Source organism: Silene latifolia, chromosome 4, assembly GCF_048544455.1.
Source record: "Silene latifolia isolate original U9 population chromosome 4, ASM4854445v1, whole genome shotgun sequence".
Taxonomy (NCBI): Eukaryota; Viridiplantae; Streptophyta; class Magnoliopsida; order Caryophyllales; family Caryophyllaceae; genus Silene; species Silene latifolia.
In genome coordinates, this window is record NC_133529.1 from 13316984 (window position 1) to 13389072 (window position 72089).

The 72089-nt window shown below is 37.6% G+C and overlaps 1 protein-coding gene and 1 long non-coding RNA gene across 2 annotated transcripts; one reads left to right on the forward strand and one right to left on the reverse strand.

The window, feature by feature from the left end:
• The first annotated feature begins 24492 nt into the window (after window positions 1-24492).
• On the forward strand, window positions 24493-26595 carry LOC141652093 (uncharacterized). Its single transcript, XR_012546966.1, has 2 exons — window positions 24493-24907; window positions 26115-26595. It is a non-coding gene; the product is annotated as an uncharacterized LOC141652093 (long non-coding RNA).
• A 24288-nt stretch (window positions 26596-50883) lies between these two features.
• On the reverse strand, window positions 50884-56643 carry LOC141653014 (type I inositol polyphosphate 5-phosphatase 4-like). Its single transcript, XM_074460657.1, has 13 exons — window positions 55734-56643; window positions 55534-55621; window positions 54948-55016; window positions 54697-54787; window positions 54509-54613; window positions 53520-54126; window positions 53252-53445; window positions 53053-53161; window positions 52792-52940; window positions 52293-52554; window positions 52136-52208; window positions 51729-51804; window positions 50884-51415 (listed from the first exon to the last, which is right to left on the reverse strand). Exons 1-10 carry the CDS (start codon window positions 55761-55763, stop codon window positions 52329-52331), a joined length of 1668 nt encoding a protein of 555 aa, XP_074316758.1. The 5' UTR covers window positions 55764-56643; the 3' UTR covers window positions 50884-51415; window positions 51729-51804; window positions 52136-52208; window positions 52293-52328.
• Between the last annotated feature and the right edge of the window lie 15446 nt (window positions 56644-72089).

Consider the following 72089-nt stretch of genomic DNA (forward strand, 5'->3'; position numbering starts at 1 on the left):
CTTTTTACTCGATTAGACAATATTGTTTAATCATGCAATTTAGATAATCGTTAGTCTCAATATCATTCTTTTTACGTTTTTAAATCTGTGTGAATAGCTATTTGGTACGAGTAAATTGAATAATCTAACAACTAACAAATTGGATTTGAGAAACATTAGGTAAATGTCTTTAGAAAAGGTCTCACAATAAATTTATTATGAGCTTATTTTATAATTATAATACAAAACAGTACCACGGGCAATAAAACGGGTGAAAACATGGTTAAAAATAAAATGAGTACACTTATTATAAGAATATATACAAAGTTAAAGAGTCGTTTCAAGTCATGATTAACAATATAATTATATAATGGTCATGAAAACAAATAAATGAGTACAATGTTATATCAATAACTTATTTAGAGACTATCTCCGATCTCCCTAAATTTTTTTTATTAGTTAATGCAATTTATACGAATGAAATTTGATTATGAGTAGGTTGACATTGTTTAAACATTAATAAAGGATAAAAGGGTATGCATTAGAGAGTTTTAATTGAATGTATATTTAACATTAGCGAATATGAATAAGAGTCTACACTCTAGAATGTTAAGGGCATAATTCTCAATCACAAATTATACTATGATATGATACCTTAATATGGTGGGGCCACATAAAAGTGACCATTTTATGGTAAAAATTTAGCTTTTGATATTAAAAGTTACCATTATTTTGTTATTAACAGTGACTACTAAAAAAAACAATCATTTTTTCCACAAAATGTTCACTATTTCTTATAAATTGGTCACTTTTACCAGTCTACATTCTATTTACATTGATAAAAGTGACAAATTTCTTATTTATTATTTATTATTATTATCAATACTATATATTAATTCCAGAAACCAAGGGACTTCCATGTAATTAAATAAATCTATACACATTAATTATACTATATAGTTTTAAATTGTTAGCGCCGTGTGATGGACCTGAACAAGGGACTTCAATGTAAATATTATATAGTTTTAGTTAAAAGTATAAATTTAGAGAATATTAGAATATGGCGATTTTCCTTAAAAAAAGGGGTTCCACTTATAATATTAATTAGTATAAATATGTTAATTATTTAACATACATAAATATAATATAAGTATATCTTATATTTTGGAAACTATTAAAAGGCAAGAAATCAATTCAGATTTCCAAAAAATATAATATTCCATAATTCATTAGATTTGTAATTTAATTAGTAAATAATAATGATTGCTCTTAAATAATATTCTAATCTAATATTTCAGATTTATTTAAATATATAACTTTAATACAACTAGATAATCAACTATTATGATAGTAACCTTCCATGTGAGTAGTAAAAACAACAATAATATATAGCAACGGGAGTAGTGAGAGTCATACTAGCAACAACGGGAGTAGTGAGAGTCATACTAGCAACAATGGGAGTAGTGAAATTAACAATAATAAATGCGGGAGTAGTGAAAGAAAAAAAAATGACGGCGGGAGAAGTGAAAGTTAAAGTAGTCACAACACATGTAATGAAAGTAACAGTAGGAACAATGGAAAGAGTATGAAAAATTAACTAACAATTCGATTTTAAGAAAATATTAATTTATTTAAATATACGGGCTTGACAAAACTAACGGGTTAACCGTAAAAATAGCATGAATAGTAAAACAAACAACAGTAACCGAAGAAGTAGTGCACGTAATAATATTAACAGGGGACGTAGTGAAAGTAATAATATTAACAGCGGGAGAGGTGAACGTGTCTCATAATTTGTTGATTAATTTTACCCCTCATCATAATTTCAATATATAAATTGTAAATGTATGTGTTAACCAAATTTAGAGAGATCATATTTCATAGAAAATTAAATTTAAATGTTAAATAAAGGTAGCCCGAGCGTAGCCGGGCACCAAACCTAGTTATAAATAATAAAACACAAACCATAAATATCTTTTTTAATTTCCCGCCTAAATACCCACCTCATACTAAACACAATTTTACCAAAATCCATAGCCCACTAATCAAATGGCCCACAATGATAATCAAATTTATATCTACATACTAACTCATACACGACTAATATTGACTACGAAATGAGCCCACCCTGTTAACAAAAATGAACATCAAATTGATTTTCAAATTGATTTTGTACCAATTTCTATCAGTTAAATATTGAATACCTTAAAACTAAAAAATATATTCAACTTAGTTTATGACTTTTAAATGTGTGCATCAAAACATATGAGACACGAGTAATGTTATGGGACTTAGAGACCAAATATGTTTTGCGATTAACGGGTCGTAAAATAATTTCAAAGGCTCAAAGAGGTTTTAGTATGGTGATTTACATATACCGATTAGTTTATCAAATAGAAAATAATTTATAGAGATATCATATTGTGTAACTCATAAGCGTTCTTTCCTTTTATGCCAAGTTTTCAAGTGTATACGTTAACTGATATTGTTTTGACTTAATTCGTAATTCTACTTTTTATTTTGTCTTCATTTCAATTTTAATTTTTGTGCATACATTTTAAAACTTATCCTATATGGTAAAATTTGCCGATATTTGAAATTATCAACATGCTTTAATATAGGTGTAAACATTTCGGTATATGCATGCTTTAATCAAATATATGAGATACGACGGGTGTAAGCATGATATACAGTGTAACTATGTTTTTACAATTAATACTCTCTTAATACTAATGTTATTTTGAGAAAAAAATTAATACTATAATTTAAATATATAGATTATACTGTTATAGAAGTATTGTATTTGTAACTGTAATTGTCAAATATATAATTTTCATGTAACATATGAGAAATCAATTAACACAAATAAGAAACCAAAACAATGTTGTAAATCTATGAATTTACGAAAAAATTTATATATACAATTTATACACGCCCGTGCAACTTTGCACGAGTCCTGAACTAGTAACAAAGTACAACAATACCAAAGTACTTTAAATTAAAACTTAGCGATTACATGTTTATTACAAATTTAACTAACTAAAACTTAATATAAAATAATTACAACTCACAACGGAAATAAATAAAGTGATATAATTGCTCTATGTGATCTAGACTTCAACTATGGTCCAAGTCGAGCTCTCGTCCCAATGCTCCCGAGTCAGATAATCTTTAGTACCTGTCAAATCTGCTCCCCATAAAATGGTTCACCGCAGGTGTTCACGAATACACTGTCAACCACGAGGTTGAGTAGGATAATCACACAACATTAAAATACAAACTTAATGGATGTAACACATGGAATAAATACCACCACCAATTCCCATCATAGCCACACTAGTCGTCCCGGTCCGTGACCGAGGCTCCACCACACCGTCGTCCCACCAACTCCTGGCCCGTGGATAAGCACAAATGTCGTCCCAGTCCGAGACTGAGGATAATCTCATAACTCATTGTCGTCCCAGCCCGAGACTGAGGATAATTTCATAACAATCTCATGTCCCACTATATAAACACAAATGTCGTCTCAGTCCGAGACTGAGGATAACCGATAAAATAGTATGCCAATACGAATAATCCAATCCATTAATAAACAATCACAATAATCCAACAATAATAATTTACGCATCCATTCAATCCCACAAAAGAAAACGAGTTGAGTAGTTATCCTACCTGGGATGGTCGCAAATCCAATTAGCAAATTGCACGTAACAATGGTTCTTATCCAACCCGAACCTACATAATATATACCACATACAATCAACATTGATTCTATTTGTAAGTTAATCTACCTTAAATATCGTCTTAATGTAAAGAGCCTAAGGCAGGGGTTATTCGGCATCGTATTAGCTATGGCATAAATTGGTCAGACATTGAGAAGGATCTTGACATGTCTGCTACGGATATTTCTGATCTTGATTCGGCTGAAAGTTATCAGATGCTGCGCTCTAGCCGTCTCCAACTTATTTCAAAACAACATGCGTACTGGCTTCAGCGGGTAAAGCTTCGTAATGAGGTTTTGGATGGCTTACCAACTCGTTTCCTTTTTAATCGAGTAAGACAACGCTCTGTTAAACAATGTCTGTTTTCTATCCGTACTTCTGATGGTATATGGCTTCAGGACCCACACCAAGTTGAGAGTGAGATTCTTTCTTATTTTAAGAAATTACTATGTACCTCCAGTTATCTTTCTACAACCGCGTCTTTTGCATCGATGGACTCTTTCCTGTCTTCTTTGGATTTGCCTTCACTTTCCTCTGCAGATTGCTCTGTTTTATCGGCACCTTTTTCTGAAGCTGATGTTCTTCGAGCGCTACGCAACATGGATGGCTCAAAGTCACCTGGCCCAGATGGCATCACACCCCGTTTCTATCAGTTATTTTGGCCACAGATTGGTCATCTTGTATCGGCTGCTGTCCTGCAATTTCTGAATTCGGGTGTTATGCTTAAGGAATGGAATAATACGCATATTGTTCTCATTCCGAAGACTGATCATCCTGAATTAGTTACTCATTACCGTCCTATTAGTCTCTGCAATGTTATTTACCGTATTGCTTCTAAATGCATTGCTAACAGACTTATTCTGGTGATCCCTTCACTTATTTCGGATTCGCAACAAGCATTTGTCCCGGGACGTCTAATGTCTGATGGTTGTCTAGTTGCTCATGAAGTGCTTCACTACATCAACAAAACAAAAAGAGGAACTAATTGTTATGCGGCCCTCAAATTGGATATGAGCAAGGCTTTTGACCGCGTCTCTTGGCATTTCCTCATGTCTGTTATGAGACATATGGGTTTCCCTATACACTGGCGCAATCTCATATGGGAATGCATTTCAACGGTTTCATACAGGATTCTTATAAATGGCACGCCTTCTCAGGCTCTACAGCCTACTTCTGGTCTGCGGCAAGGAGATCCTATATCCCCTTATTTGTTTATTCTCTGTATGGAAGTGTTATCACGACAGCTTGCCAAGGCCGAACGGATGAAATCTTTTACTGGAATCAAGATCTCAAGATATGCGCCTCCTTTATCACATCTATTTTACGCGGATGATGCTCTACTTTGTTGTAAAGCTACAAATAATTCCTTCGAAGCACTACGAGATTTACTCAAGGAGTTTGAAGTTGGGTCTGGGCAAATGATTAATTTGGACAAGTCATACATTTAATTCAGTCCGAACACGCCGGTGGATTTCCGCGATCATTTGACGACTATTTTGAAGATGCCCACGGTTACTCATTTTGGTGATTATCTGGGTGTTCCAATTGATATACCGCGGAAAAAGTCGGAACCATTTCTTCCTTTAATTGACAAGATCACTACACGCATTACTTCTTGGACAGCACTTCATCTAAGCCAGTCGAGTAAGCTTATTCTTATCTCGTCTATTTTGTTAGCTTCTCTTAATCATATTTTATCTTGTGTTCCTTTGCCACATGGGGTCTGCCGTAAAATTGATGCTCTTATTACCGCCTTCTGGTGGCGTAATGATTGGAACAAGAACACTATACACTGGCTTCGGCGTGAGATTTTGCAGTCTCCAAAGGAATATGGTGGTCTCGGTATTAAGAATACATTCTTGTTGAGTCAATCCTTGCTCCTCAAGAACTTTCAAGGCATTACTACTCATCCGAATACCTTGCTTGCAAAGTTTTGGACTGCTAAATACAAGAAGGATCTACCTATTCCGACATCCAGGTCTTCTGTCTCTAATGTCTCTTATGCATGGACTGGTGTGTGTCGTTCAGTGGATTCAGTGAAAGATGCTATTTGCTGGAAACTAGGAAGTGGTAAATTAGTTGATATTTGGTCTAGTCGGTGGGTGAATGGTGAGTTACCATCTTTTACTCCGTCTTTTTCGGCGCCATTACCACCTTTATCATCTTTTATTTTGGACTCGGGGGACTGGAATCCGTCTATGCTCTTCCGTTATTTTTCTCCTAAAGCAACCAAGGACATCATTGCTATGGAACCTCCAGCCCCTGATATTGATGACTTTATTTATTGGAAATTTACTGAGGATGGTCGTTACACTGCAAAGTCAGGCTACTTCTTTCTTTGGTCACAAACTTTGTCTGCTACCGCTGCTCGCTCTAGGATTCATCAATTTCCTTGGCAAATTGTATGGACAAAAAAGATGCCACGCAAGTTGTCAATCCTTATTTGGCGTATGGCACACAATATTTTACCAACGAATGCTAATTTGCTATCACGTGGCCTGAATGTCGCGCAAGACTGTCATCTTTGCCACTCCTCTCCCGAAACCATGAACCACTTGTTTAGATCATGTACGATAGTACAGCATTTATGGAAATCTTCTTGGCTGGGTATTAATCCCATGGCGAACCCTACTACTCCCTTTCTCTCTTGGATGGCGGATTTCTTATCTTATCTTAACCGTCAATCTTTTGGCACGGATACGGATTCCAATTTGATTTACTTTGGTTGTGTCCTTCGTGCTATTTGGACCTTTCGAAATTGGGTTGTTTTTAGAGATTGTCCAGTTGAGCCTGCAGGTATTCATCGCCTTATTACTGATCTGGTACGTTCTAATTCTCAGCTTCATCTGAGTAGGTCATCATTTCAAACACATGTTGTGCGCCTTCCTTTTATTAAAAATGCAGGCTTTACTTCAGTACAACAAGAGCAGGGTGTTTTCATTTTGATATCTACACACCGACTACGATCCTCACAATGTTTCACTGGTGCTCTATTTGATTCGGCCTTGGAATGTTCAATTTCTAAGACTGTACGGGCAGGATCATTGTTTGTTGCTACCGCAAGATTGCTTGTTCTAGCTATGGCCTATGCTGAACAGAAGAACTATACCCATGTTACTTTCTGGGTTACAAGTAGAAAATTATCCACCGTTCTGGCAAACTCGTTGCCAGTACCAATTACTGTACGGCACTCTGTCTTTAAGATCCGTACTTTGTTTGTACTTCATCCTTTCTGGTCTGTAAGCCTGGCTACAGGCTAAACTCGTTGTAATTTGCTAGTCTTTTAAATATAAATGGTTTATTGTTGTCAAAAAAAAAAAAAAAAAAAAAAAATATCGTCTTAATAATAACTATGCCTCACTAACCAATAAAATATTTTAATAAGTTACTAATACAATTCTCTCTAAACACAAGACTTGGGTTTTGTTAATAGACTTAAGAGTAAATAAATAATACGGAGTATACATGTAAATTGCTGCTAGTTTTACGTACAACTCACCAAAATTACAATGAATCTAACAAGACTAACTCCATGCACACCAAAATTAATCAGAAGCTCCTTACCCTCATCACACTTAATCATTCACGCACATGGATCGACCCCTATATGAGCGACCACCAACGCACCCATACATCACCGCACATACTGACGACTACGTTATAACCCGACCAACATGAAGACCCATAACAATCAACCTCCACTCGAACCTCAACGTAACCCGCTTCACCATCACCACACGCTTCATCTAATATTGTACCGACCCGACGACAACGAATCGACTCACAAAGGCTACCCAACTACTCCTTATACTCAACTTAAGATATGGAACAAGCCTCGGAATTCAACTCGCTCCATACGATGTGTAAAACAGCCCCGAAAGTTCACCATAGCGAAACAAAAACTGAGTACTACGAGCGACCTGCCCTATTCAGCTTTATTCTCGACTCTAAAGCACCACAAACGCCCTAACAACGCTCCTGGACACGCCTCCAACCACACTGTTAGAACACATTTGGTTGATGATGTCAAGTTTCATTTGTTATTTAATTGTTTGCCTCTAAGTTAAATTGGTTAGCAAAATTGAAGCTATTGATGATCAATCAAAAAGTCCACAAGCTAATCAAAGTAACAAGATGATCAAGATGAAGGCAAGATAAGAAAGCCCATTGCCTAGAATGAATGTTGTAAACGAGGTAGTTAAACATATCCTCTTTATGCATAAGTGATTGCAAACCATGCAACAGTTCCTATGACTGTTGCACCAAGGTTTCTGGTACTAACGTATGGAGAATTTTCCGAAAAATTTACAAGTGTTTGAAATTCTTTATAAAGTCTTTCTATGTTCAATAGGAATATTATTTCAAAACTGAAGAACAAAAAGAATATGCTTGCACAATAATTTAAAGATGTCAATCTCATTTGTGCAAGTTGTTTTCATGCTAAAAATAGGTCTTATGCTTTTTCTATTAGTGGCAAAATTGTGAGTTCCCATTAATTTTATGGAAAACATGCACTTCTTTGCCTCTAAAAATTGCAGCCACCTTGAGCCTCACAAACCTGGTTGTTCTTTTATAATTTTAAATGAAAATGCATGCTAAAATCTCATGGATATTAGATTAATGTAGTGTTAAGACCCTTCTCTTACACACTACCCTTCTCTATAAATAGCCACTTCATTTATCATTTATTGCAAGACTTTTCAGAACACTCATTGTAAAACATTTGCAAAATCATTTCAGCATTTTAAGCTTTGTTCTTCAAATATTTGCAAAACCGTTTTCTGTTTTCAAAAGTCTTCACTTGTTTTTAAAAGCTCTAAAATCTCCAAGTATCAGTTCGCTTAACTGTTGCATAAAGAATATGTTCAATGATTCTCGTGTTTAGGTCTTAATTGTAATCTCCATGTTCTTAAGTGAACCACTGAGATTCTGACTCTGTAAACCGTTAAGATAGAACTTTAAGTCTTGAAGCGGAGTACCTTTGAGCAAGGGAAAGTCTTGAAGCGGAGTAGCTTCAAGCAATTACAACCGGAGTAGGTTGGCGAGTTATTTTCATTGTAAGGGGTTTAGTTAAGTTTGAGTAAATTTCTAAACAAGCAATAAAATAACGGTTGGACGTAGGCTCCGGAGTAGGAGCTGAACCAATTTTTAAAAACATCGTCTTGTTTGTTTATTTACTTTTACATTCGTTTATCCTTTGCATTTTTATCTACCTATCTCGTTGCCGGATCTTTGTGCAGTGCAATTCATCATATTGTTGCATTGACTGCATCGCTTTGTGAACTTACAATCCATTAAGTTTCTCAAACTCGTACCTAATAGATCTTACTTGTGTTAGTCATTAACCAAGTAAACGAGAAAAGTTTTAAAAAGGTACACCTAATTCACCCCCTCCCCCTCTTAGGTGTTTATCGTTCTTAACTCTTCAATTGGTATCAGAGCCTCGTGCTCTTGATATTGATTAAAACCAAAGAGTTGATCCTATAGTTATGGACGATTCAAAACATACTAAGTTTCCCATCTTTAAGGGGGAAAACTATGCTTGGTGGAAACACCGCATGGAGCACTATGTCAAAAGTGCGGACTACAAATGTTGGTTGATCATTCAAAAGGGTCTCCTCAAAATTGAGATGACTAATGCCGATGGCACTAAGTCCCTCAAAAGTGAGGACAAATATGTTGAAGGCGATTATAGGAAAGTCGAGAAAAACTCTAAAGCCATGTCCATCCTTCAATATGGCATCGGTGAACAAGAGATTAACCGGATATCCGGATGTGACTCGGCAAAGGAAATTTAGGACACCCTTAATCTTGCTAATGAGGGAACGTCACAAGTCAAAAAGTACCGTGTTGATCTTCTCATGCAACAATATGAGATGTTCAACATGGGAAGAGATGAGTCAATTAATAGTTTATCTTCACGCTTCTCTAGTATTGTTAATGACCTCAAGAGTCTAGGTAGAAACTTTGAATCCGAGGATTTAGTCCGTAAAATCCTTCGTAGCCTATCTGAAAAATGGCAACCGAAGGTTACGGCTATTGAGGAAGCTAAAGATCTTTCCTTGCTGTCCAGTGGCGGACCAAGGATTCATACGGTGGGGGTGCACTTTTCAATAGAGACGATAAAATTGAAGCGACTAAACGACCCGATCGGTCAAAGTGGAATATATACAACGGAAATTTGATTTGAATATATACAACGAAAATTCAAAGTGACATGGAATCAAAATGACCCAAATTTTAATTGATGTATGAGGGTGTAAATTTTTCGATCAAAAAACTAAAACGAAATTATTATAATAGATAAAATTCCACTTGAAATACACATTATAATTTACAAAATTATTTTAATTGATGTACGAGAGTCTAAATGTTTCAATCAACGAGAACACATTTTTCGATCAAAAAACTAAAACGAAATTATTATAATAGATAAAATTCCACTTGAAATACACATTATAATTTACAAAATTATTTTAATTGATGTACGAGAGTCTAAATGTTTCAATCAACGAGAACACATTTTTCGATCAAAAAACTAAAACGAAATTATTATAATAGATAAAATTCCACTTGAAATACACATTATAATTTACAAAATTAAAAATGGGAAAAAGGGGATTATGGGGATTCGAACCCGCACCCTTCAATCCACAACTACTAGTCTTACCCACTGTGCCACGATTAGCATAGTGATTTTTATGAAGCACAAATGATATAATACTGTTGTTAAGTTTTAAAAAAAAATAATCAAAAACCGAGGGTGCGCACGTGGGGTGCTGTGCGCACACCCCGGTCCGCCCCTATTGCTGTCCCTTGATGAACTTATGGGCTCACTCATGGCTCATGAGTTAACTCTCATGAAGCGCTCTAGTGAAAGCTCTAAAGGGAAAGGACTTGCTCTCAATGCTCTTTCAAGTGATGAGGAGGATGAAGATGACGAGTTTGCAATGTTCACTAAAAACATTGTTGGCATGATTAATGGTCGAAACTCACAAAGGTCAAACAACTATACTAGAAAAAGACGTTTTCCCAAAAGAAGATCTAGTTCCACTATGGGTTGCTTCAAATGTGGTGACAACGGTCACCAAATAAAAGAATGTCCTAAGTGGAATGACATCAAATCTAAAGAAAAGCGTGATTTCGCTAAAAGAGAATACAAGAATGAAGTAATGACAGCCATTTGGGGCATGTCCGATTCCGATGAGGACGATGTTCTTGAGGAAGAATTAGACGCCAAAATGTGCATCTCTTCTCAATCAATCAATGATGTTCCAAAGTCAACAAAGAAACAAAATGTCAAATGTCTTATGGCTCACTCCGTGAACTCGATTGATTGAGACAATGAGGTAAATAAGCTCAAGAAAAAGGTTCGATCTTTCTCTAAAGACAAAGTTTGTCTCCTCTTAGACCAATTCATTGATAAGTGTCGTGTCCAAAACAATAAATTAGAGGCTATGCAAACTGAAATTGAAGACATAGCCGAAGAAAATGTTGGTTTGAAAGAATGTCTAAATGAGGTTGATCAACCTAGTACATCATTGAGTCTTGAAAAGGAGATTAAAAAGCTCCGAAAATAGAATTTGTTTCTTGCTAAAAGGGTTGATGAAACGCATGCAACAGAGCACTGCACTGTTGCATCTGTGTCTAACAGGGAAATTGAGACTCTCACAAAACATGTGTCCTCGCTAATTAAGGAACGTGACTCTCTGCTAGCTGACCTCACTTTGTGTAAAAGAGATAACAAGCAACTTGAGCAAATTGATTTATTGCTTAGTGATGAAGTAAGACATGCTAAACACGCTTTCGACAAAGTAGGTCAACTAAATCTTAATCATCTTGCTAAAATTGATACATTAACCAAAGAGTTAGATGAGGCTAAGATGTTTCACCTAAAATGGGAAGGAAGTCAGAATGTTTTAAAATTTCCTCTAAAACAGTCACAAGAGTATGAAAAGCTTGCAAAGAATGCTGAACTTGGTTTCAAATGCTGTGAAGAGCACGCATGTTGCATCCGAAACCAGGACCCAAGCAAAATCGATTTTAGAAGACGAAAGTATTTGGACTTCCTGATTTTGTTATTTGCAACTACTGTGGTAATACTGGTCATGAGCTTAACAATTGTGAAAAGAGAAAACGTGACCTATAAAAGAACACTAAATTAGCTAAAAAGGTATGGATCAAAAAAGACTTGGTGAAACAAGCTAGTGTCAAGAAGGGACCCAAACTTGTTTGGGTTCCCAAACTAACTGTTTGATCTTGTATAGGCATTAGTGGGAGGCAGCAGCAATTGGTACTTAGATAGTGGATGCTTTCGTCACATGACAGGAGAAGAAAACCAATTCCTCTCGCTAGAAGCCTACAAAGGTGGCATGGTGACTTTTGGTGACAACAAACGAGGTGAAATCATTGGTATTGGAAAAGTTGGTAAGTCAAAGTCACTATGTGTCGACAAAGTGTTGCTTTTCAAAGGTTTGAAACACAATCTTCTAAGCATTTCACAATTGTGTGATTGAGGTAACATTGTTGAATTTCATGCTAGTATATGTAGAATACTTGATGGTAAAACTAGAGAGTTAATTCTTGAAGGTAAGCGTGTCAAAGATGTGTACATGACTAACTTATGCTCATTGTTGGGTCAAACTTTATCATGTATGAGTGTTCACAAAAATAACCCTTTGCTTTGGCATAAAAGGTTGGGTCATGTTAATGCTAAAACCCTTAATACTTTCAAGAAACTTGACCTAGTAGATGGCATGCCTAACATGAAATTTGAGTTTAAATCACTTTGTGATGATTGTGTTAGAGGTAAACAAGTTAAATGCTCCTTTAAATCCAAAAATTGTGTTAGCACTTCTCATGTCCTTGAACTTGTTCACATTGATTTATGTGGACCCATACGTATTGTTAGCAAGGGTGAAAGTCGCTATATTTGTGTGATTGTAGATGACCTTTCAAGATATGTTTGGCTACTTTTCTTAAGTTCCAAAGACCAAGCAATTGATGAATTCTTAATTTGGGTTAAAATGGTTCAAAACAAATTTGGTCTAAAACTTGCATCCTAAGATCCGACCATGGAACCGAATTTGAGAATTTATCATTTGAGGACTATTGTAATGATCATGGTATTAGCCATACTTTTTCGGCCGCAAGAACCCCTCAACAAAATGGGGTTGTGGAACGAATGAATCGAACTCTTGAAAACATGGTTAGGACTATGATCATTAGCTCTAAAGTACCAAAGAAATTTTGGGCCGAGGCCGTAAACATCTTGTTACATCTACAACCGAGTCATGATTAGGAAAATAATTAACGAAACACCTTATGAATTACTACGAGGAAGAAAGTCTAACATCTCACATTTAAAATGCTTTGGTATTAAATGCTTTGTTCACAACAATGGCAAAAACAACCTAGGTAAATTTGATGCTCGTAGTAATGAAGGAGTATTTGTTGGTTATTTAGTCATAGTAAAGCTTACAAAGTTTACAACAAAAGGACTATGAAAATGGAATAAAGCGTTCATGTAATATTTGACGAATCTAGTCTTTTTTTTATGTCTAATGAACAGGCTGATGATGAAGAGAAGGATGATGATTTCGACATTGGAATGATTTGTCATGACATGGACATGGTGGAAGAGGTTGAGGAAGTTGTGCAACAGTCAGAGCCTCTGTTGCATGAAGAAGCTGGCCAAAATTCAGGGGGAACTAACCCTTCCTCATCTTTAAATAGAGCTAACTCATCCACGGGGAATGAGGATGGTAGTGAACCATTCACTATTCAAACAGAAACTGATCCACAATCACCCTCACAAAATCACCCTCTCATGCCAACACGTAATTTGTTGCATCAGAACCAAACGAAACAAATGAAGCCTCCAACACCATTGTTCCAAGAAAATGGAAACGCCAAAAGCTCCTATCCTCCCACAAATCAGACTAGTGACCTTGAATCAGGAGTAAAAACCAGGTCATCCTCCAAAACTTTTGTGCCTACAATGCCTACCTCTCACAAATCGAACCTAGCCACATCACCATTACTCTTAATGACTCATGTTAGGTGACGACCATGCAAGAGGAGCTAGATCAATTCAAGAGGAATGAGGTATGGCATCTTGTCTCTAGACCATCTAATCGTACTGTAATTAGTACTAGATGGGTCATTCGCAATAAACTTGATGATAGTGGAGAAATCGTAAGGAATAAAGCTAGACTAGTGGTGCAAGGTTATAACCAACAAGAAGGAATCGATTATGATGAAACTTTTGCATCGGTAGCTAGGCTTGAGGCCATACGAATACTCATAGCTTTTGCATCACATCATGGTATTAAACTTTCTCAAATGGATGTAAAAACCGCTTTCCTAAATGGTTATCTAAATGAAGAAGTTTTTGTTGAACAACCACCGGGCTTCATAGATAATGTTTTTCCTAACCACGTATATAAACTTGATAAAGCATTTTATGGTTTAAAACAAGCTCCTAGAGCTTGGTATGATAGGCTTTCAAAGTTTTTATTGGAAAATGGATTTAATCGTGGTTCGGTTGATAAAACATTATTTATCATGTCACAGTGCGATGAACTGTTGCTTGTGCAAATGTATGTTGATGACATTATTTTTAATGCAACAAGTGAAGTTCTTTACAAATACTTTTCGGATCTAATAAAATCTGAATTTGAAATGAGTATGATGGGAGAACTAGGATTTTTCCTTGGTCTCCAAATCAAACAAAGTGAACAAGACACCATGATCCATCAACAAAAGTATTTGAAGGAAATAAGTTTTGGTTGACTAATGCCAAACCCGTTGCTACACCAATGGTATCTAACATTAAACTTGATCAAGACAAAAATGGTAAGAGTGTTAGTGAAACGGTGTATCGAGGTATGATTGGTTCATTGCTTTATTTAACCGCTAGTCGACCCGACATTCAATTTAGCGTATGTTTGTGTGCTTGTTTCCAATCAAATCCTAAGGAATCACACTTTAAAACCGTCAAACGGATTTTTAAGTATTTGATTGGAACACAAGACTTGCATCTTTGGTATCCATCTCATTACGAACTTGATCTTGTAGGATTCTATGATGCGGATTACGCGGGCAGCACGGTGGACAGAAAAAGCACATCCGGAATTACTACATTCATGAGCCCTTGTTTAACCACTTGGGCATCCAAGAAGCAAAACACGGTATCATTGTCCACTTACTGAAAGTGAATACAACAGCGCTCCGTTGCACACAAATCATTTGGGTTCGTCAACAATTGCACAACTATGGTATGATCTTCGAAACAACTCCGATATTTTGCGATAATACTAGTGCAATTAACATTTCAAAGAACCCAATACAACATTCACGTACTAAACATATTGAGATTAGGCATCATTTCTTACGTGATCAAGTCGAAAAAGGAACAATTAGTCTTAACTTTTGTAAAACAGAAAATCAAATTGCGGACATTTTTACAAAACCGTTGGAAAGAGAACAATTCGTAAAACTTCGGTTGGAAATTGGTTTGTTGGGTGATATGCGACTCTAATGAATTTATTATTCCGATATGATTGACTAGAAAAAGGGATGTACATGTCTAAAGTTTTAAAATGTCAAAATCTCCAACATGCAAAATGGACCGAGAATTTTAATTAAAATCTTGCACTTGCATGTGAATTATTTCATTGAGCCTCTCAACTTCACCTTATTTCAAATCAAGATAATCCCTCCATCTAGCCCACTTTTTGAGCATCAATTCTTCACTTTACACTCAACTAGCGCTCATTACCCACACCCTCACTAAGCCAACCGACCTTCCTATTAACTCCTTCAACCCAGAATACATTGCCAAATTAAAAAAAAAAAAAAAAAATGGCCACCCAATCCGCTGCATATATCGAAAAATCCGACAAAACCCAACCGTCCCCTACCAAGCCTGCAACAGTCAAGTCCACTGTTGCATGAAAGAAAACCATGACATGCAAAGGGCGAGGTCGTGGTGGATTAAAGAGGAGTCCCCAAATTTCAATGATGTTGGACTCTAATGTCGATATTGATTCTGAGAAAGATAAGCTTACACTTAATGAATTGGCAAGTGAAATCAACAAAGAGAAAGTGATCGTGGAAGATGTTTTTGAAGAAGTGGTTGTTATCGAAAAAGGAAAAGAAAAGGAGAATGTTGATGATGTTGAGAAAGAAAAAGAAGCTGAAAGTATTGTTGAAAAGGAAGTTGATGTCGAAAAAAAAAAAAAATTGAAAACGAAAAGGAAACCGAAGGTGGGAAAATTATGATGTTGCTGAAAATATGGACACTCTAGACGAAAAATCAGAAAAGGAGGTTATGCATGAAGATGAGTTCATCCCAAATGATGAACAAATTGATGAACCAAACAATTATGACAAGGTACTTGATAATGGTCTTGATCCCCTCTTTACCGAAAATCCCCAATTCCAAATCCAAATCCAAAATCACAGAACTTTTTGGTGATGGTGATGAACCACTTGTTGAATCTCATCTCAAACCAAACACAAAACTCAAACCCATTACCAAAAGAAAATGAGGATCAAATCCCAAAGCGGCCAAGAAGCTTAAGTCTGGTGCAACAGTTGGATCAACTGTTGCAATGGGTCCGGTAAATGCGAAGTTAGATAAGCTTTTGACCATTGTGACTAGGCTTGCTGTTAATAATGAGACCCTTAAGAAGTAAGTTGTTGCGCTCAAAAACATCAATGAATATCTCATAGAGCGTGTCCAAATCCTTGGAAGAAATGTTCCCGATGATGATGAACGAACCATCTTTTGCCCAAATTGCCTTCCTAACCCTTTTGGCTTCTTGTCTTAATATCTCATGCAATCTGTGAGCTGTTTTTAAGTTTTTCTCGAACAATTTGCTGGTGGTTTATCTTGTACTACTTGAACATGTTTTCATCCTTCTTTTGATGATGTCAAGAGGGGGAAGTATGTTAATTATGTGTTTATGTTAATTCAATGACTCTTAGGCTAACGTTCACCGTGGAAATGTCTTAGCTATAATGATTAGATGTTCTACTTAGGATAAGCATGTTGACCCTCATTCACCTTGATCATGTCATGTTTATTTGATGTCTTATTGAATATGGTTCAAAGACCGACTCACCATGGGCTTATGGGGAACTTAACACATATTTAAAACTTGCCATCATCAAAGGGGGAATTTGTTAGAACACATTTGGTTGATGATGTCAAGTTTCATTTGTTATTTAATTGTTTGCCTCTTAGTTAAATTGTTTAACAAAATTGAAGCTATTGATGATCAATCAAAAAGTCCACAAGCTAATCAAAGTAACAAGATGATCAAGATGAAAGCAAGACAAGAAAGCCCATTGCCTAGAATGAATGTTGTAAACGAGGTAGTTAAACATATCCTCTTTATGCATAAGTGATTGCAAAACCATGCATTCAGTTCTGTGGATTTGTTGCACCAAGGTTTCTGGTACTAACGTATGGAGAATTTTCCGAAAAATTCACAAGTGTTTGAAATTCTTTATAAAGTCTTTCTATGTTCAATAGGAATATTATTTCAAAACTGAAGAACAAAAAGAATATGTTTGCACAATAATTTAAAGATGCCAATCTCATTTGTGCAAGTTGTTTTTCATGCTAAAAATAGGTCTTATGTTTTTTCTATTAGTGGCAAAATTGTGAGTTCCCATTAATTTTATGGAAAACACTCCTTTGCCTCTGAAAATTGCAGCCACCTTGAGCCTCACAAACCTGGTTGTTCTTTTATAATTTTAAATGAAAATGCATGCTAAAATCTTATGGATATTAGATTAATGTAGTGTTAAGATCCTTCTCTTACACACTACCCTTCTCTATAAATAGCCATTTCATTTATCATTTATTGCAAGACTTTTCAAAACACTCATTGTAAAACATTTGCAAAATCATTTCAGCATTTTAAGCTTTGTTCTTCAAATATTTGCAAAACCGTTTTCTGTTTTCAAAAGTCTTCACTTGTTTTTCAAAGCTCTAAAATCTCCAAGTATCAGTTCGCTTAACTGTTGCATAAAGAATATGTTCAATGATTCTCGTGTTTAGGTCTTAACTGTAATCTCCATGTTCTTAAGTGAACCACTGAGATTCTGACTCTGTAAACCGTTAAGATAGAACTTTAAGTCTTGAAGCGGAGTAGCTTTGAGCAAGGGAAAGTCTTGAAGCGGAGTAGCTTCAAGCAATTGCAACCGGAGTAGGTTGGCGAGTTATTTTCATTGTATGGGGTTTAGTTAAGTTTGAGTAAATTTCTAAACAACCAATAAAATAACGGTTGGATGTAGGCTCCGGAGTAGGAGCTGAACCAATTTTTAAAAACATCGTCTTGTTTATTTATTTACTTCTACATTCGTTTATCCTTTGCATTTTTATCTACCTATCTCGTTGCCAGTGCTGTGCAACAGTTCATCATACTGTTGCATTGACCTGTTGTACCGTTTGTGAACTTACAATCCATTAAGTTTCTCAAACTCGTACCTAATAGATCTTACTTGTGTTAGTCATTAACCAAGTAAACGAGAAAAGTTTTAAAAAGGTACACCTAATTCACCCCCTCCCCCTCTTAGGTGTTTATCGTTCTTAACTCTTCACACACCCTTATGCAAAACCATGAATTCGCACCCAAGTCCCTACATATCTGATTTCAACTCAACACAATTTAACCCTACCTACACATATTCATATTACACTAATAAAGGTCCGGTTTCACAACAAACGTTTCTATTTTAGGCCATCAGCGATTTCTTTAATTTACGTGAATTATTGATATAGAATCGAAATCGAAAAGGAGTAATGGTGTTACCTTGTCGTGATGGCAAGATTAAGGACTGGCCTAGTGTAGATAAAGAGAGGCAACTAAGCCTATGGCAGTCGATGATGGTGGTCAAAAGTAAGGCAATGAAGACGGTTGACTTCGAGACCAAAGGCGGAAACAATCTAGGGCAAGTGGGCAACACTTAATATGGGTAACGAGGGGTATGGTAGATCACGCGAGAGTTTATAAAGGTTTAGATAAAATATGGGAAGTGGGCTTTACCTGGATTTACTAATATTATAATATTTATATTAGGGATAATCATATACTCATTTACTTTAGTCCTACTATTAATATAACATTATATAATATAATATACTTCATCTATTATCGTTTTTTTGTCAATTAGGAAATTATATAAATTACCTTATTCTAATTAGTATAGGAATTACCATTATTATAATCTTACCATTATATTATTATTATTATTACACGTGTTAATCTTACCATAAATAGGATTTCCTCATACAATATTTACTAATTTATTATTGTCATAACTTTATTATTATTATTGATATAATTATTATTCCCATATTATATTATCATTAATTCTCGATACAACCGATTATACTCATACCAACTTAATAAGTTTCGGTCCAATAACAATAGCACACGGCCCATATTATATTAGCTAAACCCAATTCCCGACTTGTACACTTAATTTACTATTTAATTAACGTCTTGTATTTATTATTAGAAATGTCATTTAATCAATTATTAAATTACATAAATTATTCTTATAAATTATTATTAAAATACGGAGTATTACAGTTTCATTGAAGAACGATTTTGATTAGCTGATTGTGACGATCTTGGCGATTGCTATTCCAGGTAGGGTTTCCCTACTCAGTATTGGCTACATAATGTGTGGTGATTGTTGTTGTGATTATTAGTTAATTATGTTGTTGGTTTGATTTTGACGGTTGTTGGTTGTGTATTGTTGATTGGTTTGTATCTGTCTTTGATCTTCGGGGCGCGTCCCTGGCTGAGTGGAGTCAATTGCGGTAATGGCTTCACGCCCTTGATTCGCCTTCTGTGGAACCCGCCACAGAAGGAATGTGCACATTAATGAACTTGGGTTTATCGCTCGATGGAGATGAGCGGGGATTTGGTGGGTATGGCTGCGGTCCCCCACTGGCGGCGTGGAGTACTTGTTGCGATGGGTACTCTGGCAGGGCTATACACTTTAATGTATAGTCAGTTGTGTTGAGATTGGAGATGGAGACTGGGATTGGTTTGAGCTGTTTGAGCTGTCTGTGTTTCAGTTTTACTGTGGCTGTTGTTGTTTTTATGTAATTAGTACTGACCCCGTTAAATGTTTTAAAAACTGTGGTGATCCATTCGGGGGTGGTGAGCAGTTATTGAGTAGGTATGAGACGATAATGCGCATGGGATAGCTGGGATGAGTCTTCACGTTGCAGTTTAGAAGTCTTCCGCTGCGTCGAACATTTTGTAGTTGTTTAGTAGTTGGCAGTTTTGAGAACCTTGTATTTCCTTTTATCAGTTTGGAGTTTGACTTGTATCACTTAAACTTTATTCTTATTAAGTACGTTTCATTATTGTCATTTGATTATCATTGCCTCGGGTAACCGAGATGGTGACGTTCTCATACCTTAAGTGGTCCTGGTAAGGCACTTGGAGTATGGGGGTGTCACAATAAGAGTCGGCACATCGAAGGTCGAAGATATTTGGTGTTGGGACTTGGAGCTAATGGACCTTACTTAATTAGATCGACTTACAAAGTTATCGTGGATGGGTGCCAGATTGAGATGGATCAATCAGATAAAGCAGATAAAGGAGTGTTGTGATAAGGTTATTTTCGGTCGTTTGGGCTTAATCAAAACAAATCCTATAATATTACTAACAAATAGCTAGCGGTAAGTAAGGTATCGTATCCACGGGGAGGCGGTAATAATCAGTTTGCTAATGTCCAAATTCGTCTTAAAGTAACAATTTTTGGTGGTTTTGATTGTTTTATTTCTAGCAACTAATAGCAATGTAAATAAATAAGATATTCAATAATATTAAAAGGTATAGGAATTAGGTTCACTAGGTAGTTATTCGGGGATGAGATTTAACTTATTGATAGAACAATTTATATTTTTTAAGGTCATAAGATCGGTCGATTCTAATATGTCCTTTAGATCTAATTTAACATGCAATCGTTATCATTAAATTAGTTTTATTCAGTTGTCGTAGCCTTTACTAGTCTTAACCCGATCGGTGAAAATCCTAGTTTATGTAATACTAATTAATTAACCCTGAAGAAGTTAATCAACTAGATTCAAACCAACAAAGTGAACAACAACAAAGAGCAATTTAACTATCAATTCATCAATATAATCCCCCTTCTAACTACCTAGATCCCCATTCACCCTAGATAAGAGAATTAGCTACTCATATTAAAGGGAAGAACAAATATAACAATAATAAGAAACATGATGGAAAACAATAAAAGATGAATAACGATTGAATAATAATTATTGAAGAAAAATTAGAAACAATACCGTAAAAATAATGAAGAACAAGCTTAGATCCGAAAGTAAAAACAATAAACTAAACTAAAAGTATTTGAGAGTTTTAATTTCTAGGGAAATTCTACTGTAACTATGGAAAATAAAGCGTAAAATAAAATAAGGTACCATTTGGGTATTTATAATAAAACATAACCGACTTAAGGAAATTGCGGAATATTCTGGAAACAATAGGATCCTCGATCGAGCCTATGGCCACTCGATCGAGTACACAACATCCTCGACCGAGCCTATGCTCAGTAGATCGAGGAACCACCCATCTTCAGCTCTTTTTTCCTCGTGTTGTCTTTTCTTAACTTCTCTTCCTTCATTCTTATGGATTTCCGTGTCATGCTTCGTGTATTTTTTCATGCCCACTCTGCGATGCCCATTTCATTCCTTTACTCCTCAAATGCATCATTCCTGCATTAAACATCAAATAGCGAAAGTATCGACATTCTAACATAAAAGGCATGTAAATAATATAATTAGCACGAAAATCGTATCAAAAGTAACTAAGGGGAGGCATAAATATGTATATAATTATGACTCATCATGTTGGACCCAGGTATTGCCTCGAATTAAAGTGTTTTTCTAGCAATTTTGCATTGACTCTTTAGCCCCAATGAGTAATCTCGGTGCTAAGGGGATTCCCATCAATGTTACTTGATCGTTTTGTTACAATGAGATGAGTCTCCATCTTGTTAGGGAAAGTAGGTAGGTGGGTGGGAGGGATATGGGAAGGGTTGGGAGTGGAAGTAAGATTATCATAAGATTATGAGCGGGTGGAGGATGTGTGGAGGGACCTTGAGGAGGGAGAGTACTTCTTGTTCATGATCGGGTATGGGGCGATTTGGTAGGCTAGAAATAATTTGTGTTATGTTCGATGAAAAAAGAGTATATAGGGAGAATGTAGTTCGACGAGTCAGGGAGCTTATGAGGGAGGTTGATCAGTTCGATCGGATGGTAAGGAAGAATGAGGTAGTAGGTTGAGTGGGTGGGGGATGGACGGGAATGAGAATAGTGGAAGGAGCAGCAGCAAGATAGAGGATGCGAGAGTGAAAGAAGGCATCAAAACAAGGATGGGGACAATATGTAGGGATGTCGAGGGAAAGGTGATATGGGCTATAGCGGAGCGGAGCGGAGACGAACTGAGGTAACTCAAAATGTTGCTGAGGCGATCTTACAAGGAGTCCAAGAAGCGGTGCGCGAGGTCATAAGGATATTGTGTTGCAAAGTAGTGGTCGAAGCTCTACATCAAAATGTGCAGGGGCGCAATGAACTCTTCCTAGTGTTGGATGAAATTCAGTCGATTTGCAATAATTTAATTTAATTTCGTTGTTATTTGTAGGTAGAATCGTGTTGCACACGAACTTGCTCACTTTTGTTCGTTGGGTACAATTGAGCGGTTTACGCGTACTTCGTTACCTCCTTATATTAGAAACTTTGTTGAATTTGATTCTCAAAATATATGTGAAACCCGAGTTTGGGTTTTTCTTAAAAAAACAAATCATGGTATAACCTAGAGCTGGTCAATAGTGCGGGTCGATCGGGTCCGGGTCAGGTCACGGGTTGCGGCGGGCATAGCTTAGGAGACCCAAAACCGGCACGAGATTGAGGGCAGGTCTATACGGGCTAGGGTGGGCCGAGTAAAAGCTGACCCATGAAGCTGGTTTAACGTGGGTTTTAGGGCATACCTGGTGCGGGCTTAGGCCGGGTTCGAGTTGGGACGTGTCAGGCTTGACATTGGGGACTCGAAATCGGCCAGATATAAGGCAGGTCAGGTCGGGCTGGGGAACGGGTCGAGACGGGCCTGGCCAAAAGTGACCCAGGGGGCGGGACGGGCCGGGCTTATTGCACCTTTGACCACCCCTACTATAACCTAATGTAAGAATTCAGAGGGTATTTCAACATAAATAACTGGAAAACGAAAGGTCATCAAGGGAACAACACTTAATTTTGCAAATTTATTCCACGAGATAAAAAGTGGTAATGGGTCTTGAATCTTGATATCACAATTGTTAGATGAGACGGACTTGTACTATAAGATCAACCATTAGACAAAGTCCAAAACAACAAATAAAAAAACCCATGAGATGCAAGTTATAAGATGTTGATTTGTAACTGTGCAACTTCTCTTAACCAAATACCATTCACCTCTCTTCTATGTGATCCTCTCCTTACCGACTTCCATCCTTAAGCCACCAATGATCGGACCTCCGAGTTGGCCTCGAATGACGACTATACTTCGCAGCGTTTCCTTCCCAAAAAATAATCGTTTCAAAGCCATAATTTTTAATTTAAACAATAAGTTGTCAAACTAAAAATGATAGTTATCATGGTAAAAACCACATCTTACAAAAACAAAGCAGAAAATCATGAGTTTCAAAGATTAAACTTGTTAAATTATAAGGCTTATGTGCAGATTTTGAAATAATATAAAATCTAATTTTCAATTTAAAAGTTAGGGTTCTCTACATAAACCATGAATCTTCCTTGAAAACAAAAGATAAAATTCACTATAAAAATACAAGTATTCAAATTAAAACAATAAGTTAAAGGATTATTGGACTTTAATTTTAAAATCTGAACTCTTCAGATCAATACAAACTAAGTAGTTGGTGGCGGCGCCAGCGGCAGCAGCTACTCAACATTCTTTATTTTTTTTGTTTTAATCGTTGGGTTGAAGTAGAGGAAGTGAATAGTAGGTGGCGACAACAATAACAATGGTGAATTGGGGACGAAAATAACAATGGCGAACGAAGGTGATGAAGATGTAAATTGTAGAGGTGACAATTAGATGGGATGGTGAGGACGGGGATTGCAGAGGTGGCGTGAAGTCGACTCAATAAGGACGTGATGAATTGGAGGAATTGTTGATGGGTGGATTGGCCTTCCACTTAAGTAATGTTTATGGGGTTTTTTATTTTATTTTTCGTTTTTATATAACTTCTTCTTATTGGGCTCCTATCTTTTATTAGGCTCGTCCTATAATATACTCCCTCAAATCCACACCAAACTCCCCATTTGCTTTTGGGTGGTCTTCGAGGCGACGCTTTGACCGTAGTTTTCGTCCTTTAAATGTAGAAATTTTTCACAAAAAATATAATTTTGTGAAAGATATTTTCATAACAAAACTAAATATGTAATTTTTATTTTTGAATGATTTATAGTTTTGAGTGAATTACCGGTCAAACTTTTCGAAATTTGACCTCCAAAAAGTGAATGAGGAGTTTGGTGTGGATTGGAGGGAGTATGATGGTCCTTCACGAGAGTTACCGCAAGCTTTCAGATCGTAACTTCTTCTTATTGGGCTCCTATCTTTTATTAGCCCCTCGATATTGGGCCTCTAAAATAAGCGCAAGTCAGCCCAGCCCATGAACAAAATCGGGTCCCACAGCAGCCTATATATAACTCATCCTCACCTAACCATCACTTTCTCTCCTTTCCCTTCATTCACCTTCAGTTCTTCACCGACTTTATTCCCTTCCAAATAATCCCCCCTTCTCAAAACCCTAACCCTCCATAACATTCCCTTTCGGCGATTCCTATCATTCCTATTTGTTACGGTGATGACTGTGAAGCGATCTCGTATATCTCGTTCGTCAAGCGCTGGTGAAACCACCGCCCTTCCGCAACCATTTCCGGTGCGCAACGACGGACTGTTTCGCAAAAATGAAGCGATGGCGGAAAATCGACGAAAAAAGCCGACGATTTTCAGCATTTCTTCACCAGTACGGGAGTCAATTGAATGGAGAAATGAAGATTTTTCACCGCACATGTGTGGCTTCTTGGAGAAGTGTTGTTATTGTAGTAAAAATATTCCTCATAATGCTGACATCTTCATGTACAGGTATTACTTTTTTATAAATCTCATTTTATTTCTGTAAAATTGAGTTAATTTGCTGATTAATTTCGCAAGTTCTTTTACTGAATTTCGCTGTTAATTATGTAGTAGTTGCAGAAATATTGATTAGATTAGATGAACTGTCGATCGAAACGAACTACGAATCGTAATAGAACGATCGATTTGATTTAATGTTGTGAAACGAATTTTGCTGTTGATTGAAATCATACTGAATTTCAGTGTTAATTGCAAGATCAACGATCGATATAATAGTTGAAATCATTCTGTTTATTGCAGAGTAATTGCATGATCAATTACATTTGTTTATTTGTTCATTGAAATTGAAACGTAATAGGAATCGTAAAATTAACGCTCGATTTAATAATTGAAACGATAATGCTTTAGCATATTTAGGTGATTATTCATTGCATTTTAAGAAACTAATTTTGCTGTTGATTGAAATCATAATGAAATTTGCTGTTAGTTATGAAATTAACGATTTATTTAATAGTTGAAATCATACTGTGTTTTGTTGTTAGATTTGTTAAATTGTCGGCTGAAATCGTACAATAATTCTTTAGGAAATGTAGGTGACTATCCATCACCTGTTAAGAAACAATTTTTTCTGTTGATTATGCTGAATTTTGTTGTTAGTTACGAAATAATGATCGATGTAGTAGTTGAAATCCTACTTAATTTTGTTGCTGATTACAGAATACTTTTATGATCAACAATAAGTTTGTGGAATTGTCGACTGAAACTGAAACGAGATATGAATTGTAGAATTAAGGATTGATTGAAGTTGTTCATAGGATGTTAAACATACAAAGGAAATGTTTTCAGATCATATACTTCACCCATGAATTTAATCTGAAACCACAATTTTCTTGTTATACTTAGACTCGGCTACGAGTGTTAAAAACGGCTAAGTGTCAAAGTGTCGTGTCGTATTGAGGTATCAAAGTGACGAACATGCGACACATCGCCAACGTGAAGTGTCATGTCTAAGTAACATATAGGCTGTATGGAATCGTCGATAATTTTAGGTTTCGAATCTACTAGTATGAGAACTATGAAACTCGTAAATTCGTAATACTCTGTTTCTGAGGTTTTGACATGTCATTGGAGTATTCTAGTAAGAACAAGAGTTTTTGCATATGATTACTCTCAAAGCTAGTAGCTTATTTTTTTTTCTTTTGATTTCCAATCGCAGTTATTTTCGAGCCTTTTGCTCTGAAGGATGTCGTCAGAAACAGATTGATATCGACAATGATCTAGAATTGCTTTGTGTAAATCCAAGGGCAAAGCGGGTAAATACCAAGCAGGGAAAACCTTGTGACTTTTAGTGCTGTAGGAGGACTTAGAATCATCCTCATAAATCATAATAGGAGGTGACAAGCTTGTCGAGCTTTTTTAATCGATATGCTCGTGATTTGTAGAGCTAGTCGTTACAATGTCCTGAGTTGTTTTTATTCTCAGACATTAGGTATTCTTTGTTTTGTTCTGGCAAAGAGGACTTTGAATTAGTAAAATTTCGCTGTTGTAACCGCAGGTTTCATATTGTTCTCTTTGAGGATCAGTTATCAATGTTTACAGTTGATTCATTCAGTTTTTAGTAGTTATTGTTTTCATGTCTGTTACATTATCACATCTTTTCCTTGATTTATAGATGTTTCTTCATTGCCGATGGACAATTCGTTGTTCTATTTGACTACCGGAGAGCTTTGTAGTTGTATAATAGCGTTGATTCTTACTCCATATTTTGTTCTAAGGAGGTAGGTGAATTGTTGTCGGTGTGGCACCTTTGATGGTACAGCGTGTACTTTGCATGGTGCTTGGTTCACTTGTTGTATTTCATACTTGCTATATCCTACATTGTCCATTAAACTATTGATTCTGCTTATAGTGCTAAGTGATTGGCATTGAATAATGTAGTGTAAATGTGGAAAGAAAGTGTAGACATTTTTGTTATGTATTGCAGGATTCTATCTTCCGCTCAATGATTTAAGTTTTACCAGCGGAGTAAACATGCGTGCAACTCCGCAAACCTGTGAACTTTGAGAAAGTTGGAAGTAGTTGATGCTTGCTGCATAGAGAGCTTATGAGAATGGTCTGATGTTTTCATGTGATTTACTTATCTGATCTCTCTTCATGATCCAATAACATGTCAGCTATGCTGTAATAGTTGAGGTCAGTATCACTTTCCTTATAATTTCGTCATTTGATGAACAACAGGAAAGTACGGTTGTTCAGTGTAGTTTTTAGTTTTTACATGATGAATACGGAGTTCCCTGTATTTTTCATGTGCCCTGCCCCCATCGAACTGTTTTGGTTCGCTGTATGGCAGTGAAACTTTAATTTTCAGGATTTAGGATGCTTTAAAAGGTTTCTTTTGATTATCATCTGTCTGATAGTCTTTCTTTTCTGCTTAGTCAAAATCATTATTCAGCTGAATGTGAAAATACCGTAGCTCGTTTAATGCTTAACCCTTAGATTAAAGAACTAATAGGATTCTCCAGGTTAATAATATAGAAGTTTTCCTTGCAGGCGTACGTGGCTCACTAGATCAATCTACTGGGTTTAACTGCTATACCTGCTCAAGGGTTACGAAATGTTGATCTATTCACAAAGACTCAAATAGTTGGATGATTCCAGCTCATGAGTGGTGGAATAGTCGACTATGTGAGTTCCATTCTCCACTTTTCTATGAGTTTCGTTTGATTTTGCAAGTCATGTTCCGTCACCATTATTGAGTTGTTGTCTTACTTATCTTACAAAACCTTAAATTGTGTGATGAGTGAAGACTACGAAGAGCCGAGTGAGCACGTATGCCTTTTCAATTCTTAAATGGGTTTCAGAACCGATCTTGAAATGAAACTACATTAGGATAAAGGAGTAGCAAGTTCCTCTCTGTAACAAACTAACAGTGCTCCATAGTCCATACCATATAGTTTGGGCAACTAGCCCAGAAGGCCGACCCTCTCTGTCTTGTGTGTCATGTTCATGTACTATGTTATTGCCTACTAGAGTAATAGCTAAGTCAAGCCTCTACTTCAAGGTCAACCCATCAACCCAAGTAGATGATCATGGCCATCACCAAATATACTTGGAATTGTCAGTTCACATGCCGATTTTTTTAAAAGGAAAAAATGAATTTGAAGCAGAAAACATTAAAATGTCCATATAATTCAGACTTATTCAGGTGATAATTCATGTTAATCGGTGCCAACTATGCTGGGACTAAGACTTGTCGTCGTGTAGGACGAGTTTTGTACAACCCGTTCACCCACCACTCTGTCTGGACTCCAATTTTGAGAGCTCGGTCCGCTTGGCTCACGAAAAATAATTGAGAAATGAAAGGGTAGGTGCACTTAGCTCACCCCGGACTACCCCTCATGGGCCAGGCATTAGACAGCCCATTCCGGCTCGCTCCCTCACGTGGGACAGTTTTGGTCAACATTGTTCAAACCCAGCCCTACCCTATATCTACTTTTAGTGAGTACCATCGCTTCACCCAAAGACGTTGAGTACAAAGATGTGTAACAAGTTCTTATCGGAAACCAATCCGTTATTCTTATTGATTTACTCAATAGATTAGGCGTTGTTTGGTAAACGGCATATTGGCCAATTTTTAACATATTCAAAGGTCTTAGCATGTTTGACCAATCAATATACCTTGGACTTGGGTAAATCCTTTTGCCACTAGCCTAGCTTTGTAGACATCATCATGTCCTTCTATGCCATTCTTGAGTCTTGACCTTGAAAATCCATTTGCATTGAAGAGGTCTTGCCCCTTTAGGCAAATCCACCAAGTTCCAAACTTGGTTTTCATGCATAGAATCCATCTCGGACTTCATGGCTTCAAGCCATAAGGAGGAATTTGGACTAGAGATTGCGGCCTTGTAGGTGGCGGGCTCGTCACTTTCTAAAAGCAACACATCGAGTGTTCCATCTTCTTCGATAAGTCGCGTCTCTAACTCGGTTTGTGGCTCTTGAACTTCATCAAGTTCAAAATTTCTCCCACTCCGTCTCTTAGAAATAAATTCTCTTTCTAAGAAGACAGCCTCGCAAGACACAAACACTTTGTTTTCTTGAGGTTTGTAGAAGTAGTATCCTCGAGAGGTCGAGGGGTAACCTACAAAGATGCATTTTTCGGATCTTGGGGCAAGCTTGTTGTCGGTCTTTGCCTTGACGTAAGCATCACATCCCCAAATCTTCATATAGGATATATTGGGAACCCTTCCCGTCCACATCTCATATGGAGTCTTTTCGGTTGTCTTTGTGGGACTATTATTCAAAGATCTAATTGCGGTTTGAATCGCAAATCCCCAAAACGAGTTTGGTAGCTCGGTTGACTCATCATTGATCGAACCATATCAAGTAGGGTTCGATTTCTCCTTTCGGCAACACCATTGAGTTGTGGTGTTCCGGGTGGAGAAAGTTGTGATATAATACCACAACCTTTCAAGTGTGAATCAAATTCAAGGCTAATATATTCTCCACCACGATCGGATCGTAGTGCTTTTATCTTTTTGTTCAATTGGTTCTCTACTTCATTTTGAAATTCCTTGAATTTCTCAAAAGTTTCACTCTTATGTTTCATTAAATAGACATACCCATGTCTACTCAAGTCGTCGGTGAAGGTTATGAAGTAGTCATAATTTTCTCGAGCGGTGATACTCATTGGTCCACACACATCGGTATGTATGAGTCCCAATAGTTCACTAGCTCGTGTTCCTTTACCGCTAAAAGGATTACGAGTCATCTTGACAAGAAGGCAATATTCGCATGTTCCATATGATTGATAATAAAATGGTGTAATCACATTAGTCGAAATTAATCTTTTGATGCGATTCTCGTTTATGTGACCTAATCGACAATGCCAAATGAACGATTCATTTGGATCACTTGATTTGAGTTTCTTTGATTGAATGTTGTAGATGTCATTAGTCGGATTCGAGGTTTCTAAAATGTAAATGCCATTAATGGAAGGAGTTTGGCCTATGACCAAGTCGTTCCTTGAAATAGTACAACGATTGTTTTTAATGACAAAACAAAAACCATCCATTTCCAACATAGCGATTGAAATAATGTTTTTAGAAAGTGTAGGCACATAAAAACAATTATGTAAATACAACTCAAATCCATTAGGCAAAGCTAATACATAAGTTCCCTTGGATTCGGCCGCTACTCGAGCTCCATTTCCAAGGCGTAGATCCACATCTCCTTTGCTAAGCCTCTTCACGTCTCTTAACCCCTGTAAATGATTACAAAGGTGAGAACCACAACCGGTATCCAGTACCCAAGTCGTAGTGGAAATATAATTTACATCAATAACATAAATTTCCTTAGGAATTTTACCTTTTGGAACGATGATTCCTTCCCTTATATTTCGCAAATATACGGGACAATTTCTAAGCCAATGTCTCATGTCATAGCAATAATGACACTCATCTTCAACTTGCTTGAAGTTTTTTTCCTTTCTTTCCCTTCTTCTTAAACCTTTTGCCCTTGGAAGCAAGAACTTGATTGTTTGAGCTCTCACTAGTTTTGACATTTTTCTCTTCCAAAGATAAAGATCCTATAGATTTTATGAGGCGGTCTTCCTGAGACCGGCTCACAAGAGATCTTGTAGTAGTAGGTGGTCTAGAAGAAGTGATGAAATTTATGTTTCCATCCGAACCTATCCCAAAAGAAAGTTCTCTATTAGTGTCGAAATCATTGTTGAAGCAAATGTCGTCAAAAAATTTGTGGCAAGACTCAATAGTTATTGGTGTAGTAGCGTTTGATGGATTCATTGTAATGAACTTCAAGTATGGAGGAAAAGGAAATATTAACATTTGTCTTTTTAGTCATACTTGTAAATGAAATTTAAACAAGATATGAGCATTTATATAGTGACCTCCACCCAACTATTATAAATGATTTCAAGATCCAAATTCATATTAACTTGGGCACGTTAGGGCCGATTCATCCCTTATCAATATAACTCGGTGGATTAACTCTTTAATCGATTCTACTTTTAGAACTCTTGGTCGATAAAATTACATTAATATTTATCTTTAGCCCGGAACACATGCGACTACGGTCACGAATACTTCCGTTGAGCTCAATCCAAATTTCGAATAAATGTGTCCATGATCCAAATCCACATCAACTTGGGCACAGTAGGGCCGATTCATCCCTTATCAACATGAATTCGGTGGATAGACATTTATCACCCACTTCCCCTATGTAACAAGGTTTATACCCCGGTAGGGCCGAGCGCACTCTCTCAGGAAATAGGTTTTCATGGTTTCTACTTTTTTGTAAGGCTAAGTCTCAATTGTTTATTTAAGCGAGAGGTTATGTCAATTTATTATCTATCACGTTTTAAGTGAACTAAAGCGGTGAACTACGATAATTGTAATTGACACGGTCGATAAACTCGATAAAATGATAATGCATGTTTTAGTTATGGCGATTTAGCGATGCATGCAACATATAAATAAAATGTAAAGCATAAATAAAATCCTAGTATGGCCTTCCTAAAATAGTAAATCTAATAAACTATTACAAATTCGGAAACCAGCTCCTTTGGTCCCTTGAACTTCGGTCTTGGCACGCATTTCAAGGCAACACTTTCTTTAATGGATCGCCTTCTTGAGTGGCACCGTCTTCAAGGAACTCCGGAATAATTAAATTACATAATAAATTACATAATTTCCTATTATACATTTATAATTAAAATAAAATAAATCTATTAAATTACAAAACGGTGATACGAGATCACAATAATTACAACCGAATCGATCTTTCCATACATTTCGGGTAATACCAATTAAAACTAAGGCCATACTAAGTAAAATTACAAAATTCAAAATTACATAAAATTAAAATATGACAACCATGAATAAAATTCAGCATTATAATATGTATGAACATGCCAAATTTTACGATGAATCGCCTTTAAAGAGCCGATATCGTATATTAATCGATTTTTACGGATTTGCGTGATTTAACCTTTTAAAAATCACAATAATTACATAAATTCATATTTATGTACAAGTTAATTACCCTAACCAAATTAGGACTCAAAATTAGTCCCCAGTAATATTTTGACAATAATTAACCTAGATTTTTTAATATTGTTCATAAATGGACCTAAAATACAAAATTATGCCATAAACTTCAAATTAAATCATAAAAATTTCAAATAATTTCAAAATTTCAAATTTAAACTCATGAAAATTCTGGAAAAATACCATGACACTCATACTGTTCAAAAACTTAGGTTAAAAATTTCGAAAATTTATCGAGAAAAACAATGTTGCGGTTTACGGTTTTAACAAATATGACCCTAAAATATGAGAAAAATTATATTCATCAACTTTTCACTTTTAGATCTGAAATATATGATAAAATGCAACATGTGACGTTTTTCCTTAGTCATGAAGTATGTTTTAGCATTATTACTAATTAAAGTCACTATTTATGTGATTTTTCATCAAAAATTCATAAATCATGCATAAAGACTTCATTATAGCCAAATATTTTACACACATTTTGTAAAATTTCATGTTAAAACATACTAAATTTGCATGACCAGATTCGAAATATAACTCATATTAACCTATTTATCTATTTAAATATGATTTTAACTTGAAAAATCTATATTTCGAGCAAAACAACTCATTTTATCATGAAAATTTACAGGCCATCAGTAGATAATATATTTGAAAACATATCCAAAAACCACTGAAAAAATCAAAGTTTAGCTATTTTTAGTCCAAAAATGACATTTTTATCATAAAAATCACATTTTAATGCCATTATTATATAAAATGAACAATAAAATCTATAAATAAACCAAAATGTCCTAAAAATCACTTAGGACCAGAAACTTTTAACATGCAAGGTTATTTTTAGGTTTATCTTCATAAAACCAAATTAATTAGTTTTGTATGTTAATCATATAACTCGGAAAAACTATAAACCGATTTGCATGCAAACAATCTAAGGCTCATGATACCGTTTGTTACACCCCGGCCCAAACCGGGTAGGGAGCGGTTACTTATGATAGCTCACCAGGCTGTGTACATGCCCCACATATCAACACGGGTCCTTTATAGCGCATTTTGTCCTCACTCATGCACATCCCGGGCATCCCGGGAATCTTCCCAGGAGGTCACCCAATCTAAGACTACTCCCAGCCAAGCACGCTTAACTTTGGAGTTCTTTTGCATGGATGACCATAAAAGAAAGTGCACTTTGTTGATATGAGTAGTACTTCTAATTCCTTTAAGCACTAGTCATTTAAGCCTATCACTGGACCTCTTCATTTACCGTGGGGTGTTACAAACACCCCCACTTGAAGAACGCAACGTCCTCGTTGCGCCTGGGAGCATAACCGCTAACCCAGAATCCTCCCCCGCTATGTGGGTGATCACAATGGAGCGTATAACAACTGCCTCCAGGAGCGTATAACAACTGCCTCCTATCACCACACGGTCGCTACTACACCAATAACTATTGAGTCTTGCCACAATTTTTTTGACGACGTTTGCTTCAACAATGATTTCGACACTACTAGAGAACTTTCTTTTGGGATAGGTTTGGATGGAAACATAAACTTCATCACTTCTTCTAGACCACCTACTACTACAAGATCTCTTGTGAGCCGGTCTCAGGAAGACCGCCTCATAAAATCTATAGGATCTTTATCTTTGGAAGAGAAAGATGTCAAAACTAGTGGGAGCTCAAGCAATAAAGTTCTTGCTTCCAAGGGCAAAAGGTTCAAGAAGAAGGGAAAAAAAGGAAAAAAAACTTCAAGCAAGTTGAAGATGAGTGTCATTATTGGACATTGGCTTAGAAATTGTCCCGTATATTTGCGAAATATAAGGGAAGGAATCATCGTTCCAAAAGGTAAAATTCCTAAGGAAATTTATGTTATTGATGTAAATTATACTTCCACTACGACATGGGTACTGGATATCGGTTGTGGTTCTCACCTTTGTAATCATTTACAGGGATTAAGAGACGTGAAGAGGCTTAGCAAAGGAGATGTGGATCTACGCCTTGGAAATGTAGCTCGAGTAGCGGCCGAATCCAAGGGAACTTATGTATTAGCTTTGCCTAATGGATTTGAGTTGTATTTACATAATTGTTTTTATGTGCCTACACTTTCTAAAAACATTATTTCAATCGCTATGTTGGACATGGACGGTTTTTGTTTTGTCATCAAAAACAATCGTTGTACTATTTCAAGGAACGACTTAGTCATAGGCCAAGCTCCTTCCATTAATGGCATTTACATTTTAGAAACCTCGAATCCGACTAATGACATCTACAACATTCAATCAAAGAAACTCAAATCAAGTGATCCAAATGAATCGTTCATTTGGCATTGTCGATTAGGTCACATAAACGAGAATCGCATCAAAAGATTAATTTCGACTAATGTGATTACACCATTTTATTATCAATCATATGGAACATGCGAATATTGCCTTCTTGGCAAGATGACTCGTAATCCTTTTAGCGGTAAAGGAACACGAGCTAGTGAACTATTGGGACTCATACATACCGATGTGTATGGACCAATGAGTATCACCGCTCGAGAAAATTATGACTATTTCATAACCTTCACCGACGACTTGAGTAGACATGGGTTTGTCTATTTAATGAAACATAAGAGTGAAACTTTTGAGAAATTCAAGGAATTTCAAATAAAGTAGAGAACCAATTGAACAAAAAGATAAAAGCACTACGATCCGATCGTGGTGGAGAATATCTTAGCCTTGAATTCGATTCACACTTGAAAGGTTGTGGTATTATATCACAACTTTCTCCATCCGGAACACCACAACTCAATGGTGTTGCCGAAAGGAGAAATCGAACCCTACTTGATATGGTTCGATCAATGATGAGTCAAACCGAGCTACCAAACTCGTTTTGGGGATTTGCGATTCAAACCGCAATTAGATCTTTGAATAATAGTCCCACAAAGACAACCGAAAAGACTCCATATAAGATGTGGACGGGAAGGGTTCCCAATATATCCTATATGAAGATTTGGGGATGTGATGCTTACGTCATGGCAAAGACCGACAACAAGCTTGCCCCAAGATCCGAAAAATGCATCTTTGTAGGTTACCTCTCGACCTCTCGAAGATACTACTTCTACAAACCTCAAGAAAACAAAGTGTTTGTGTCTTGCGAGGCTGTCTTCTTAGAAAGAGAATTTATTTCTAAGAGACAGAGTGGGAGAAATTTTGAACTTGATGAAGTTCAAGAGCCACAAACCGAGTTAGAGACGCCAGAAGATGTTCCTTCGTCATCTAGCACGGTTGTCCCTCCTCCACTTAGAAGAACGGGCCGAGTTATTCGCCATCCCGATCGATATGTGGGACTTATCGAAAAAGATGGAACACTCGATGTGTTGCTTTTAGAAAGTGACGAGCCCGCCACCTACAAGGCCGCAATCTCTAGTCCAAATTCCTCCTTATGGCTTGAAGCCATGAAGTCCGAGATGGATTCTATGCATAAAAACCAAGTTTGGAACTTAGTGGATTTGCCTAAAGGGGCAAGACCTCTTCAATGCAAATGGATTTTCAAGGTCAAGAATGGCATAGAAGGGCATGATGATGTCTACAAAGCTAGGCTAGTGGCAAAAGGATTTACCCAAGTCTAAGGTCTTCATTATGATGAAACCTTCGCCCCCGTAGCCATGCTAAGATCCATACGGATTTTGTTAGCGATTGCCGCATTTCATGATTATGAAATATGGCAAATGGATGTCAAAACCGCTTTTCTAAATGGGCATTTAGAAGAGGAGGTGTACATGATACAACCCGAAGGTTTTGTCGATCCTAAAAATCCTAACAAAGTGTGCAAACTTAAGAGATCCATTTATGGTCTTAAGCAAGCATCTAGAAGTTGGAATCATCGATTCGATCATGTGATAAAAGAGAATGGTTTCACTCGAAGTGTTGAGGAACCATGTTTATTCGTGAAATTCAGTGGGAGCAATGTTGTGTTCCTAATCTTGTATGTCGATGACATACTACTCATTGGAAATGACATTCCAATGTTGTCTTCTGTTAAGAAGTGGTTAGGTAACCATTTCCAAATGAAGGATTTAGGAGAAACACAACGCATATTAGGTATCCGGATCCATAGAGATAGATCCAAGAGGATATTGGCACTAAGTCAAGAATCTTATGTTGATAAGATTCTTCGACGTTTCAGCATGGACAAATAAAAAAGGGGATTGGTACCTATGGTAAATGGGACAATATTGAGCAAATCTCAATCGCCCTCCGAACCCCATGATGTTGAACGCATGAAGTTGATCCCTTATGCTTCCGCTGTTGGATCAATTATGTACGCCATGATATGCACACGTCCTGATGTCTCTTATGCCTTGAGCATGACGAGTAGATATCAAGGAAATCCAGGTGAGAGTCACTGGATAGCCGTCAAGAACATCCTTAAGTACTTGAGAAGAACTAAGGATTCTATCTTAGTGTTTGGAGGAGACACCGAGCTCCGTGTTAATGGTTACACGGACTCAAGTTTCCAAACGGATAGAGATGACGTTGGTTTCGTTTTCATGCTCAATGGTGGTGCGGTTAGCTGGAGAAGCTTCATGGAAGCTGTGTTTGCGGATTCAACAACGGAGGAGGAGTACATTGCAGCATCAGAAGCTGCCAAGGAAGCTGTGTGGATCAGACAATTCACGGAAGGTCTAAGAGTATAGTACCTACCGCCAATGATCCCATCACTCTCTATTGTGATAATAGTGGGACGATCTTCCAAGCTAAAGAACCAAAGTCTAGTAATAGATCTAGACATGTACTTAGAAAATATCAAGTAATTAGAGATTTCATTGAAAGAAAGGAAATTGCGATATGTAAGGTTGGGACGGATGATAACATAGCTGATCCGCTCACCAAGCCTTTATCGCAGGCTAAGCATGATGGACATGTTGCGTCCATGGGACTCAAACGCTTGCCAGTTTTATGTTAGATTTTGATATGAAATAAAAGAGTTGTTTTATTTGATCATATACATAATCACATTTGTCTTTTGTTTTTCCATTACTTTATCATATTCAAATGGGTTGTGGAGACAAGATTGAACCCCATTAAAGTGAACTAAATTGACATAGTAATCGCCCATAGTCACTTGCATGAGGTGACGTCTCGAAGTGACTAGACTGTGATGCGATTGATGGCAAGTTCAAGTGCCATAAAGTCATATGAGAATGACTGGTCGATCACATAGGCAGACTGTTAGGAACACTTTGTCGGGCTAATGACCGCTTATAAAGTTCTGGCAAATTTATATAGCCTGGTCGTAGCGAGAGCTACTATAGTATTCTAATGAGTCGATTCTTTTGACTAAATACTGTTCGCCTAAGGTGGCACAGTTTCAGATTAACTTTGATTTATGTTACTACGACCTTCGTAAATGGGGTCAAATAGGCATATTTTGGGTTATGATGGTTGTGGCTAGTCGAAGGGAATAAGTGCGATAAGAATTGTCCACCCCTTGTTAGGGTTATAACAATATCTCAAGGCCACTCGAGGAGAAATGAACTGGAAATGCGTGGCCACGCTCGGAAGGTATCTATGGTAGATAATTCCGGTCAATCAGTTATTCTCCAGATCGAGGAAACCACTCTCAATATGATCACTTGCAAGTACGACCTGAAAGACACCTTACATTGAGTGGGAGATAGTAATAGGACAAGGAAATTGGTGACGCACACTTGTCGAGGACAAGTGGGAGATTGTTGAAATATGTGTCCTCCGACAATAATGCGATCACAACTGTTGATCATGATGATCACATGTTTAAATCTCATTTTAAGAATACATGTGGGATGTAATATTTACTGAGTCAATGGTCCACACATATCGGTAATGATTGGTGACTAGAGTTTGACATTCGTCGTGCGGCGGTGGTGATCAGTTGATCCCCTTAGGTCATACCTATAGGGAAATACTCTTAATTGATTATTTAATTAATCGTATGCCGATACGAGTTAATTAAATTGCTTAAAATTGACGGATGATCTTGTGAGTAAAATTAACGTGTGTTATTGTAATTCGATTATATTAGATACAGTCTAAGTAATTGAATTGTTTTATTGCTTGGATAAAAATTATTGTTTACGAAACAATTGAAATTTAAATTTAAATTGAATGAATAATTTATTATAAATACAAGACGTTGTAATTTATAATTTGATAAACCGTTTTGGTACAAGTAATTACGAATTACTAGTCAATATTGTATATGACATATTTAATGAATATGTTGATTTTTAATATGTTAAAAATACATTACAATTTCACATGTCAAGTAACATGTCACATATGTCACAATTGACAAATGACAAAATAAAATGGACTACCCATTTTATCTTATATGTGCCGAAATAAGGGAAGGGTTAGGATTAATATTGTGTTTTTTTTATTTTAAATAGGAACATGATTATTAACCCTAAGGACTAGCCTTGTATGTCTATCTTCTTGGGTAGAAAAACAAGCCCATGCAAAGGGCACCCTTCCCCCCACCCACCGGTTTTTCCCACTAAGAGGAACAAATGGGTTCCTCTATTATTCATTCATACAATTCTAATTTTCTAGTGTAAGAAAATACTCTCTTCATATGTGATACATTTTAGAGAAATAAAAACTCAGATATATCTCTCCTCTTGGCTGAAATTTTCAAGTGGAAAATACACAATATTTTGTGTCAATTTTAAGTATAACTTATATTTATATAAGTTATTAAGAGATTTCTTTGGGTATTCAGTTTCGGGAGAGGTTCTACTTTGGACCTTTTGTTCATCCATTTTAAGGAAAGTTCAAGAACAAGTAAGAAGGAGATCTTACTTGTGCCCTTTAATCCGAAATCCCAAAGTAAGAAAGACGATTTCTTCTCTTGTCTATTTTAGTTTGCATGCATAAGATCTAGTTTTAATTTTATGACTAAATTAAAATGTCACATATATGAATATGTATATTATGTGATTTATAATTTCTAACAAGTGCTCTCTAATTTTAGGTTTGGTAAATAGCATATTAAAACGGCATATTTTGGTTCAATATGCTGTTTTACAATATGCTACTTACCCCAGCATATTGGTCAGCATATTGTAAAATAGGAAATTTTTCTCCATTTTACAAAGAAAACTAACAATCTATTAATCGTAATCTACCAATTACCAAACACTCAAATTAATTCTACTAATTATAATATGCTAGTCAAACCTTCGATAAAATCATCATTTATAATCACTTTTTGCAATCTACTTTATCTTAAAATAAATCATTGTTTTACCAAACAGGGCCTAGATGTTCTATTATTATTCATTATCAATTACATTTTCAATCCTCTTTGAGTCTTGCCACATTTTTCACTACAAATCAAAATGCACTATCATTTTTCAAATTAGTCTTTTGCTTTGTGATTTAATCCCGTCACAATCTTGTGACCTCTCACAAAAAGGAGAGAGGGGACAAGGTGGGAAGCACTCATGTCTCCCACTCACCTCTCAATGGGTATTTTGTGAGAGGAAACGGTATCCGTCATAAGCTTGTGACGGATATCGTCCGTTTTCAATGAGATTTAGTGATCATTTTCTCCCTCCCCATACCAAAATCGTACTTCCGTCACACTATTGTTTGTTACATCATCACTCGAGGCTTGCTTGGAATGAGAGTAATTATTAAAGGAGTAATGGGAGCTAAAATAAGAAGAAATAGAAAGAGATTGGTGGTTAGTGGTGGTTGTGGAGGGTGGAAAGAGGAGGTGGGGGAGAAATTATTACCTCCATATGGAGGTAATGCATTACTTGAGGGGAGAGGTAGGGTACAATTAATCCCTTAATGGAGGGGCTATTACATTATATTTCCTCATTTCTATCTCCAACCACCATCCCTTCCTTCCATTTCTTAGTTCATTTTAGCTTCCTCCCTTAATTATTACTTTCATTCCAAGCGAGCCTTGAAAATGACATAGCGATACTGAAGTATATTCTTGTTACTATCTATATATATACTAATCACAATCGTAGTTGTAAGTGCTGGTTTAAATTTCATCCTACGGAAACAAGAACATACTCCAAAGTAAAATGCCCAATCCCTTATTCCTAGTTTCCTACCATAGATTACTGCTTAAGATTGTATCTACCATGTGTACGCTTATTTGATGTTGACTTGGAAAAGAGACAATATGGTATACCACTTGCCAATATTTACCTATTAGGTGAAAGAGGAAATTGTGGGGGGGAAAAGCAGTCCCAAGACCACCTTAAAACACATCGTATAATAATACCTCCATTAAAGTTGACTACATTCGGGTATGTGATATACGAAAGCAGTTAGTCTTGATGAAGACGGGTCGGAGCAAGTGATCGGTAATGTCACTCACAAAACGGGTAAGGCGGACAAGGTGGGGACACCCCCATGTGCTTCCCTCTCTCCTCAATTTGGGTCATTTGTGAGAGAAAATGGTATCCGTCACTCCAAAGTGACGGATACGTGCCGTCACAAATGAGATTTTGTGATACGAAAGTCATAAAAGCCTCTCCACTTGAACTACTCTCACACAATTAAATACACATGCACGTGGTACTTGGAGATAAGTTATTGAGTTGTGGACCTACTGGTTTATTAGTCAACCCAATACACATTAGGATTTTCTCAAGTTTGTTTATTTTCTTCAAGATCGAGTTCTTTTTGCTGAAAATAGTTGAATTGAAATAAAAGTTTATTTGTGAAGAAACAAGTTGAACTGAGATGAAATAATCTAAATTTAGGTCCAAAAGAACAGGTAGTAGGATATTAAATACTCATAAGATAAAAGGAAGGAAATGAAAGCATTGAAGTTTATAAAAATTTTTTAAAAAAAAAAATTCAGATGCCTCCCTCCTTCCCAATTATATGATTCGGACGTCGGTAAAGATGAAAGTGGGCCGTGATAGGGCTAGTCATGTTACGAGATGGTGGAATTCGTGTAGTGTCGTGCCAAGCTAGTCAAATGGAAATGGCGGAAGCACGGTCCATGGCGTATCGTGTCGTGCCACGTTAGAACATGCCTGAGCAATTCTTCTATTACATCTGTGGTTTTTTGGGTTTGTGCCCAGTGTATAATATTATTACTAAGTCGGACTGATGGAGAGACTATATATTTTCCCAACCATTATGTACGCTGAACTAGAAAAAAAAAGTGTTGACATGATAGTGGGTTGTTGACAATGGGTCCCTCCATTTTTGGAGTAAAGTAAGTTTGTCAACAAATTTGTAGTAACTTACGGAAAGTAGTATGTAATGAAGAAAGTGGTGGGCGCCTAGCATGAAGAAAAAGGTGCTCCTTGTGCAATTAAGAACGTGTAGAAGAGTAGAGTTCTGCCTATAAAAGGAGATGAAGTGCTCAGTTCTTATGCATCCCTCAAATCCTCCTTGTGAGTTATAAGTGTAATAATAAGGGCAGTCTTTAAGTCTCTTGTGTATATTACTCTTATTGTAATCTCTGAGTGTGATCAATAAAATCCTAGTGCAATGCATGATGAGGACGTAGCCAATTTGGTGAACCTCGTTATATTTGTGTCCCTGTTATTCTTGTCTTTATTAGTGTGTGTGGTCAAATATATTACCCTACGAAAATCCCCTACAAACTGGTATCAGAGCCCGGTTGGGCGAGTAAGGGTGAGGGAGAGTGAACCACAAAAATTCGCAATAATGGAAGGAGGTAAAATCATGTTCGATAAATTCGACGGGAACGATTTTGCTTTTTGGAAAATGCAAATAACTGATTATTTGTATTCGAAGAATATGCATCTCCCATTGGAAGGCTCTAAGCCGGATTCCATGGAGAAAGCTGAGTGGGAAAAATTGGATAGGCAGGCGCTAGGTGTGGTCGGTTGACGCGGCGAAACGTTGCTTTCAATGTGATGAATGCGACAACGACGGTTGACTTGATGAATGCCCTGGAGAACATGTATGAGAAACCATCTGCTACAAATAAGGTATTCCTTATGCGTAGACTGTTTGGTTCTAGATGCATGAAGGAACCACAATGGTGATCATATTAATGATTATAATGTGATCACGAGGCAACTTAGTTCGGTAAAAATAGATTTTGATGACGAGATAAAAGCCTTAATTTTGTTATCCTCGTTACCTAGTAGTTGGGATACTACTGTCACTGCAATTAGTAGTTCGCAAGGACAAGAGAAGCTCAAGTTTGACGAGGTACGAGATCTAATTCTGAGCGAAAGTATTCGCAAGAAGGAATTAGGTGAAACCTCCGGAGTCAATGATGTGAGTGGTTTAATTGCAGAGGGTAGAGGGAGGAAAAATTATAGAGGTGGTCATCATGGGAGATCTAAGTCACGAGTGAAAAGTGGCCCGACTTGTTGGAATTGTGGTGAGAGTGGACATGTCAGGAGGGATTGTGTGAATCCTAGGAAAAACCGAGAGCAGCGTAATTATGAGGATGGTAGTACGGCGATAGCTGTTGAGAGTGAGGGTGATCTTTTGGCTGTGAGTGTCGAAGATCCGATGGAGTCTTGGGTGTTAGACTCTGGTGTGTCATTTCACGCTACCCCATGTAAAAATTCCTTTCATAAATTTATTGGTGGAAGGTGTGGTACCGCTTACCTGGCGAATGGTAAGGCTATGCCAATTATGGGAAGAGGTGATGTGAAAATCCGACCCGGACCGGGAGTAGGTGGGAGCTTACAGATGTCATGTTCATCCCGAACTTGAAAAAGAAATTGATATCTGTTGGAAAGCTCGATGAAGCAGGCTACAAGGTTGTCTTTGAGGGGAGTTCCTGGAAAATAGTCAAGGAAGCTATGGTACTAGCTCGTGGGACTAAGAGTGGAACTTTGTACACCACTGCAGGGTGTTGCGACACGAGTAGAGTAGCTGCTGGAGGGATGAAGTCTAAAATTGTTTCACGAGACTTGTCGCGGGATCCGAAAACTATGCATAGCGGGCCTTACACTAAGCACCGTGTGAGTAAAGTCGGTGGCTTGAAGGCAGAATGTGGTCCGAGAACGCACAAGGTGAAACTGGCACGCTGGGATGTGTGCGAAAATTCAAGTAGTTCCAAGGAGGCACGAAAGGGTGTTTCGTTCAGGTGGGAGTGCACGCCCCGAGGAACGATGGGTGAAACCCGACATGTATGGTTGCCGTTGGGAACAGACTTGGATGATAATGGGTCGAGGTTGGACTGTACCTCGATTGGGCTCTTGCAGTCGGCATGAGCAAAGACGCGGTTGTATTAGGTGGATCAGGTAAATGAGGTGTTTTCGTGGTACCTCCAAAAGTGTCGGGAGGTGGGAGATTTGTTGACATGATAGTGGGTTGTTGACAATGGGTCCCTCCATTTTTGGAGTAAAGTAAGTTTGTCAACAAATTTGTAGTAACTTACGGAAAGTAGTATGTAATGAAGAAAGTGGTGGGCGCCTAGCATGAAGAAAAAGGTGCTCCTTGTGCAATTAAGAACGTGTAGAAGAGTAGAGTTCTGCCTATAAAAGGAGATGAAGTGCTCAGTTCTTATGCATCCCTCAAATCCTCCTTGTGAGTTATAAGTGTAATAATAAGGGCAGTCTTTAAGTCTCTTGTGTATATTACTCTTATTGTAATCTCTGAGTGTGATCAATAAAATCCTAGTGCAACCGCAGTGAGGACGTAGCCAATTTGGTGAACCTCGTTATATTTGTGTCCCTGTTATTCTTGTCTTTATTAGTGTGTGTGGTCAAATATATTACCCTACGAAAATCCCCTACAAAAAGGATGATTACGATCACACTCTAAAATATACTTCCCCTCCGATTCTCTGAAATTGCTACATTTTTCAAGATATATGAGGAATATTTTAATTAAATTTAGCAATTCCTAAGAATTGGAGGAAGTACTATCATAAACTGATTAATAAATATTCTTGTAAAACAAAAGCCAAAAAGAAAAGTGTAAATCATACGTAAAAAATAGGTGAAAACTAATACAAAAATTCTCATTTGTAACGGGCAATATCCGTCACAATCTTGTGACAGGTCAAATAAAACTCACTTGCATAGATAAAGATAAGTCTTTCGTAATTCCCTATGCACTTTACTTTTGTCTTTTCTAACAATGTGAATGGTACTTGACCAATCACAAGTTTGTGACGGATATATATGTCACAAGAGAGACATATTGAAACTAATAAGAGTTCGTGCATGCATGTGTTGAGTTGTGTGACACTTGAAGGTCAGAGAGTGAACTGTGTAATGTCTGACAGCTTGTAATGCAAGCAAAATCTGAGAGTGCATTATTATTACTGAGATATCTGTGATAAGTAAAAGACTGTGAGGAGTCTGAGAAGACTGAGGAATTTGGGAACACAAATGATGTTGCTGTGATTTCTTTTGTTTTATTGCTTAGGCTTATGTCATTCTTTCGTATGTCATTTGGTTAAATTTTAAGATTTGATCCTTTCACTTGTTTCTTCCTCTTTATAGTAACTATTTCGTATTCGTACTAGCTAGTAGAATATATGTGTGCTATTCATCATTTTTGCTAGCTATTTTCCTAGACTTGCTTGTGATGACAAATCCTGTGTCAAATCTATGGGCCATTTATAGATATAGATATTTAACTTCATCATGTTCAAGTGTCATCGATTAACTTTTGTAAATTTGTTATCATCGATCTTAAGTTTTAGTTTGAGCGCTTTTCCTAAAGGCTCATTAAGGAAGTGGAAATTAACTCTTTTTAGATGCTTGTAATCAGTTATGTTTTCAGATAGTAGCGGAGTCATGATCTAAACTTAAAAGGGTCGACAAATTTTAGCAGGAATGAGCGGGGTAATGGTTTATGGGAAACTCGAAATGATTTTGAAAATATTAACTAAATTCTTTGATATTTTCATCCTTTAGCGAAGATGAGTGTCCCTACTAACCCTCTCTTAACTTTGCCATTGGTTTAAAGTTGGTATGAAATTATCATTCTAAGGTATTTTGGGGTGGTGTAACATGTAAGATTGTTAAACAAAATAAGATTGACGAATCTTGAACCCTTGCAATTTTCTCGATAATTAATGGATAAAATAGTTAAATTTGGTCTAATTTTAACCGCACTCTTAACACATTTTTTAAATTACACATTTTTTTCTACATTCTCCAAGCATGCGAAGTATGTCAGGACTATAACCGTATATAAAATTCAATAGGTCTTGGTATAGACGGGTGGGGTAAAGAGACGGGTAAAGACCTCTAATAAAATGGGTAGGGGGACAAGGTGGGGCACCCTCCATGTGCTTCCCACTTTATGGCAAATGGAAAATGGGTATTTTGTAAGGGGAAATGGTATCCGTCTATACGAGTATCCGTCTATAATGAGAATTTGTGTATAAAATTATTAAAAACAAAGCATTTACATTATAAAATTATTAAAAACAAAGCATTTACATTTAAAAAAAAATGGATGTTTGTAAAGCTGGATGAACAAATAGGTGGGTGGTGTCAGAAGAGAAGAGGCCCAAGAAAAAAGAAGGCCCGTCCTGATTCCAGGTATGAGCAGAAGGGACCAGGCCCATGACGAATGACTATGGCCCTTCAACTTTAGTCATTAATTACACTGACACAAACCACACAGTACATACTCCACATCATGATATTATTGCACTCCTTATTTTTAAGTCACACACACTCACACTCTGACCTCATCATGCTTCAATGCTTCTATTCTGGAGGATACCCTTTATGCACTTCACTTCTCTAAAGTATAACGTCACTAAGCGTATACAACTTCGTATAAAGCTAAAAGTCAAGCTCTTTTGTTTTGCAATTCATTGGTTTTAGTTTTTTTTAATACAATAAAGTCTTCGTTTTATTGGCTTAATTTCAGCTTAGTTTAGCTCAAATTGACTCTTATTTCAGCTTTATTTAGTTCAGTTCAGCTTCATTAAGTTCGGTTTAGTTCACCTCCCTATCAGTCGAAAAGAACAAAACCTAAGTCTCTATTAGCAGGGCAGTATCCCTCTTTAGATGAAAAGAGATCATGTATACTTCCACTTATATATATGACAAACTTTTTGTTCGTAAACAACGATTTATGCCTAGAATAGGTAAATCTTGCGTCTTTGGATAGAAATGATCTCAACTGAAATAAACTAAATTTAAGAGAAGTGAAACTTAAAAATAAATTGAACGGAAACTGTCGACTAAGAAATAACACAAAATCTCATTATAGACGGTACATATCCGTCAATAACTAAAGACGGGTCAAATACAATACCACATTCATAATAGGACAAGCAACAAGTGGGATGGTGGGGGCCAAAAATGTCACCATTTTTAAACTATTTGACCCGTCTTTTACTATAGACGGATATATATCCGTCTATAGCAATACTAGCTGAAGAAATAAATTGAATTGAAACTATCTGAATTACAATATTGAAACTACACAAAATCCCAATTGTGACGGCGATATTCGTCACAAGCTTGTAACGGATACCATTTTCTCTCACAAAATACCCATGAGAGGTGAGTGGGAAGTACATGGGGGGTGCCCCACCTTGTCCCCTCTCCCTTTTTGTGAGAGGTCACAAGCTTGTGACGGGATTAGCCCGTCACAAACAAGACGCTTTGTTGAAACTATATGAGCGTGATTTTGGTCCACAGCGTCACGTGATAGTCGTGTGCATGATGGTATGGACTAATGACTATGGAGTATGGACCGTGGGCCTGTGGTTTTTTTGTGGGTTGTAGCCTATGGGCCCTGTGGCCATGGAATTGATGTGTGTACAAACAGTCGTACGGATTGAGGGAATAACGACCACACATGCAAACAGTGGATGGCCTCTCTCCATTTTCTTTTGTTTTTTCATTAATGGTCAAGATTTCGTTTTAAAACGATCTTACAATTGAATGTTTGATGAGTTGAAAGCTGAATAATAATTTAATATTGTTGTATTAGAGGAAATGGAAGAAAATAAAAAGAAAAAAAAATGAAGATGATCCATATTACGGTATAATGTTACCTCGCGATGTTGGTTGTACTATTGGGTGTGAGGGTGAGAGTTAGAGACTATATGAAGCTATCATTTGTTAGGTTCCATTGGTTAGCGTTCATTTAACTAAAATTTAGAAATTCGTGACTGTCGGCGAAAACGAGTGTTTCTGCTAACACCTTAGCTTTACCATTGTTTTTATCTATAAAACGGATTCAAATACTAACACATGATGATAATAGAACATGTGTAGATTGAAGGGGAAGAAACGTTTAGAAGTTAATTGATGCTAATAGTTTTATTCTTCAAGTTAAAACGTACGTCCTTCATTCCATTAAATTCTTTACATATGGTTTTAGCATGTTTAGATTATTTTTCACGTCAACTGAATTTATTTTATTTAACAGTAATACCAAATCGTCTTATAAAAAAATCACAAATTCTCATTTAAAACGGCACTGGCCGTTTTAAGTGTCGAGTATCATATAACATGTGTATATATAAGACAATTACATTACTTTTCCTATATATTCATATATATTAAAATATTGTAGACTAAGGCCCTGTTCTTTTGGACTGAAATTGTCTGAACTGAACTGAACTGAACTTAACTTAATGGAACTGAACTGAACTGAACTGAACTTAATGGAACTGAACTGAACTGAACTGAACTGATCTGAACTGAACTGAACTGAACTAAAATAATAATAAAAAGATTATATTAATAATAATAATAATAATAATAATAATAATAATAATAAATATTATAATAAAAATAATACCAATAATAATAACAAATATTATTATAATATTATTCATTAATAATAATAATATATTAATATAATCTAATAGTAATAATCTAATAAGATATATAAAAAAATAAAATATTAATATAATAATAAATAAAGAAATAATAATAATAATAATATATTAGTAATATAAATGATACCATTATTAATAATAATATAATATATTAATAATAATAACTAAAAAATAAATAATAATATAATAATAATAATAATAATAATAATAATAAATATGTGATTAATAATATTAATAATGAGTATATTAATAAAATAATAAATATTAAATAATAACTTATTAATATAATAATATTAAATATAATAATAATAATAATAATAAATATGTTATGAATAATATTAATAATAATAAATATATTAATAAAATAATAAATATAATAATAATAATAATAATAATAATAATAAATGTATTAAATATAAATATAATAATATAAACAATACGAATTAATTATTAATAAATATAATAGTAATATAATAAATATAAAAATAATATAATAATAATAATAACAATAGTAAATGCATTAATATAAAAATAATATTAAGAATATCAATAAGAATAATAATAGTAATGTTGAAATAAATGAATCGAATCGATCTCAATCGAATCAATCAATCAATTGAATTTAATCGAATCGAATCGAATCAATCGAATGGAGAATTTGAATCGAATCGAATCGAATCGATTAGAATCGAAATTAAGTCAAAAAAAAGGGCCTAAATTAATTGTCAAGTGTTAAATATTTCACTCGTTTTAAACTTAAGATAAATAGTCTTATTTTAAGGGAGATTTACGTTAGGAAAAATTAATTGTAGACTAAATTATTGATGGTATAGAAGTGTGTGGTACTTGACTGCTGTAGGCGGTAGCTTCTTCACAAAAATCAAAGGCTAGTACAAAGTACAATTAGGCGAAGTAGTTGTAATTGTAGGATATACGGAATACAGTGTACAAAATACTGCTCATGTACAAGTAGACAATATCTGAGAGGGCTACAAAATCCACGTGGATTGTATTGTTGGGCCATTTTTCCAACGTCCAGTGAAAATGCTAGGACCCACCCACCATATCTGGCTATTTTGCCACGTGTATCTCTTAGCATGCTTTACTCAGTAGTGATAGAATTGGCACAGAAATCCACCCCAACCCAGGCCCTTCCTTTCATGCGCTCTGTCCTTTCTATAACCATTCTCCTTTTTTTTTTTAAAAGAGTTGCAAGAATGATATTAATGTTACTCAAATTGTTGTGAGTACCATCGTTCATAACTTTATTAATTAAGTTAGTTGATATTTATTTTATAACTATTTTTTTATTGCAACTTATCTCGTAAAATCATTGTATGATGCTCCACATATACAATAATTCTGTAATACTCATGTACTTTTATTTATAAATAAAGGTATTATAAAGTTGAAAGATACGGAGTATTTTGTAATTGTCGTATAGAATCTTTTTAATTTTCTCATATAGAAATGGTTGTGATAATGTGCTATTGCATTCTCCTCCATTTGTTTTAGAAATATCTCTTATATTTGATACCAAGAATTTATAAGTGTGAATAATTATACCAATGTCTAGTATATGTAGATAAATGCAAATGTTTTTCTGGATTTAATTTCAATTTTGTTCTGATTAAGTTAACTATTAAGTTAGATTAGTCTAGACAGTGCCAGACCAAAAGAACATAGCCTAGATATAATTCTGAGATAAATTCGAGTTTCACAACTACATTCCTTCAATAATAAGTATATATACTTAGGATGTATGAGTACCAAAATACTAAAACAATTATATATATAGAAATTGTTTTTAGTTAAACATCCTTTTAGTTGCTTTATTGTGAGACCAACTTACCATATCATTCCATCCAAATTGCTTTTTAAACAAAAAATAGAGTTATGGTGGTTGTTTAGAAGAGTCAAAGATACTAAGAATGAGATCTAAAAAGCAAGAAAGACAAAAAAAAATGCCTTTACAAGTCTCAAATAGATATGTTGGAATCTATTGGAGCGACAATAATATTCTTACTCTAATTAAAAAGTTCAATTGTCATATACTTCAAATGTTGTCTTGTTTCCTGGACTAACGTTGCATGAATTGACCACCTACATCACTACCTGCCTCCATGCATGCTTTTGTTATTTCATTCATGCTACTTGTATGTTGCACTTCCTCTTGTCATCAATCTTCAACCTTTTTGTCCCAAGACAATTTGGAGTATATACAACATTGGGAGAAAGACCTAGTACAATTGATCATGATGGTACAATAACTAACATCTTTGAATAAGTTTACGAGTTGAACTAGTTATACTTCATTATACGGTATGTTTACGGTGTAAATTATAGATACAAAAATTCTGTTTGTTTAGAGCACCAAAACATTTTCGTAACTTTTTAAGTGTAGAAGTGTCGAGGTTCCATGACCATTCACTATTCATTGTGATCGTAATGAAGATCTCTTAAACTTCTTGTATAAGATTAATATTCGAGTTAACCAATTACCTTAATCAACATTAAGGCTCAAGTGTAAAACAATTCCTAGTGACCTAAAATATGATCGAATATCGTTTATACATTGTTTATGTGCATTTGTTATCGTATATGAATTAACTAGGAGACCATTCAAATATTTTTCTTCCTAAGTATAAATTACATATAAATCATGTGAAAATAATTTTTATAAATTACATATAAACCTTGTCCCCTCCCCCTTTTTGTGAGAGGTCGGAAGTTTGTGACGGGATTAGCCCGTCACAAGCAAGACTAGCTGTAAATTAATATAACTCCATGAAATCCTTGGAATTTGAACCAAATTTTTTTTTTTAGATTTTTTTGTTTAGTTTTAATCTTTTAGTGCTCCATACTGCTTCTTGATGATGAACTGACATTCTGCATGGAGCATGTTGCATTCAAATGATTCTTTTTCAATTCAAATTATGAGCTTTAATCAACCAAATCACAGGAAAAAAAGAGCACAAAGCAATAAAACAGAGCTCTGCTCATGAAACCAGTTACTTAACACAGAACTCACTCTCTTTTGGCAGTAAATTCATGAACAGTGACAATAAAAAAGAAAGATGAGAATAACTACTGAATGAAGATAATAAAGGGTTTGGGGAACAAAAAAGAAGCTTATTGATCAATCAATACTCCTCTCATTTTTCAGTTGCTTTTTACTTTGTATTTCCTGTTCATTAAATGATTGACATCCCCACCTTCTGATTCTCTTATATACTCTACCTTTACAATTGCCCAATAATATTGTACAACCTAAAACAACACGAGTCGGTTTCTCTTAAGACGGTTATATCCGTCTTAAAATGTACAACAGGTCAAATACCACCCCCATATAGGTCGGACAAAAATTTGTTTGTCTTATCCATCTATTTGACCCTTATTATTGTTTAAAACGGATATATCCGTCTTAAACAAGAATTTGAGCAACAATTAATTTGTGCATCTTCTAGCTTTACACTTGAACTAGTAAAATTAGAAAAGAATGGTGGAAAAACAGCCCTGCATAGGCTGTTAAATCTCGAGTCAGTCGTGATCTAATCAGTCGTTGTGGGTTATCATGGTCGTTGAGCCATCAACGTAACCATTAACACCTCAAAAATGCGTCCGTGCTAGTCCTCAACGTCTACAAGTTAGATGTGATGGTACATCGCGGTCCAAGTTTTATAGCATGTCCTGCATGACAAAGACTTAAGTTTTAATAAAGCAACCAACTTTATATAAAATCCAAAATGGGAAGGCAAATTGGTGAAAAAAACATGAAAATTACTATTTGAATTCACTCTATACTAGTTTTATTTTGTTGCTAGTTTTTGAATATGCCAATGTATGGGAACTGAAAAGGAATGGGGTTTGTGTGGGGTTAGTATAGGAATTTACTGGATTAGAGTACCTGTGTTTTCTGAGGGAGAAATGAGTGTACAAAGGGAATTAGACAAAAGAAAATTATCACAAGCAGAATAACAGCAATAACAGAAAAAGAACTAACCCTTTTTCGGGGAGGGTTGATGGTGGCACGTCGCTATCGTCTTAATACTGATTTCCATTGCAATAGTATCCTCTACCTATAAGAATATGGGGACCGAAATTAATAGGGAGTATGATTTATCTTTAGAAGTTTGATCAATATCGTTTGCATTTTGACATATTGGTGAAACATCGTCAAATGGGAAAATGACACTTAGAAGAAAATTCTCTTTGGTTCGATAAGTATTGAGTTGCGTGTTTTGTGTGCATCGGTTAGGACTCTAAGAGTGCTCGAAAGAGTTCGTGTCAATTAATGATAACTAGAAGTTGCGGCGTTTGTTTCAAATTTCAAATCAGTAACTTCAGAAAGATCACCACAAAATAAAGGAACCAAAGAATGTGATTACATTATAATTTTAGGCAACTTACCTTTTAGAGGTTCTTTTGCAATGTCTTCCTAAACATGGAACTTCTTATCATTGAAGAAAGCATGTCCTGTGAGCTGTGACGGGTTGAAGGACGCGTATAAGAATTTGAGTCATATCAAGGAACGTAAAAGAAAAGAGGAGTGGAAACTGGAAAGTACCTGAATGATTGATTAATGTTCAAGATTTGGATGTTTTTAGTAGAAATTGAATCCTCCGTATCCATGTGAGTAGGGTAATAGCTCTTCAACTTCAACCCGAGCACTAGAGCAACTCATGCTTTTCCTGAACCTGCCTTGTTGGCTAGACTCTACCTCTGCCAGAAAGACACTATAAACTGGCCTGTGATCCGAGAACCTAGATTCTCCACGAACATAAGATAGTTGGCGAAAGCCTTTTCCATACCACAAGATGCGATCACACCTTCAGATGTAAAAAAAAGCTGATATTAGGAACTGCAATTTTTCCTCAAATTATCCATAAGACATTTTCAAATTCCAACCTGAGTTTTAGAAGTTAGAACTTGCGAATCAATAAAATTGCGAATCTACCATAATTTCGTCTAATGTTCAATTCAGGGTCCTTAATGCAAATATTTCAAACCATTTGCATTTAGGTATCACAGCAGTCAACAAAATGAAAGAAAAAGACAATGTTTACCATGCAGGAGTCCTTCGCTTTTGTTTCTGATGAGCATCAGCGCCAGCATATCTGTCTGAGTTTTTTGTATACTTGTAGGTAGGAGGAAAATAAATTTTCCCCTCTCTCCATCCCTCAAAGACTCGTCCCCGTCTTTGCTCTATCCGGAGCTGCATAAAAGGAAAACGCATCAGAGTTTATACTCATACAATCGCACTTTTCATAGACAGACCTGGGTGTCCTGAAAAGAAAGGCTTTCACAGTTCAGTAACAATAACATGCCTGGTCATTCTCTAGCAAAGCTTTCCAGTTCCTCATCTCGACAAGTGCCTTCGCACATCGGTAAGAGAGTGCTATCCGGTAATTCAAATCACCAAGCCATATAACTCGGCTGCACCAAGATTTAACATATTAATAGGGTTGTCTAGACTGTCTCAGATTAAGTTTTGTGACGGAGAATAGGCTCAAAAAGTGGTCTTACTCATGCTCCAAAATTGTCTGTGGAGAATACTCGTCTCCCGTGCCCTGAACTCTGGGAAATCTAGTCTTCCTTAAAATTTCCATGACATCAGAATTTCTTCTTAGCTCATCACCTTCTTTTTCCCCCGACGTTAGATGGCTACAGACGAAACAAAAGCTCGTTTGATGCAAGGACATGCTGATAGATATAGAGCCCTGCAAAACCCAAGTTTGAGAGACTTTCTTCAAAATATAATTTTCTACTTTTTACTCGATAAATTGAAGTATACCTTGTTCCCTAGATAACCCATTAATCCCCTTCCTACGCATGATACCTTCATATTTCGAACATCATCTCTTAAATCACTTCTCACCCAGACAGTGAGAAATATTCCAACCATTTGCTTGCTTGCAACCAAGCAATATCTTGACTGCCCTCTTTGGCTATCACACTCGTCCATCGGAAACAACCCATAATTATAAGACATAGGTGAGCAATGAGTAACAACTGGTGATTCACATGGGTTTTCATCATCTGAGGAACAAGGATCATAATCACCAACCCTGTATCCGGACATTGCCCGGTCACAGACACTGAATCTTCTATCAAGCCGTGGTTGAGATTCAGAAAATTCATTATTGACTCTCATGCTTCGGCTGAGTGACTGAAATGATCTCCGATGGAAAAAAGCCGAGGCCTTTTGCCTTGTTGATCCCTCAAAATCGGCATCTAACTCGACAATAGGGTCAGGAACCGGTGAAGGTGTATGATAACCACCAGTTGCACCAGGTAGATTGTTTAGAGTTCTTCTAATTAGAGCTAGCCACTTTCTTGCTGGCCCATTGTCTTCTGTGCCCAAGACATTGCCAGCATTCAAAGGGACAATTTCTTGAAAGCTGAAAAACCAGATAATTGGGATAATAGTGTTAAAAACAAATAATGACAAACTTTCAAATAATTTGAGTAAAGATTGTTTTTCGGTGCCAAAGGGGACAATAAGGGGTCGATTTTGATGTTGACCGATTTCAAACCCAAATCACGATTACAACAACAACAACAACATTACCCCAAAGTCGCCGATGGCCCGCAAATCGGGGTGTAAGGGGGAGTCGGATGTCGTAGATCTTACCTTGTGTTAGCAACACCAAGAGGCTGTTTCCGAATGACCCAAATCACGATTACTAGTAATATTTATTCCGTATTAATTAAGCTAGCTAACATTTGCATAAATGATCGAATAAATAAATACACACCAAAAAAAAATTAATAAATACACACCCTAGAACATAGATATCAGCAGGAGGTGATGTATGAAGCCAGTCTTCCAGATTCAAATGACTAGGTGGGGATTTCCCTGCCACATTCCATGTTGCTACAAAGATTCTAAACAACAAAAAAATCAAACATAAATCAACATCCAAATCTCCTAGATTTCTTAGCTGAATTCATTATTCAATGAAACAAACCTATAGTTTTGCACATCTGTGACTTGAGGTGGTGTATCTAATTCGATTTTACTGCGGCGGACACGTTCCGAACTTTTTCTGCTTGATCTTTCTGATACAATACAGAATGGACAAGGGAAATAATCATAAGAGGAGCATTTTATGAGATTAAAGCACAAGTTTGAGCTAAGAAAAGTTCATTCTAAAGAATTTAGACATGAAAAATGAAAAAGAGTAGAGTGGTCCAAAAGCAATAATATGTGATACTGAACCTGTTTTGCTTTTCTTAATAGTGCATGCCTCTCTCTCTGATAAATTGTTTCTCCAATCTTCATCACAACCTGAAAAAAGCTGAGTTAATTTCTACCAAAGAGCAAAGACTAAGTTATCGTGATAATAGGTCATGGGTTCGAATCCCCTTCCCATGTATATTATACTGGTCTTGCGCCTCATTTGACACGAAAAAGCAAGTTAATTTCTCAGAATTAATTCAATTAAATTCCTTCAAAACAAAACAATTACTTCACAAATGTTGATGTAGAAAAAAAAGCAGAGATCTTTAACTGTGAACACAGAATTGGAATCATATTATGACAATAAAAAACCAAAATAGAACTGAATACAACAGTGTATTTGAATCAGAAATTAACCAAATAAGGATGAAATTTGCACAATTTACAAGAATGTGAAAGCAACACAGGATTAAAATCACCCCAGTAAAACTAGTCACTTTTTTCAGAAACACTTCATCATCATAATTTTCAGAGTTTTTAATGATTAAAAATGCAATGATGAAGAAAAGAATGTGAATATTTGATAAATAAAAAATAAATTGAAAAAATGAAAAATCACAATCACCTCCATAAATTACATCATCTGCATGAAAGTCTTCAGCTTTATCCTTGATGTTGAACCATTTCTTTACCAAACTCTTGGGCCATGAAAGCTTCATTTTACCAAAATAAAAATTATTAGTATTTTTTTCGTGTGTAAACCGGGATGTTCACTGTCGACAACAGTGAGTAGTAATTATAAGCATTTTATACAAGTACACAAACCTTGCTCTTTTTGGAGTTCCCTTCCGTCATTGTTTTAGTGCTTCATATAATGATTAATTAATAGAATAATAAAGATACTGTAGACTGTAGTATTTAAATTTGGAAGTAATTTATGATTACAATGAGAAAATTTCCAATAAATAAGGGGAAAATGTATAATCTTGCTAACAATAGATTAATAGAATAAAGTCAAGATTTCACTATCAAACCAATTATTGAAAAATTGATAGGAAAAAAGATTTGGTTTTGAAAAAAGTTGCTCTATTTGCATAAATATAATGAGTAGGAAATATTGGAAATTTGAGAGAAATAATAATTATTTGGCATTTTAATTTCTGGGTTTTTTAGATTAAGATCAAGTGAACAAAACCCACTTAGGAATTTTTGGTTAGTTAAATGAGCTAATCACACACTCAAGCTAAGTGAATGAAGAAACAGAGGAAATACAGGGAAGATACGGCTATAAAACCGATATTTCCGTTTTAAACAAGAATTTGTGTAGAAATAGTAGTAAGGAAAGGAGGAGAGGAAGAAAACAATGTGGTTAGAGAGAAGAAGAGGATATAGAAAGAGGGTAAAGAGGGTAAAAAGAGAGAGTAAGATCTTGTGTAGTTGTTGTAAGATATAGTGTAGTTCTGAGAACAGGAAAGTATCGAATTTGAGAAGAGAATAAAGTGTAGAAGAGGAAGCAAGGGGAGTGTGTGTGAGAATGTGAGAATGTGAGAATCACAAAGGGGGAAAGAGAGGTGAGGTGAAAGAAGTTGGTTTTCATCAACTTGATTTATTTTAGTCCAAATGTGAGACCCTCATCTAGTGTCTAGGGGTGGGGAGTAGGTTGGTCGGGTTGGTTTTGAGTCGAGTTATTTGATGATTTGGTGGTTGTTGTGGGGTTGAGTCGGTTTACGTGGTTGTTTGGATCTGATTAGACGAGATTTGGTTATGTAGGTTTGAAACTGAGCTAAAAATGACGGTAAAGTGAAAAGTATGAGGTTGTGAAAGAATGACTCTTTTTTAACTTGTGATATCCTATGATCACGTGTCTAATCGGACAAGGTTTGGTGACATAGAGTTAAGATCGAGTCAAATATAATGATATTCTGAAAAGTGCGGGGTTTTGAAAGAATGACTCTATTTTTGGTCCAAATTCCCTCACCAAGGCACCTATGTTATAATGAACTCGAACTCAAAAGACATAACCCAATCTAATCAGTGCTGAAAACTATAAAGTGTGTTATATTCAAAATGAAATGAATTGAAATACCAACCAAGTGCTTGTGGCCCAGTGGTGATTCCAAGCTCCCTTAAAGCGTGGAAAATTCTGCGAATTGCGAGGTCCTGGGTTCAAATCCCACTGTGGGGAACGCATGCGGTTATTTCGGCCTTCGAGGGGAAACCCCGTTGAATAAGTGGACCCTGGGCTTGCCGGTGTCTGGGTGTCCGAGGGTTTGCTCGCTCCTTGGATCAGCCTGGTCGGCCTTCGTGGGGCAACCCCAGATGAAGTCAACAGTAGCTGGAGAGGGAATCTCCTTTGCTTGCAAAAAAAAAAAAAAAAAAAAATGAATTGAAATACCTTTAAGAATGAATCTTCTATAATAATTAGTTATAAGTAAATTATGTACGATAATAAACTTAATATTGCTCAAATGATAACTAAATCAAAAATAGTTATTCTTGCTTGTGATAAAAACTAAAAGCACTCCGTAACTTGTGATATCTCAAAACCATCTCCCATTTCTAACATTACGCGTCATAAATGAGAATTTATAGACCAGAAACACCAATGTATAATAGTTTTACTCACAAAGTCACAATGACTTACTAATAGTATTTGTGTCCTTAAAATGATTAATTAGTACATGGGTTTCTGTGTTCAAGTGCCCTGACAAGTTCTCAATCTCCACCTTTGAGTTAGTCTTTAATTTACCAGGTGATGTAAGTCTTAAAAAGAGAAGCAGTTAAAGGAGATGAAGTTATTAATTAGTGAGACATTAAATGTGTGATTAATTGCAAAATAGTACATTCTTTTACATTTTTGGGTTACATTTTATGAGCCTTGTCTTGTTGCAGCTCATTGTTCGTTACCTGATGCATGAAACTTGCTAATTTCAGAAAAAAGGCAAATAATAAAGCGTACCTACTATTATAAATTTTTCATTTTCTTGGTTGGACCAACAGAGGTTTTACCGTTTGAGTTAATTCTTATTATTCGTAAAAAAATTACTCTTGAATACTATCTATACATTGATACACGAGTTTTTAACTTTAAGGTAACACCTTCATGCCAGCGTAACACAAAGTATACAGGTTATAGTGTTATACTATAGTTCATTAAATATATTTTTCATATATCCAATTGAGTCAAAAACTCGTTGATTTTTGAGTTTTTAGTTATGAATTACTTCTTCCATTCAACTCTACTTTACATGTTTGCTTTATTACGTTTGTCAACGCAATTTTTACGCGGTAAATATCTTTAGCTACGTATTTGCAAAAATTATAAAAGTTAGATATAATGTACTCTTAAAGGCGAATCAAATAAGATCTCACATGAATATATTTTAACTTATGTATCGAGAAAAAATTGAAGTTGAATGTCCGCTTGTGAATAGTGTGCAAAAGATAAGCATGTAAAGTGGAGTTGAATGGAGGGAGTATGATGGAATAAATTAAGTTGGCTCACTTAATTGGCGGTGCTCCTTTTTCTTGTGAAGTAACGATCATTCGATGCAGTTCTTGGCGTAATTTTTATTTAGGGTCATTCGAAAACTTTTTTGTATTACTAACAGAAAGGTAAAGTTGTATACATCTCTGGCCCTCTTATCTCGCCATCTGCGAGAAACATTGAAGCATTGAGGTAATGTTGTTATTACATGCCAGTAGATATATAAAATGAAAAACAAAAAATATCTTTAAATGTTATATTTTGTGTATTGATCCCCAAATTAAATATTTTCACGTATGAATTTGTTTTCTCTTAAGAAATGTGTGTTTTACAAAGTTCATTCATAAAAAAATGTCTTTTGAACATATGTTCTAAGGACACATGTTAAAGTCACTTAAATGAAAATTTGACAAATAATCACTTAATGAAAAAACAGTATAAGAAATTAATACTAAATATTTTTGTTTATGTCCATGTTAAACCTGTCAGGAAATAATTGCTTTTAATTTTTAATCTCCTAAAACTTAAAGTATATACTTGAATCTTTGACGTTTGGAAGTGCTCAAAGGCACATCTATATCTACTTGTGTACTTTGCCTATAACTCATTAAAAGTACACAATAAACACTTAACTCCACTTAATTAACTACTCAAATTAATGTTTTTGGACTTTGAGAATGATTTTGAGAGTAATAGTTATTGTGTAAGACCGTCTTATACTGTAAGACTGTTGGTTCTATTTAATAAAAAGATAACTTATTTATTAGGGTTTTTTGTCAGAAACTACCTTTATTTAAGGTCATTTGTGAACAACTACCTTTCATTTTATTTTTGGCTTTCAACTACCTTTCATTTTTTCATTTTGCGAAAGACTACCAAAAATCCATTTCCGGCGAAAAAAAGTCAACTTTCCGGCATTGACTTACCATTTCATGTTGAATCTAACTCTTTACTTCATAACCCTAATAATCGATGATAAAGATTGATTAAACCCGACATTAATCACCTCAATTTGTCTATCTCTTACCCGAATCAAAGTCCTAATCACCGAAACAAAATCATCATTGATATTAATCTTAACATGCTAAATAATTCTTCAACAATAATGATCTATTATGGCCTTGTTGGCAAAATTAACTCCTAGTGTTAATTATTAGAAAATAATCATGGATTCACTCGTAGGATCACTTGTGTGCGACTATCTCATTAGTTTTCGTATACCCACCATCTTACCATGAAGAGAGAAAGAAGGTACTTTAATATGACTTAGATGGACAATAGGTTGATGAATCATAAGTAGTCTATAAGGTTGTTGAAATGTAAGGGTGAAGGTGAAAGTGGTAGTAATGGTGATGACGGAGATGGAGATAGAGATTGAGATGGTTGATGCGTTGATATTGCTTTGAACAAACTTTTGATAAGGTGTTGGGCATGGAGAGGAGCTTTTTCGGATTTTGTTGGGTGAACAAAGGGAGACATATGAGTTATATGTGTGAAAAAGGGAGAAAAGAGCAAGTCAACGCCTGAAAGTTGACTTTTATTCGCCGGAAGTGGATTTTTGATAGTCTTTCGCAAAATGAAGAAATAAAAGGTAGTTGAAAGCCAAAAATAAAATGAAAGGTATGTAGTTGTTCACAAATGGTCCTAAATAAAAAGTAGTTTCTGACAAAAAACCCTATTTATTAATAATAAATGAATAGATTAAAAAATAGACTGTTTTACAGTGTAAGGGTGTCTTATTCTATAATTTATTTATTGTAAGGAGTAGTTGTGCATGGAATTTATAGGTAATTCCAAGTTTTTAGGGCCATGCAATGCATTTCTAAAAACATTCAATTTGGTATACTTTATAGAAGACCAATATATGCTATCCAATGTTTTAATCCTGTTTTTGTGGCTCTTTTGACTCAAATTCAAGACTTATGTCTAGTAGACCAAGAGCATTTGTCCATATTTCAAGATTTTAGCTCTTTTAGGGTTAACCCCACTTAGTATATAGTTTAGGATATGTGATTATGCATGGATTAGCATACGTGCTTATATAAAGTGCACTTTAATTACATCCATGTAGGATCTTGTTAGCAAAATGTAGGGCCCTTTGCCTAAGCTTAGGCCATGCCATATCATCATAAAGTTTTGTGTAACTATATACAAGTATACTTTATGAATTTATTATATATAATCATGGTGTAGCAAACTTAGAGGATCTTGGATTGAGTTGGTATAACAATAAACAAATTTTGATTTGATTATGTAATCTATCCTACCTATTCTGAATTGCACGCTCATATGGGTAGGTTTGAATGTTTCATCACACGAGCAAGATCTTAGATAGCTTCTAGAATATAATTAGGGGTATAACCGATCCAATTTGAGCCCGAGTCCTTGAAATTAGCCTAGTCAAAACTCGGCTCGAAATCGCTCAAAACTGATTCGGAGCCAATTTCGAGCCGAGGTGACCAATTTCAAGCTAATTCCGAGCTTAGTAGATCAGTGCTTACACCGAAAGCCTGTTTACTATTCTATATTGAGAAGATTTCTTATAGGTAATTTGATCATCCAATGGTATTATTGTTCATTTGTATCCATTAACAACAGCCCCAAATGACCCTCCACTTTATTTGGTCTTTGTGTCAACAGTAAAGGTAAACAAATGACCGGGTTGAAGGGAGCATTATTTAATTTTGCCATATTTTTAATAATCTTTGTTCTTAATAAAATGTTTTATTAGCATTTATGATTATATTTTTATTATATTTGATAAGTATTTTGTATTTATTTTTAATTCGATATAAAATTACAAATTACAACTGAAATTTCAAGGTCTAATGTCTTGAAAATGTTTTTCCTTTTTTCATGGAGTAATCATTGCCTATCAATATATAATAAGTAATTTGTATAGAGTCTAAGTTAATACAAAATAAACGGCAGAGCCAGATCAGATAGACACTTTAATCTTTTTTTTTATATATATATATATAGTATAATGTAAAATAAGAAAAGTGACTAAGCTAAATCTTAAATTTTGAGTTTTGGGTGTCAAATCTAATCTTAAATTTTCTAGTCTTTACTATACATCTTACAACATTATCTATTATCTATATTGTAGCAACTCCTAGTATGTCTTAATAGTCATTTCCCGATTACAAACATCCGTAACTAAAGTGCTTATTATTGGAAGAAGAATAATAAAGAAAACAAAGTGATTTCTTGGACAAAGCTCTCAACTTAAGTGTCTAATTCAAAAACACATGCAGCATGTGGGAACCTGTGTTGATTCTCATAGGCTCATTGTCTCATTATTTTTCATTCTTCTAGGTTCATGGGGCTATCAAGTATTTGTCTTAGTTTAATTTGTATGTGTATTAGTTGTGGTTCCAATGATAGTTAGCCAATTAACAACATTCACACTAATCTCCCTAGTTGGACTCACCACCTTAATATATAAACTAATCGACATCTGTTAGCTAGTTTAATTGGTAAATTCATGAACAGTGGTACTTACGATCAGGATTCAAACCTCGTTAGCATCAAAATTGACTTTATAGCTTCTTTATATCAAAAAACACTAAAACTTGGGAGAGACGGTCTCTCACTAAGTTATTGAGAGACCAATCTTTCGTACTCTTTTATTTGTATTTCGTACCCCTTTTGTTGTTGATCGTAACATAATAATTTCGTACCTATTTACTTAATAAATGTAACCATTTTATCATTAATATTCGTAGCTATTTTATTACCTTTAGTACCACTTTTTCTTAAAATTGTACAATGGTCTCTCGATAAAGCTTATTAAGAGACCGTCTCTCAGGAGACCTACTCATCAAAAAAATACATATAAGATCTTTGTAAGTATGAAACAGATTCACAATCGGACCCGTTCTACTCTATTACCAATAGTTAATTATTGTTAGGTGTTGAACTATGAAACTAATAAGACTTTTAATATAAATGAATTTCAAACTCTAGTAATGGTAAAAACTTCAATAATTTTATTTATTTCTTCGTAGAAAGCAATATCGAAAATTAAATGATACGAGTAATGTTCAAATATATATAGCTTCCAAAATACTCAAATTTGGATTCGAACTCATTAGTATTATCTGTTTTAAAAGATTCATCACGTGATTATCAAATCAAAACGAAACCAATCAAAGATCCCAGCATGTATCCAACATCGATAACAAAAAATGGGTACTTAACTGTATTTTTTGTTTTATCATATTACACAACATGGCCCAAAAGAAATGGCACACATAGAGGAAGATGTAGAAGACAAGCATATGATGCTTAGATTCAATAGGAACATGATAAATAGATAATTTTGCACCCCCATATATCTTGGTTACGTTATGTGGGATATACCATTGACACAAAGGACCCATCACTTCAAACTTTATTTTTGGAAACCTTATGGATAATTCATCCACCACAAGAATTCTTACAAATTTGGATAGATGTGTGTTGTGACCTAAATGAAAGACAAGTCTTAGGTGCTTAAATAATGCCTGAGGAGTAAATTATAAAGTGTACTAGCTATATTATTGATAGTAGATAGTAATGTCACTCCTTTGTGTAAATTTGGATCCAAGGTTACAAACTTACAATGTTACATGCTTATCGTAAAAGGGGACGAATAACGTCAATTGTGTCATACATTAGAAAATTATCATAAAGGAGACATTGTTTTTCGATCAAGGAAATTAAGTCACTCGAAGATCAACTTATAAGGCCCTGTTCTTTACGGCTGAAAGGAGCTGAATTGAACTGAACTAAATTAAGCTAAGCTAAATTGAATAAAGTTGGAGTAAAAGTTAATTTGTGAAGAGATGAACTCAAATGAGCTAAACTGAACTGAACTTAAAATGAATTGAAATTAAACTAAAAAAAAAAAACAAAGCCTAACATTCTCAAAGATTGAGAACCGTTAAAAAAACAGTTAGTCTTGCTGAAAACGGATCAGAGCATGTGACGGGTAATGCCACTTACAAAACGGATAGGGGGGACAAGGTGGGGGCACCCCATGTGCTTTCCTCTCTCCTCTATTTGGGTCATTTGTGAGAGGAAATGGTATCCGTCACTCTAGAGTGACGGATACGTGTCGTGTTCAATAAGATTTTGGGTAAAAAAAAAGTCAAAGACTTTCAAGTTACCTGAATACTATGAAAGAATTTTGTAACTAGCCTTGTTTGAAATTTGAGAAAAGGTAAATTACTTTCTGATGGGGCATATTCTGCACCGCTGACCAAGTCAAACATACTGAGCAAGGTCAAAGATGTCCACAGCAAGTCAACGACTTAGACAACCTGGCCGATGCCGCCCATCGGCCTGTCAACCTTGGTCCCGGCGTGACAACCTGCCAGCCGGGACACATATCCGCGTACTCATATCCAAGACCCCTCGGCGGTGAGTCAACAGGGCCCGCCGGCCTGCCATAGGTCCCTCGGCCGAGGGGTAGATCAGTCTTTCCATCTGCTAGCCACTTGGCCACTTGGCCACTACGTGACAAAAGGTGGAGTCTATAAATACTCCTCAACCTTCATTGAGGAAAGGATCCAATCCAGAAATACACAACTTAACCTAAATACACTATTCATCTGGTATAATCTTCCTTATCTCTCTACAATATATTCCCAGTCCATTAGCATACAACTTATACCTCTAAGTTTACTGACTTGGGCGTCGGAGTGGGTACGCTTGGCACAAAGCCAAGCCCTCAGTTCGTTCATTGTTGCAGGAGAGGCCGAGAGGAACGATTAAGACCAAGGGAGAATCCAACTCAAGACATCATTCAACAAGCCACGGGTGGTAACTATACTTGCTCTGGAATTACACCCGGAACAATTGGCGCCGTCTGTGGGGAAGACACTAGAAGCTAGTCACATTCATTCCCAAACACAAAAAAAAAAAACAACAAAAACCCACCCAAAAAGCTAAGAAGATGTCAAAAGAACAAGAGGTATTCGTAACCGACGAGCCCCTCCACCCAGATGATACCTTCAACAGTGCAGGAGTCATACGGACCCTCCGTCGGCGGAGTAATCCAACCGGAGTTCGGGATGCCAATAACACCGGATGCGACGACGCCCTTGCCAACCAAGTCACCCTCATGGGACATGTGGTCGACGTGGCATTGCTAAAGCAAATCCTGGACCTCATCGGTAGGACGTCGGCTCACACTGTCACACCGACAAGAGCGGCGGGACCCGTCCAGGAGACCAGGGCCCAGAACGTGACTCCAAGAGACTTGAACGGGGCAATTGGAAGAGGTTGGCCCTGTTGAAACAGGAGGAGCCAGAATGCTAGTGATGGACATAAGTCCCGACCGCACTCGCGGGGGACAGCGTCACCGCAGCCGAGCCCACGAGGCCCACTCCGGAGGAATGAAAGAAGTCCGACCCATCAGAGTCGGAGAAGAAGAAGCCCGACTCGCCGAGTCGAGAGAAGGAGTCCCTCCCGCTACGAGGAGAGGAGTCGGGCTAGGAATGCGAGGAGCCGATCGCCACGTGTCGTCCGGCATGTGATCGGGACGGCCCCTCGGCGCCTCGTCCTAGAAGTCCGGTGCCAACTAAGCTCAAGTTGCCACCCATATCATACAAAGGGGAGGGTGATCCAGCCGACCACGCTGAGGCTTTCGAGTCTCACATGTCAGTATGGGAGCAGCCCGATGAAGTATGGTGCCGAGTTTTCCCAACGACATTGCATGGGATGGCTCAAAGTTGGTACAAGGGGCTCCCCGACGGCTCGGTGTACTACTACGCCGACCTAAGGGACGCCTTTCTAGCCCAGTACTCTTGCAACAAGAGAAGGGCCGTGGAGACATCGGACCTCCTAACTATCAAACAAGAAGGGGGCGAGTCTCTACGAAGCTACATAAAGAGGTTCGACGGAAAGGTCCAACAGATTCGGGAGATTAATCCGGCGGCGGCCTTCAGCGGCGATGAAAGGCCTCCCAAGGGGAGATTTGAAAAATGAGCTCATCAAGTGCGGAGGCCTGGGCTTGGATGCCGCCAGGAAGAAGGCTGACCAAGCCATCAAGGTAGAAGACTATCACAAGACGTGGCTAGGCCCGAGCGAGGCCGAGCACTCGGAAAAGAAGAGCGCCGGGAGGACAACCCGCATGAAAGACGCCGTGACAACAACGGGTCACGGTCGAAAAGACGCCGTGACAATAATAGGTCACGGCGACAAATCTGCCGGGAACAGGACTCGGCGGGCGCGGGTGGAGTTCGGGAACGTACCACCGAGGCGGTATAACGATAAAACCCCTCTCGTCGTATCGGCCGCCGAAGTCTTCGCCCTGAGCAAAAGCGAGGGGCGAGGAAGTGGGAGAGACCCCAAAACCAAAAAGTGACGGTGACACGAGCGATCTTGTGAGTACCACGGCCACACCGGCCATCTAACCAACGACTGCCGGCATCTGAAGAATGCCATTGAAGAGCTGATCCGGAAGGGGAGCCTCGGCAAGTACGTTGCCAAAAGCCAAAAGACGAGACGCCGGTAGATTCAGAGAAGAAATCCGTCTTCGAACGGATAGGAGTGATCCACGTTGTCATCGGGGGCCACGACAACGGAGGGTCCGCTCATGGGTACAAACGACACCTGAACGAGCTCTATCAGGCCATCAACTTTGTGCCCAACACAGCCACCCCCTCTTCCAACATCCCCGACATAATCGTCGGAAGAAAGGACTACGAAGGAGTCATCGCTCCTCCACGGCGACCCACTTGTAGTCAATTTGGACATATCCAACCACCTGGTCAAAAGGTGCACGATTGACACGGGCGCATACACGAATGTCATGTTCGGGGAGTGCTTCCTCGGCCTCGGCTGAAGGTCAAGGACTTAAGCCCCCACCAGCCCCGTACGGTTTCTCTGGGGCCGGACTGGTACCACGGGATCGTCGGACTCCGTAACGTTCGGCGAAAGGAACGCGGCCAAGAACGTCCTAGGCGAGTTCGTGGTCATCGACGGCTCATCCGCTTACAACGTTCTCATAGGCGCGTCACTCTCGAGCGAGGCGACGCAGATGATGTCCATCCGGGCCCGACATTGATGTACGTCTCGGACCGGGGGAAGCGATAAGCTCGTCTCCAAAGACGAGAATGACGAGGTGGTGAACGCCCAGATAGCTGCCAGAGGATGCAACATGCAATCCCTCAAGGTGGCAAAGAAATCGGAGAAAGGGAAAGGTCTATCCTTACAACAGGAGAGCGACCTCATGGATGTAACTAGTGGCTAACTGGGGAGGTACGCCTTCAACGGGCCATTAGCACGCCGGAAAATCCCGGGAATACTCCATGTAACGTCGGAGGTGTCCAAAACAGCTGTGGGCACCCCGACGCATGTTTTTACCTAAATGAAAAATCATCCAAGTCTTCCGTCAGAATGTACGCTCTTCCCATAGTCACTAGGAAGGAGCAGACGCCGGCTCACACTATCATACCGACAAGAGCGGCAGCCTTTATCAGGAAGCAACAGACGCCGGCTCACACTGTCATACCGACAAGAGCGGCAGTCACTATCAGTAAGCGGATGTCAGCTTCTTCCGGTCACACCGACAAAAGCGGCAGTCTCCTTCAAGAAACGGGCACCGTCGCAGTCACTCCAAGTAGTAGACGCCACGGCATTCACCCCAAGAGGTGTGACGCCGTCGCAGTCGCTCCAAGTAGTAGACGCCACGGGAGTCTCCTTCAAGAAACGGGCACCGTCGCAGTCACTCCAAGTAGTAGACGCCACGGCATTCACCCCAAGAGGTGTGACGCCGTCGCAGTCACTCCAAGTAGTAGACGCCACGGGAGTCTCCTTCAAGAAACGGGCACCGTCGCAGTCACTCCAAGTAGTAGACGCCACGACAGTCACCCCAAGAAGTGTGACGCCGTCGCAGTCACTCCAAGTAGTAGACGCCACGGGAGTCTCCTTCAAGAAGTGTGACGCCGTCGCAGTCACTCCAAGTAGTAGACGCCACGACAGTCACCCCAAGAAGTGTGACGCCGTCGCAGTCACTCCAAGTAGTAGACGCCACGGGAGTCTCCTTCAAGAAACAGGCACCGTCGCAGTCACTCCAAGTAGTAGACGCCACGGGAGTCTCCTTCAGGAAACAGGCACCGTCGCAGTCACTCCAAGTAGTAGACGCCACGGCAGACGACGGCTCACACTGTCATACCGACAAGAGCGGCATGCACCCTAAGGAAGCAGACACTGCGACGGTTATAACCAGCGCGGTTGATACTCGCTGAAACGATCAAGATGCCTTGGAAGCGTTAACACAATTGAGACACGCACTCTAGACTGCCTCGGCCAAGCCGAGGCGGGAACATAAGAGATATTCAATTAATAACGGAAAGAGATAACCCGGACAAGGACGGGGACGCTAAAAGGACAGTCGAAGCTCGAATGCTAGCACAAGGAAAAGAAGTGAAGTAAAAACGAACTCTTATTAAGTATATTCAACGAATCACAAGAAATTACAAGGGCAAGCCAAAAGACAAAAAGTTACAAATGCTATCTCCCTATGTCCGTTGTTGCTCGCCATCAACAGCGGCAGCGGCACTTTCTTCGATGGGTACCCCAGCAGCTCCCTTAGCAGCCTCAGCTTCAGCAGCCTCAGCTTTAGCCTCGGCAGCCTCAGCCGCCTTTGCCCGCTTGGCTTCCTCTTGGGCCACCTTAGCCTTCTCAACCAGAGCTGCCTTCTCAGCGGCCGCCTCCTTCTCTGCCTTCGCCCTCACCGCCTCTTTAGCCTTCTCCGCCACGGCTTGCTCCTTGGCTTCGAGCTTGTCATCAAGCAGCTTGTCATATCTGTCCCACGGAAAGGAACCATCAAGAGGGAAGAGCTCCTCAATCACCTCCCTAGCAGCTCCTTCGGCTAAATCCCGGAATTCAGCACACATGTTAGGGAGCATGACGGTTTGGAGCATCTCAATGTCCTTATCCTTTTGCCTAATGACGGCATCTCTGATCCGAACCACCTCCGCCTGGGCCTTAAACAGGTCCCTGGATTCATTCCTCTGCTTGAGGTAGAGGTCGGCGTGCCTCTGAACAAGTGTACACTTCTCCAACAGCTTAGCAGATTCAGCTGCCGCAGCCTCGGCCTTGGCTCTCTCAGCAAGGACCTCTTTCTCAACGTCCTGCCTGAGTTTTCTTTCAGCCAAGAGCGCCCTCTCGGCCTCTCCCCTAAGCCTCTGCTCATTGAGAAGATCCTGCTTGGCCTTCGCGGCCACCTTCTTAGTGGCATTTAGCTCCAAGGTGGATTGAGCCACGACCTTCTCCTGCTCTACGATACGAGCACCGGTAAGACTGTTCCACCTCGCCAGCTCTTTGATCAGCTCCGTGCCTTCGTCTATGAGGGAGAAGGAAACCTTCCGGGATGAAGGGACGGTGGCGACATTTTGATCACCGGCCTGCGGTGGGAGGGAAACCTTCGGGATGAAGAGTTCACGGTGACGTGTTGATCACCGGCCCGCACAGAGCTCCCCTCCACTTACGCCCAACAGAGCGGCGGACGGCGGGGCCGATCTACAAAATTTAAAGCAAGCATAAGTATCGACATACGCAGACATGCCGAAGAGCTCATCACGGGCGGCGCCTAAGGAACCAGCTAAATCGAAGCCACGAAAGAACAATACCGTGCTTGGCCTTCTTGGCCGAAACGCGCGTCTCCTCGTCGCCAGAGAATCAACGGTCGCGGTATGGGCGTCTGTTTTCTTTACGGACAAGGGCGCGCCCTCCTCCTCGTCGGAGTCATCCCCGTTGGAGATACAAATGACCTCCACCGTCCCCTTCGAATCGGGGGATGGAAGGCGGAGCCGGTGTCGACGCCACCACCGCCGAGGACTTCGTTTTGCGCGTATGACGCGGCACGTTACTAACAACCTTCGCCTGGGTCTCCACCGCACTCAAGCTTTTCACCCGCTTGCTCTATGAGATCGTCGGCGACCTCCTGCGGTCATTGGGGAGAGCTTTGGGATGTAGGTTAGCAACGGTTTTATCTTTGTTCGATCCCATTCTCCGGAGGATATCCTCGACAGTCCGGTCCAAAATGGCTGCGAAGGAAACGAAAGCAAGAGTTAAGTAGAAGAAATAAATCAAAATTCAAAGACACAACGAGAACGGTGATGGGCCTCACACCGACCCCACTCACCCCTGCGCCAGGGCGGTATGAGGCCGACATGGCAAAGCGGCTCATCCGAAGAATGATCTGCGTCGGAGGAATCCATCTTTTCGGCATCCCACCTTTGTCTACCTCAAAAAGCCGCATTGCCAACCTCTCGTCCTCCGAGAGAAGAACCTGCCAAAGCATCCATTTTGAGTTTCTTCCGGAGACCCATCTGTCATGCTCCGCCTTAGTCTCACACCGCAAGTTAACTTGATTTGAAAAGGAGCGGGGAAGCGGATAGTCGTTCGGCACCTTAACGTACACCCACCGACCCCGCCGACCCTTGCAAGAGGAAAGTTTGTCGCAGTGACATAACCCTTCTCCGTGTGTGCACGCCGAACCACCGCGCGGCCGAGAGAATGACGGCCGGAGGTAGTGAAGTCGGCGAAATAAGTTCACCGTTGGGGCCTCCCCCTTGAAGAGACAAAGCCAGACAAACCCGATTATGGTCCTCATGGCCAGCGGGTGCAATTGGGCAACGGCAACGTTCATGGCCTTAAGGATGGCCACAACATACCCATTCAGCGGAAACCGGAGCCCAAACTCCAAATGCCGCATATATACGCCGGTGTGGCCCGGTGGAGGGCAACAGACAGCCTGACCCTCCTCCGGGATAACGATTTCGTAGCCCTCACCGAAGAAGAAATGTTTCTCGAAAAATATCTCACCGGAACAGCGGGCTAACTTATGGGTCCAAGTACAGTCAAGACGGACTTTACAAGCGAGGCCGTGATCCATAACGTACTTCCTTACGTTATTAGGGCGAGCCTCCTCAGCATCGTCACCAAAATCTTCTGCATCACCATCGACATCAGAATCATCCTCCCATTCCTCCAGAATTTGAGGATCGACTTCGGGAGAAGGGGACCTACGGCCCGGCTTACTAGGCCCGGCGTCGGCAGAAGACATGTTTACAATGAAATTACGAAATTAAAAATTGGAAAGTTTGTTTGTTTACCTTAAAGAAAACGCTCGCCGGAGTAACAACTCTGGAAATTAGAAGACAAAGAAACCCTTGGAAGTTTAGAGAGAAGGAAATTTTGGAGAATGAAATTGGTGGCCAATTTTTCGGAGCAATTGCCCTATTTATAGGGAAAAGCCCATGAAGCAGGACCAATCAAAGCAAATGACCCCATGAAGCGTCAACCAATCAGCGTGCAGACACGTGTCGGACATGCAACCACGGGATGTCAATCGTTGCAACAGTTATGTCAATCAATGCAACAGTGACCAAACGTCTTCAACACGCCTATTCAAATCTCTCCGCCTATTCAACTTCCTCAAACAAATTCCCATGCACCTATTCTCCGCCGGCCACATGATCAACCAAGCTAGACACCGCCGGCCGGGGGCAATCAAAAATAACCGGCAGTCTCAACCCCGGTCTCGGCCAGCGTCCCTTTCTTTTCCACATCGGATGCCCAATACACATCCATGTGGAGGGGGAATATGGTACGGCCTAAGAAAGACTAGCAGAGCGAAGAAGCCGCCGCAGAAGAAGCGTCGATGCAGGAAAATTTTCTACAAACTACTTGCGCAGAATATACGCTCAGAAGTACATCGAAGCCCATACCACGGCATAGACTACGCTGGGGGCAAATTGATGGGGCATATTCTGCACCGCTGACCAAGTCAAACATACTGAGCAAGGTCAAAGATGTCCACAGCAAGTCAACGACTTAGACAACCTGGCCGATGCCGCCCATCGGCCTGTCAACCTTGGTGGCGTGACAACCGCCCGGGACACATATCCGCGTACTCATATCCAAGACCCCTCGGCGGTGAGTCAACAGGGCCCGCCGGCCTGCCATAGGTCCCTCGGCCGAGGGGTAGATCAGTCTTTCCACCTGCTAGCCACTTGGCCACTTGGCCACTACGTGACAAAAGGTGGAGTCTATAAATACTCCTCAACCTTCATTGAGGAAAGGATCCAATCCAGAAATACACAACTTAACCTAAATACACTATTCATCTGGTATAATCTTCCTTATCTCTCTACAATATATTCCCAGTCCATTAGCATACAACTTATACCTCTAAGTTTACTGACTTGGGCGTCGGAGTGGGTACGCTTGGCACAAAGCCAAGCCCTCAGTTCGTTCATTGTTGCAGGAGAGGCCGAGAGGAACGATTAAGACCAAGGGAGAATCCAACTCAAGACATCATTCAACAAGCCACGGGTGGTAACTATACTTGCTCTGGAATTACACCCGGAACACTTTCTATTATTTTCCTTCTATGTGGTATTACATAAAAAATGACTATTTTTATATAAAAAGAAAATAAGAGGATCAATCTATTATAATTCTCTCATGTATAAGAGGATTAATCTATTTTTTTTGTAAAATGACTTTATTTTTATAAAATGACTTTTTAATTGTTTTCCATTGATTTTATGATGAATTTGATCACACATTGACTTTCAACAGTTTCAATTTAGTTCATATTAGGACTTAATTAGAAGTAATAAATACTACATTGACTTCCAACATTTTTTTCAATGAATTCATAATAGTGAATGCTCAATTGACTTTCAACA

What these genes read in the sequence shown, in the direction of transcription:
- LOC141653014 (XM_074460657.1), bottom strand. Translation starts at nt 55,763, where the DNA reads ATGACGGAAGGGAACTCCAAAAAGAGCAAG. An exon ending in GGAACTCCAAAAAGAGCAAG is followed by an intron (nt 55,622 to 55,733) that starts GTTTGTGTACTT and finishes GGTAAAATGAAG; the next exon opens with CTTTCATGGCCCAAGAGTTT. An exon ending in CTTTGCTAGAGAATGACCAG is followed by an intron (nt 52,941 to 53,052) that starts GCATGTTATTGT and finishes CCTTTTATGCAG; the next exon opens with CTCCGGATAGAGCAAAGACG.